Source organism: Eumetopias jubatus, unplaced genomic scaffold (assembly GCF_037043125.1).
Source record: "Eumetopias jubatus isolate StellerSeaLion01/CBP00866 unplaced genomic scaffold, mEumJub1_p1.0 scaffold_13, whole genome shotgun sequence".
NCBI classification, from domain to species: Eukaryota; Metazoa; Chordata; class Mammalia; order Carnivora; family Otariidae; genus Eumetopias; species Eumetopias jubatus.
The window spans coordinates 112997744-113058321 of NW_028274819.1; the positions used below are offsets into that span (position 1 = coordinate 112997744).

The 60578-nt window shown below is 45.5% G+C and overlaps 1 protein-coding gene across 1 annotated transcript; it reads left to right on the top strand.

Annotated features, from left to right (window-relative positions):
- The first annotated feature begins 22577 nt into the window (after positions 1-22577).
- MMP7 (matrix metallopeptidase 7) lies at positions 22578-30491 on the top strand. The gene is made up of 6 exons (XM_028106051.1): positions 22578-22688; positions 25340-25566; positions 25648-25796; positions 27160-27288; positions 28793-28954; positions 30463-30491. The coding sequence occupies exons 1-6, from the start codon at positions 22578-22580 to the stop codon at positions 30489-30491; spliced, it is 807 nt and encodes a 268-aa protein (XP_027961852.1).
- The last annotated feature ends 30087 nt before the right edge of the window (positions 30492-60578 follow it).

Here is a 60578-nt window from a genome sequence, read left to right on the forward strand (position 1 = left end):
TCTGAGACCAGAATGACCAGCCTAAGACACGATGTTGGAATTACTTCCAAGGAATATAGTAAACATCAGAGAAGTCTTTCCTTTGCCACAAGTGAGTGCAACTTCTTCAGAACAAAGTCTTTCCTTTGCCACAAGTGAGTGCAACTTCTTCAGAACAAACAAACGAAGAGGAAAATCCTGACAGCAGAAACAGTGAATGGATCACTAAGTATCACACACACAGAAGAGCAGTGGCATGGTGTCTAATTTAATTGTGATTTACATCAAGAGGAAAGGAGGACAAAAATAATGAAATGCAAATTATCAAAAAACACCAGCTGTTAAACTTGAGGGAAGCCTGGGGACTTTCATAGGTATTGCTGTATTCCCCAAGGCCTTCTCCTCTATCGGTGCTTTACCAACTGTGAGTGGGTTGAATTGAATCAAATTATTGCACACGAAGCTAAATACCAGAGTGACTTTGAAAATTGTACCATGAGCCAAAACAAAACTCCTAACTAGGATTCTTCCCTTTTAAAAAAAAAAAAAAATCAACCACCATTAGCAGGTGAATTTTATGGTATGTAAAGTGTAGCTCAATAAAGCTGTTTTTGAATAAAACTATTAATATCTACAAGGCTGTCTTAAAAATCACACAGGTGATCGTTTAGAAATCTATGTCCATCTTGTAGAAAATTACTTATACTCCTTTCACATTTCTTATGACAGTTTTAAATTTCTCCAAGATACGTGAGTAACGTGTTCATTCCTAAGCATGCTTACAGAATCTTCAAAGATGCAGGAGAATTGAGAAGGCAGTTTGATTAATAATGAAGAACATCGGTTTTGGTGTCAGACTGGGTCAAAAACTTGGCTTTATCTCTTACTCGCGAGTCACTTAAAACCTTTGTGCCTCACTTTTGTCATCTGTGAAATGGAGACAATGATGAACAGTGGTTCCAGGAGTGTCATAACAGTGACAGTGGTTCCAGGAGCATCTAGGGCTGCCATCTACACGTGCTGCACCCCTCACCTGCAGGGGAGACGGCCCAAGACCCCCAGTGCACACCTGAGACGACAGGTAGGACCGAATCCTACAGATCAGGTGTTTCTTCCTACACGTACACACCTATGATGAAGTTTAACTTGTAAATTAGGCTCAGTAGGAGATTAACAGCAGTAACTAATAACAAAATAGAACGACGGTATCAACGTGCTGAATCAGGCACCTGCGGACCCCCAGCCCCAGCAGCAGGAGGAGGATCGTGTGCTTCGGGTCCCTGGAAGTCCCAAGAGCCACGCCACTGTAAAGGGTGGGCTGCTGGGCATCCCACGCGGTCCTCACAACAACCCCGTTCCTTAGGGGCCACTTCTATTTACGTTTTGCTGGTGAGGATGGAAGTAACGGTTTTCAGGTTACAGTCAGATAGTCTGTAAGCTGGGTACACAGTGTGAACTCGGGAATAATGTCGTTTGAGAGATGCTGCCTCCTAACTTCCTCACAGGCTTGTCGAGAGTCAGGAAAGAAAATGCGCAAAGCTGCAGAACAGGGCCTGAAACGTGCAATAAATGTTCTAGCTACTGCTATGAGGTAAAAAGCGAAAATTTCCCTCTACGTGTAACCCACTGCCCTCCCCTCCCCAAAAGAAACCACTATTAAACATGTTTTTTCTTTAAATATATATTTATTTCTGTAACTGGAATGTATGTAAATACTAACCATATTGCTCAGCTACTTGCTTTTAAGTTACCTGTATGTCTTTGCGTATTTGGAGACATTTCCATGACAGTGTATAAAGATCATTTAATTTAGGATAAAGATGACAGTTTAATTCAGTGGGAAAGATGAACTAGTTAATTAATGGCATTAGGATGACCAGTTATCTTTTCTTCCACATGGTTCTGTTCAGCGTATATTGGGTCCAGTGGCCCGCACCCCACAAAATATCCCCTCCCACATGAATGGCAAGCTACTGCACCTTCCAACTCCTGCCACCAAGAAAAAAGAACAACAGTCTTTAGATTTGGGGGATAGCAGGTATCATTCTGACCTATTTGGAAGAATGACAAGGCTGCCAAGGTTTAAATAGGGTCAGATTTAAATAGAGGGATAATTTTATTACAGATTCACGCCTATAATACCTAACAAGCCCCCAAAAGCGGCAGTGCAGACCCCTGGGATTCTGGAGCAAGATACCTGTTCGCTGCAGGAAACACGCCTGGGATGGCCCCACCTGGTGCATAGAGCATGCGTTCCATGAGCGTGGCCGGAACCTTGGCGTCCACCAACGCCTTTCCCCCAGCTCATACTTATAATCTCGTGGGGTTCTCTGTGAGTTCTGTAGGGGAAGAAAGAAAACTTCCTCTAGACTCCTGGGTTCTCCAGGTGGGGCCTATAAACTAGACTCACAAAAGACAGATGAAGGAGAAAACCAGAAGTCTATTAACATGTGTGTCATGCAGACACATGGCGGCACCGGCTGAGAAGTCAGGAGTGGTTAGAACCGGGGTTTATATCACATCTTAATAAAAAAAAATACATTTTCAGAGAAGAAACAAGACAAAGGAAAAGAAATCTGAGTTTCTAGGGGCAGCGCATTGGGGGAAGGTAAATATATCAGGGGACCAATGGAAGAAATAATCTAGTTAGTAAAGTTTAGCATGTACACTCCTCTGGGGCCCCTCTAGGCTGGTAAGGGTCTAGCTAGCGGTGTCCTGGGTGGTTACCTTCTGTCCTTCCTGGAAGAGAGGGAAGGGGCGGGAGGTTACAGGTATACGGCCTGCTTTTAGGCAACGAGGGGGAGGGCTTCTTCTCAGTTGCCTGCGGCTCAAAATAATCCTCATGCCAAAGTGACACACTCTGGGGAGGCGTACTCTCTCTCCTTCACAAACTGAAGAGGAGGAAAACATTGGTGTCTGGATCACTGACGGTCGCCTCACATGGGGACCACTTGGAAAGACAGTCGTGAGAGTACTTCCGGTAAGCAGAGCCCTGAGCACATTTGGTGCTGATGTCGATGATGATAAGCAGACGTTCACTCAGCCTGTGGAAAGGAAAGAGGGCGAAAGCAAGAATAGACATAAAGCTCTGGGCTATCACAAGTCACCTGACTGGTTCCTCAGGGTCTGGAAGGAGCATGACAGACAGATGAGCTCAGAGACAGGGAGGCCTGGGAAAGTTCCCTGAATGAACATGCGCAGGTGAGCACACCATGGGGGATCTTTGTGTCTCACCTGAGTGCCCACAGGAGAACTCGCACTGAGGGGGAAGCACTGAACACCTGTGTGGATGGGCTGACGCATCCAGGGGCGGTCAACCAGCTTCTGCCCGTAAACATGACGGGCCCACGAGCCCCAGGGCCGGGTCATGGCCACGGGGGCTGCTCATGAGCCCGACTCCCCCCGATCTAGTTACTCTGCTGCAGGTCTGACTTGTCAGTATTGAATGCAGAATCTGAGCCCCCAGGACGGGACCGTTTCTCAAGGGGACCAACGAGTCACTTGTGACATGTTGATTAAATCACATGTTGAAGGTATGAATCGGTCTTCATGGCACCACCAAGCTGGGCTAACTGTTCCTCCGCCCCACTCCTCAGCATCTCAGCAAACACCGTATCATCGTGCAGACCATGTAGCATTCTAATTTTGTGTGTCTATTTCAACCAAGCTACCCACTTCTTGAGGGCAGATTCCAGGGGTCACTCTTCATGGGTTCCCTAGCCTTAGCACCGGGCCAGACCACACACCATAGGCTTTATAAATACCTGGTAAATAAATGAATAAGTAAAAAACTCACCCAAACACCGCAGTGAGGAATACTAAGGGCCATAAGTACGGCAGTGCCCGTGGGTTTGGAGAGTCTTGCGGTGTCGGCCCTAGTTAGAGTCAGCACACCAACATTAGGGAGCTTTTGGTAACCACACTGGGATCAGGGTGGAAAGAGAATCGGACCAGACATAATTCAGTTGGTGAAACCATTTGATTACCTGTTCAGTATTAATAACTGTGATGATCACAATGACACAAAAACCTGGTATTAGAAGCCCGTCATGTGGCTTCCAGCCCACGGCCTAGCACAGGAGCTGGTGTGGAACAAACAGGCTACGTGTGTCTGCAGAATGGGTGTGAACTGATGAAAGGCAGCACGGGCAACTGAAAGGACTGGGTGACAGACAGGCAGGCCTGGCTTCAACCCCAGCTCTACCACCCGTTACCGATGGACCTTTGAAACTCAGAGAGAACAACAGCTTCCTGAATGATTTGGGTGGAAAGCCTCAGAAAACCGACCCAAACAAGCACATTCAAAAACCAACCAGCCCACATATATATGGGGAATTTTATCGGCTCACGTAGCTCGGAAATTCAAGTAGTGAGAACCCCTTCAGCTCTGGCCCAATCTAAGGAATCAAGTGGTGCGACTGGAAATCTGAGGCCGTCTGCTCAGTTCTGTTCTCAGGCAAGGGTTCTCCGTCGCATAGCAAGACAGCCATTAGCTGCTGCAAGCTTGCAGGTTCTAGGACTCTCTCAACAGTTGCGTGCCTCAAGCCCAGAAAAGGCTCTTCACACCTACTTCTGGGGTCGCCTGACCACTCCTGGACCACTTGTATCCAAACCCTGCGGAGGGGCAGGGGTCTGTCAAAGCACAGGAAGGACACCTGGGAAGTAGGAGAGGCACGGTTCACAGAAGGAAAAACCGCCAAGCAGACCAAAAAGTTAACAACCTCACACTAAAATTGTCTGTCGGCACTGAGGTGATCATTAACAGCAAAATCGCCTGTAAAGCATTTACTAAGTAGGAAAAGGCATTCAACAAATAGAAGCTATTATTACTAAAGCTGTTAAGGGGAACAGAGTTCAGAGTAACTATAAGAATTATACATTCAATTTGAATTGTATCCTTATTAAGTGCCAAAAAAAAACCCTCTTCTTTTTAAATGTTGAATTTTTGTGTGTCATACTGCCCTAATTTAGGAAACAGAAAATTGCACCATTCTCCCTGAACACCAAGGAGAACCTGGGAGCTACAGGCTCTGAACGTTCAGTTAGACCGTGAGGCCTTGGGAACACAACCACCGACATATTTGATAGCATTAGCCAATTGGCTCACATAGTTAGCATTCCTCTCTTGCTCGTTTGCTGATTTAAAAGAGAGAGAGAGAGAGAGAGAGAGAGGCTAAATGCAATTTGCTATACAGGGCTGGACCCTGGAACAGAAAAGAACATAAGTGCAAAAACTAGTGGAATCCAATTAAAGTCTGCAGGTTAGTTAGTAGTGACACGCCAACGGTAACGCATGTCGCAGTAGTAGTGGTGACACGCCAACGGTAACGCATGTCGCAGTAGTAGTGGTGACACGCCAACGGTAACGCATGTCGCAGTAGTAGTGGTGACACGCCAACGGTAACGCATGTCGCAGTAGTAGTGGTGACACGCCAACGGTAACGCATGTCGCAGTAGTAGTGGTGACACGCCAACGGTAACGCATGTCGCAGTAGTAGTGGTGACACGCCAACGGTAACGCATGTCGCAGTAGTAGTGGTGACACGCCAACGGTAACGCATGTCGCAGTAGTAGTGGTGACATAGTGGTGACACGCCAACGGTAACGCATGTCGCAGTAGTAGTGGTGACATGCCAATGGTAACGTATGTCGCCTTGATAAATGAATTGCGGTCAGGTAAAATGTTAAGGTTCGAGGAAGCTGACTACAGCGTATTCAGGAACTCTCTGTCCTATCTTTGGACTCTTTCTGTAAATACAAAATTATTTTGAGCAAAAAAGCTTTTTTTAAGGCAAATGTCAAAAGAACAAAATACTTGGAGGACCTCCAAAGAGGAACACGCAGAAAAAAAGACCCGTCCCTGCTCTCGAGGACCTCACTGTCCTATTGAGATGGGAAATAACCTAGAAATACTTGATGAACCAGTGTTTCATCCCATGACAGCAGCAGTGTTACACAGTGACTGGGAGGACAGACGGCCTGTGCCTTCCACGGACCAGCTGTGTGATCCTGGCTAAGGTATTTAGACTCTGCACCTCAGTGACTTCCTCTGTGGAAGGGGATGATGATACCACTTACCCACCGCTGGGCTGTTCTGAGGACTTAATGATACATAAAACAGCACAGAGCCGACAACATGGTGAACTTTATAAGAACGCTGACTATTATGATTATATTGTACAAAAATATATAGCACTTGCTAAGGGAAGCAGAAAAGCCTAGAGCAATCAGTTCCAACAATATCGATGATTGGAACTTAAAAATAATTCAAAGACCAATTGTTGGGCTCTTATTATGTGTCAAGCGTGGTTTTAAATGTGCCACATGTATTATTTCATTCACTGCTCAAAATCATCCCATGAACTAGTGCATCAGTTGGGATTCAGTTGAGAATGACAGGATTTGCCTTCGCCAGTTTTAGAAGAAAGGAAATACGGGGAATTACCTGTTCACAAAAATCATGGAAAGGCCAGACCTCCGAGAAAGACTCCCAGAACAACACCATAAACTGACCAAAGAAACCACTCCTTCCACGGCCTGGAGCCTGGGAGTCAGCAAGTTACTCTGCATCCATGGTCCTGGGATGCCCCCGGCTGAGCTTCTCCCCACGCATCTGGGAGCCACAGTCTTCATCATGCCCATAGAACCACAGAAGTGAAGTGTAAATTGTGGTAACATTCACTGAAATAAGAAACATAGAGGAGAAGGAAACTGGTGAGCAAAAAATCATAACTTCCATGTAGGATGGGTAGTTCCTATGGAACATCCAAACGGACATTCCTAGAAGGCAACAGGAAATACAGATTTAAAGGGGACAGATTTAGAACAAATTTAGGCCAGGGAATGAGGTCAGTGCTTTACAAACATGTCCTTTATTCCAACAGCAACTAAGTGATGCGATATTATTATCTCCAAGAAAATGTGTTTTAGAGACGTTTGTGCAAGTCTGCGGTCACACAGCTAATCGGAATCAGCCAGAATTCAAGGAGGGGATGCGACCGTGTCAACACTGGACAAGCCAGGAACTGATCATGGAATGGACAGTAGGTGAAACTCTGAAATCAATAAGATCGCCCAGGGCACATTCATACACGAGAAAGAAAGGGACAGAACCTTGAGGATTGCCAGGAGTCAGGAGATGGACGGGGGCGGGGGGCGGTGAATAAGAAAACAGGGAGCACGGTAGGAGAGAAAGCAGGAATCTAGGGTGTCTTTGCCTCCAAGTGATTAAATTCCATAAGGACCAAGAAGAGTCCTCCAGATGGAGCAACAGAGGCCCCTATTATATCCTGCTGTTACAGATTTATACTTTCATGTGTAAGATGGTCCCATTCTGTCTCCCCACAAGATGTTTGAGGTCAGAGTAGATGTCTGTTCACTCCTTTACCCCTAACACCCAGCTCATATAACGGATAAATTAATGTTTTTGTTGCATGAATGAATAAATCTGGGGATATAGGAGCGCCTGGGTGGCTCAGTCAGTTAAGCATCTGCCTTTGGCTCAGGTCATGATCTCAGGGTCCTGGGATTGGGTCCCGCATCCGTCTCCCTGCTCAGCGGGGAGTCTGCTTCTCCCTCTCCCCCTTGCCTCTCCACCCCATCCCCCCCTTGTGCTCTCTCTAGCTCTTTCTCTCTCAAATAAATAAATTTTTAAAACTTTTTAAAAATTTTTTTAAAAATTAAGAAAAAATCTGGGGATATACTTTTTTTTAAAGATTTTAAGTAATCTCTATACCCAACATGGGGCTTGAACTCACAACCCCAAGATTAAGAATCCCATGCTCCACCAACTGAACCAGCCAGGTGCCCCATAGATATATACTTCTTAATGGGGCTGAATCCATCCAGCTCAAAGATGGGATCAGGAAAGGCCTTCTCTCCCAAATGGAGTCTTCTACACAAATGAGAAAGTGGCTAAGATGAATTGTATGTATCTACAAAGGATACATGAAAAATGTATCTACAAAGGAAGAGATATCAAAACAATTTAGGAAGTATTCCTAGCTGGTTTTAGGAAAAGTCCCCTCCCCATTACCCCTTGCCCTCACCAATAGCTGGTCTGTGTGACACTCCTTTTTAAGCAAATCACGGAAGGCTGTGTTCAGTGAGAGCAGGTGCATCCTGGCAAAGCGATGGCTCAGACTACGGAACGGGGCAATGACGCTTCAACTCTGGACTCAGTTGTCTTTCTAGATGTGATCCCGCCTCCCCGCCAACTCAGCACATGGATGTCGGATCAGTAAAATGATATACTGAAATACCCATCCCAAGTAAGGAAGCAAAATGGCGAAACACTGAGGAAATTTTTGAGAAGACTTAATGACTTTGGGTGGCAAGAAGAAAGGAAAAAAAATGACAAACCTGCTGGCCAAGGAAAGGGGATGAGTGGCCCTGCACCCCACAGTGGGGGGGTTTTCCCTCGTGAAAACCAAGAAGTAGCCTGATCAGCACAAGACCTTCACCCCTCCCCACACGGTCTTCACCAGAACCCTGCGTCTTAGAAATGCCTAATTAGAAAGAAATCCTTGGTCAAGTAAGTTTGGAAATGAAAAAATAAAAGTAACATCACAGATTCAGAACACAGATTTACACGTTGGAGGCTCTACAAAATCCTCCAAGAAGCAAGACTGTTAACTTGTTTTAATATAATGCTTTCCCAAAGTTATTTTGCCACGGTGTGCTTCTACGTAGCATCTGTTCATGCCCTGCATTTTTATGTTCTTGGGAAATGCTGCTGGAGAAGTTCGCAGGTCTGGTGGTAGACCTTGGAGGCTTGGCAAGTGTGTTACCAAATAATCGGATATAGAACCAAACATAAAGCATCAAAGACATCTCCCTGGCCACGGTGAGCCACTCTGGACCGCACCCTTAGAACCCCAAGGGCACCTGAGTAGGGAGGCTTGGGAAACACAGGTGTAAGCAATAAGGAGCTAGTAATAAAACTCTTTTCAGGTGATAAAGGCCCAGAAACCACGTCGGGACTAAGTGAAGGCGGCAGAGGCAGGGCTCCGTCCCTTCCCAGCGACCCTTGCTATCCACTCATGTCTGTGATTTCTTTTTTTTTAAGATTTTATTTATTTATTCATGAGAGACGGAGAGAGAGAGAGAGAGAGAGAGAGAAGCAGAGGGAGAAGCAGGCTCCCAAGGAGCAGGGAGCCCGATGCGGGACTCGATCCCAGGACCCCGGGATCATGACCCGAGCCGAAGGCAGATGCTTAACCATCTGAGCCACCCAGGTGCCCCTCATGTCTGTGATGTCTTGAAAAAGTAATGACTGTCCTCAGTTAGAGACACAGGATTAAAATGCAAGTAACCTGCGGCCATTCATGGAGGTTAAGGATCGCACTGCTGGCCAATGTCTGAGAAGTGAAGGAAGGAAGAAGGGAGCCTCCACCAGACTGACGGGGTGTCCGCTGGAGGGAAGGGGCCGAGAGAAGAGCAAGCGTGGAAGCGGCTCCAATCTAGACTTAAACCAGCAAATTCCCCGAGCCAGGACCACATGAGGAAACAGAGGGAAGACGCCACCCTTGGCAAACCACAGTCTTGGGCTCAAGAGAACCAGAGGGTGTGGTCCAGGCGGCCAGGAGCCGCCCGAGGGGACAGAGCCTGCAGCAGGGGGCGGTCAGCGGCGCGGTGTGGCCATCCCTCCTCCCGCGGGGCTCAGCCCACGCCCCAAGATGCTTGGCTGTCTTCAAAACCGTTGCTGGTTTTAGTCTTTCAAGCCACTTAAAGGTAGAGACATAAAAACAACACATTAAACATCCTGATAACTGTTCGGGCTCCAAGCATCAATCTAATTAATTTTCAATGTCAGTCTAAACGGAGAAGAGGGGTCAGAGCAGGGCGAATGTTCGCAGAGGAACCGACTGAAAGCCAGAACTGTTCCCCCCAGAAATGACATTCAGAGGAGGTTTGCTGTGGCACATACAGGTACAACCTAACAATTACTCGCTTCCGTTTTGTTGAAAAAGCACAGAAAGCACTGTAAGCGCGGCTCAGGTTTGACGTGGCGGAGGGGCTGAGTCCCTGCTTCCGCAGAAGACACGGGACTCCTCGGCAGAAACCACAGCTTTCCCCCAGAAAAATGCCTTGGTGAGCAACTTAGGAATGGAAAGGGAGGCCCAGAGAGCTTGGATCCTAAGAAGACAATCTGGAGATTACTAAGAGGCCCCCAATTTTAAAAATAAAATAAGGGGGTGGGGGGATGGGTTAGCCCGGTGATGGGTATTAAGGAGGGCACGTTCTGCATGGAGCACTGGGTGTTATGCAAACAATGAATCATGGAAACACTACATCAAAAACTAATGATGTAATGTATGGTGACTAACAACAATAAATAAAATATATATATTTAAAAAAATAAAAATAAAGTAAAACCACAGTGTAGGGGCTGTGACCCCCCCTCCCGTCACCCCCTACCCTTCAATCTGTGCAGACCTCCAGCTCGAGTCCCTCGGAGGAGGTCAAGCACCACACTGACGTCCGTCCACGGGGCTGGGCTGGGGTGACACGGTCACTCCCTTTCCAAGGTGTAAGTTGTAAAAACTGACACTGAGGGAAGATGCCTAGTTCCAATGAAAAGATACTGTGCCCTTCCTCATGCAAGCAGGGGAGGCGGGCTCGGTTTCACAAGGTCCAGACCCCAGCAGGTACGGTCGGGGGAAAGAAAGGGGTAGACAGGAGGAGAAACGTTTCACTTGTGTTTTCTCCCTTCGGTGGTGAACGAGGTAGGAAGCACAGAATAGGAGCGGAGCAGACACTGTAGGCCCTCAGAACACCCTGTCTGCCCCTGTCTCCTCGCTCTGCTCCTTCCTCCTCCTGTTTCCCAATTCTAGAACTTTCCATGCATGATGCTTGGGCTTCAGCGTATGGTGACCTCGCCGAGAGGCAGCACCCCTGCCACAGACCGCACTCAGAACAAGCTCAGACGCCACCTCGTGGGGTCGCTTGTCGCCGGACGAGGTGGGAGGGCCGCGCGTCTTCCGTCACCTCCACTAAGGTACTTCCTTCACTCCGCAGAAACCCATCTTTTCCTGGACGTGAAGTGTTTCCACACACTTACAATTAAACTTGTGTCCTTGTGCTAGCATCTGATTTACTGTCTTCATCACTGTGACTTTTTCTCCTGGATGCATTTTGTTGTTCGTACTGTGCACCCAAAGATTTTATTGATAAATACCACAAATGCTTTTCTTATTTAAAAAGTCAATAGCACCGGGCGCCTGGGTGGCTCAGTCACTGGGCATCTGCCTTAGGGTCAGGTCATGATCCCGGGGTCCTGGGATCGAGCCCCGCATCTAGCTCCCTGCTCCGCGGGAAGCCTGCTTCTCTGTAACCCCTTCTCATGCTCTCTCTCTCTCGCTATCTCTCTCTCTCAAATACATAAATAAAATATTTTTAATTTTAAAAAGTAAAGTCAATAGCACCTATGATAAGATGATTTTTTTAATTGGTTATTATAACACGCCACAATGTAATATTTAAAATAGTTCCCTCTGTCTCAGAAAACACTGGCATTATCAGCATCAGTAAAATTTTTGGAACAAGACCACTTAAACTTCCAATTTTTCTTGTATACCTAATTATCTGATGATCGTGCTGGGTTCATAGAAGTTAGAGTACATAAAAACTCCCAGCGCATAATGACAATGACAGCAATCCCAGCCAGTTTTTATAAAAGTCTTACCATGCTTATGCACTTAATGCCCTCAACAATCCCCTCTCCCACCAAAAAAGAAAGGTACGCTCCCTGTTTTTCAGATAAGAAATCTGAAGCACAGAGAGGTTAGGTACTTAGTCACTATGACACTAGGGGACTGACCAGGACTGAGCAACCTCCTTTCGTAGGACAAGCCTGTCTGGTCAGAACATCAAAGCAGAAAATCACACTACAGCACGGGGAAGCAAAGTCATAAAAAAGAAGGCTATCAAAAACAAAGAATGTATACAGCTGTCAGACTGGCTAGAATCCACAGCACAAGAAACGACAGATGTTGGCGGGGATGCGGAGAAAGGGGAACCTCCTCCACTGCTGGTGGGAATGCAAGCTGGTGCAACCACTCTGGAAAACAGTACGGAGGTTTCTCAAAAAGTTGAAAATAGAGCTACCCTACTCCCCAGCAATTGCACTACTGGGTATTTACCCAAAGAATACAAAAATATGCCTTTGAAGGGGTACACGCACTCTGATGTTTATAGCAGCATTATCTACAATAACCAAGATATGGAAGCAGCCCAAGTGTCCATGGGCTGATGGACGGATAAAGAAGATGTGGCATATATGTACAATGGAATATTACTCAGCCATCAGAAAGAGTGAGATCTTGCCATTTGCAAGGACACAGAGGAAGCTAGAGAGTATTATGCTGAGCGAAATAAGTCAGAGAAAGACAAATACCATATGATTTCATTCATATGTGGAATTTAAGAAACAAAACAAGCGATCATAGGGGAGTAAGAGAGCAAGAGGCAAACCAAGAAACAAGACCCTTAACTACAGAGAACACACTGTTGGTCACCAGAGGGGAGGGGGTGGGGGGATGGGGCACAGGTGATGGGGATGAAGGAGTGCACCTATCATGATGAGCACCGGGTGATGGATAGAAGTGCTGACTCACTCTATTGTACACCTGAGAATAATGTTAGTTACATGTACTTCAACTAACTGAAATTAAAATAAGAATTTGAAAAAAGAAAAAAATAATAAAGTATGTGGATCAACGACCTACATATAAGAGCTAAAACCATAAAACTCTTAAAATATAGGCAGAAATCTTTATGACTTTGGATTTAGTGGTGGGTTTCTAGATACAACACCAGAAGCAGAAGCAACCAAAGAAAAAATAGATAAATTGGACTTCATCAAAATTAGAAACTTTTGTGCATCAAAGGACATTATCAAGAATGTGGAAAGGCAACCCTACAGAGAGGGAGAAAGAATTTGCAAATCATATATCTGATAAGGGTTTAACATCCACGATATATAAAGAACTCCTACAACTCAACAACAGAAAGACAACCCAATTAAAAATACAGTCAAAAAACTTGGATAGTCCTCTAAAGAAGATTTACAAATGGACAACAAGCACATAAAAAGATGTTCAACATCCTTCACTGGTCATTAGAAATACATATCAAAACCATGAGATACCACTTCATGGTTATAATTAAGAAAAGTTTTTGGGGGGCGGAGCAAGATGGCGGAGGAGTAGGAGACCTGGATTTCGTCTGGTCTCAGGAATTCAGCTGAATGGGGATCAAACCATTCTGAACACCTACGAACTCAACAGGAGATCGAAGAAGAGCATAGCAACAACTCTCTGAACAGAGAAGCGACCACTTACTGGAAGGTAGGACGTGCGGACAAGTGAATCCGAGGCGATATTCGGGAGGATAGACGGCGGGGGAGGGGGCCTCCGTCGGCCGCTTCTGGCAAGTGCTAGAGCCGCGGAGCACAAAATCGGACCTTTTAGAAGTCGGCTCCGCGGAGGGACGTCGCTGCAGTGGCTAAGCGGGGGTGGAACCCTCCTGGGACAGTGTGGTCTCAGGACCCTCGGGGTCACAGAAAGACCGGGGGAGCCTGAGTGCGGCAGAGCTCCCAGGGATCGGAGCGGGGAAGCCGGCTGCAGAGACGGAGCCGAGGCGCGGGCTCTCAGCTCGGGGTGGCCATAAACTGTGATCCGCGGCCCAGTCGGGGCACAGCTCCTCCAGCAGGGACCCCACAAGCGGCAGAGCCGGGGAGACTCCCCTTCCTCCCCCGGGAGGAGTGGCGCGGGAACGCACCGTGGGGATCTGCTGGGTTTGGAGACTCCACACGGGGTCGGGTGCCAGAGATAGAAACGCTCGGTCACAGGCCGGGTGAGCACGGAGTGCGGCCGGAGACCGGAGACATGGGAGTGACTGCTTTTCTCTGGGGGCGCACTGAGGAGCGGGGCCCTGAGTTCTTGGCTCCTCCAGGTGGAGATTGGGAGGCCACCATTTTCACCCTGGTCCTCCAAAGCTGTACGGAGAGCTTGCAGGGAACAAAAGCTCCTCAGAGCAAACCAGAGCAGCTTGCTTAGCCCGGAGCGACAAGGGCGGGGCAATTCCGCCTCCGGCAAAGACATTTGGGAACCACAGCAACAGGCCCCTCCCCCAGAAGATCAGCACAGACACCCAGCAAGCCAAGACCAAGTTTACCGATCAAGGAGAACGGGAGAACTCCAGCGCTAGGGGAATACTGCACATAGAATTCATGGCTTTTTTTTACAATGATTCATTAGTTTTTCAAGTTAATTTTTTTAACTGTTTTTTTTAATTTTTCTTTTTCCCTTTTTCAACGAACATCTTATCAATCCCTTTTTTAAAAAAACATTTTTTATTTTTCATTTTTAGAGTCATATTTTATCCCTTCATAGTAGTTACCCTTATTTTTGGCATATATATATATAAGTTGTTCTCTCTTTAAAATTTTAAGATACAGTTTCTTCTAACAGATCAAAATATACCCTAAATCACTAGTGTATGGCTTTGGTCTAGTCTCCTGCCTGATCACATTCTCTCCCTTTTTTTTTCTTTTTTGTTTAAATCTTCTTCTTTCTTTTTTCAAACAACTTCTTATCTTATCAATTCCTTTTATAAAATCTTTTATAACTTTCATCTTCACAGTCATCTTCCATCCCTTCATTGTATCAACCCTTATTTTGTACATAGATAAGTCTTTCTTCCTTTAAAATTTTAGGAGGCACTTTTTTCTAACAGACCAAAATACGCCCAAAATCTAGTGTGTGGCACTGATCTATGCACTAGCCTGATCATATTTGATCATATTCTGGGTTTTTTTTGTATTATTCTGTTTTTGTTTTTATCTTTTTCTTTTTTTTTTTCTTTCTCTTTCTTTTTCTTTCTTTTCCTTTCTTTTCCCCTGGTTTCAGGTCTTTTCTGATTTGTATAGAGTATATTTGCTGGGGACGTTGTTAACCTGTTAGCATTTTGTTCTCTCATTCATCTATTCTCCTCTGGACAAAATGACAAGACGAAAAAAATCACCTCAGCAAAAAGAACAAGAGGTAGTACCGTCAGCCAGGGAACTACTCAATACGGACATTAGTACGATGTCGGACCTAGAGTTCAGAATCATGACTTTAAAGATACTAGCTGGGCTTGAAAAAAGCATGGAAGTTATTAGAGAAACCCTTTCTGGAGAAATAAAAGAACTAAAATCTAACCAAGTCAAAATCAAAAAGGCTATTAATGAGGTGCAATCAAAAATGGGGGCACTAACTGCTAGGATAAATGAGGCAGAAGAGAGAATCAGCGATATAGAAGACCAAATGATGGAAAATAAAGAGGCTCAGAAAAAGAGAGAGAGACAACTACAGGATCACGAGGGCAGAATTCGAGAGATAAACGATACGATAAGACGAAACAACATTAGAATAATTGGGATCCCAGAAGAAGAAGAAAGAGACAGAGGGGCAGAAGGTATATTGGAGAAAATAATAGCAGAGAACTTCCCTAATGTGAGGAAGGAAACAGGCATCAAAATCCAGGAGGCACAGAGAACCCCTCTCAAAATCAATAAAAATAGGTCAACACTCCAACATCTAATAGTAAAACTTACGAGTCTCAGAGACAAAGAGAAAATCCTGAAAGCAGCTCGGGAGAAGAGATATGTAACCTACAATGGTAGAAATATTAGATTGGCAACAGACCTATCCACACAGACCTGGCAGGATAGAAAGGACTGGCATGATATCTTCAGAGCACTAAACAAGAAAAATATGCAGCCAAGAATACTATATCCAGCTAGGCTGTCATTGAAAATAGAAGGAGAGATAAAAAGCTTCCAGGACAAACAAAAACTAAAGGAATTTGCAAATACGAAACCAGCCCTCCAAGAAATATTGAAAGGGGTCCTCTAAGCAAAGAGAGAGCCTAAAAGCAGCATAGACCAGAAAGGAACACAGACAATATACAGTAACAGTGACCTACAGGCAATACAATGGCACTAAATTCATACCTTTCAATAGTTACCCTGAATGTAAATGGGCTAAATGCCCCAATCAAAAGACACAGGCTATCAGATTGGATTAAAAAACAAGATCCATCAATATGCTGTCTGCAAGAGACTCATTTTAGACCCAAAGACACGCCAACATTGAAAGTGAGGGGGTGGAAAACCATTTACCATGCTAATGGACACCAAAAGAAAGCTGGGGTGGCAATCCTTATATCAGACAAATTAGATTTTAAACAAAGACTGTAATAAGAGATGAGGAAGGACACTATATCCTACTTAAAGGGTCTATCCAACAAGAAGATCAAACAATTGTAAATACCTATGCCTCTAACATGGGAGCAGCCAATTTTATAAGGCAATTAATAACAAAAGCGAAGAAACACATTGACAACAATACAGTAATAGTGGGGGACTTTAACACCCCCCTGACTGAAATGGACAGATCATCTAAGCAAAACATCAACAAGGAAATAAAGACTTTAAATGACACACTGGACCAAATGGACTTCACAGACATATTCAGAACATTCCATCCCAAAGCAACACAATACACATTCTTCTCTAGTGCCCATGGAACATTCTCCGGAATAGATCACATCCTACGTCACAAATCAGGTCTCAACCGGTACCAAAAGATTGGGATTATTCCCTGCATATTTTCAGACCACAATGCTTTGAAACTAGAACTCAATCACAAGAGGAAAGTCGGAAAGAACTCAAATACATGGAGGCTAAAGAGCATCCTACTAAAGAATGAATGGGTCAACCAGGAAATTAAAGAAGAATTAAAAAAATTCATGGAAACCAATGAAAATGAAAACACAACTGTTCAAAAATCTTTGGGATACAGCAAAGGCAGTCCTGAGAGGAAAGTATATAGCAATACAAACCTTTCTCAAGAAACAAGAAAGGTTTCAAATACACAACGTAACCCTACACCTAAAGGAGCTGGAGAAAGAACAGCAAATAAAGCCTAAACCCAGCAGAAGAAGAGAAATAATAAAGATCAGAGCAGAAATCAATGAACTAGAAACCAAAAGAACAGTAGAATAGATCAACGAAACTAGGAGCTGGTTCTTTGAAAGAATTAACAAGATTGATAAACCCCTGGCCAGACTTATCAAAAAGAAAAGAGAAATGACCCAAATCAACAAAAACATGAATGAAAGAGGAGAGATCACAACCAACACCAAAGAAATACAAACAATTATAAGAACATATTATGAGCAACTCTATGCCAGCAAATTAGAGAACCTGGAAGAAATGCGTGCATTCCTAGAGATGTATCAACTACCAAGATTGAACCAGGAAGACATAGAAAAACCTGAACAGACCTATAACCACTAAGGAAATTGAAGCAGTCATCAAAAATCTCCCGACAAATAAAAGCCCAGGGCCAGATGGCTTCCCAGGGGAATTCTAGCAGACATTTAAAGAAGAATTAATACCTATTCTCCTGAGACTGTTCCAAAAAATAGAAATGGAAGGAAAACTTCCAAACTCATTTTATGAGGCCAGCATTACCTTGATCCCAAAACCAGACAAAGACCCCATCAAAAAGGAGAATTACAGACCAATATCCTTGATGAACGTGGATGCAAAAATTCTCACCAAAATACTAGCCAATAGGATCCAACAGTACATTAAAAGGATTATTCACCACGACCAAGTGGGATTTATCCCTGGGCTGCAAGGATGGTTCAACATCCGCAAATCAATCAATGTGATACAATACATTAACAAAAGAAAGAACAAGAATCATATGATCCTCTCAATAGATGCAGAAAAAGCATTTGACAAAGTACAGCATCCTTTCTTGATCAAAACTCTTCAGAGTATAGGGATAGAGGGTACATACCTCAATATCATAAAAGCCATCTATGAAAAACCTACAGCCAATATCATTCTCAATGGGGAAAAGCTGAGAGCTTTTCCCCTAATGTCAGGAACGCGGCAGGGATGTCCACTCTCACCACTGCTATTCAACATAGTATTAGAAGTCCTAGCCACAGCAATCAGACAACAAAAAGAAATCAAAGGCATCCAAATCAGCAAAGAGGAAGTCAAACTCTCACTCTTTGCAGATGATATGATACTGTATGTGGAAAACCCAAAAGACTCCACCCCAAAACTGCTAGAACTCATACAGGAATTCAGTCAAGTAGCAGGATATAAAATAAATGCACAGAAATCAGTGGCATTCCTATACATCAACAACAAGACAGAAGAGAGACAAATCAAGGAGTCAATCCCATTTACAATTGCACCCAAAACCATAAGATACCTAGGAATAAATTTAACCAAAGAGGCAAAGGATCTGTACTCAGAAAACTATAAAATACACATGAAAGAAATTGAAGAAGACACAAAGAAATGGACAAACGTTCCATGCTCATGGATTGGAAGCACAAACATTGTGAAGATATCAATGCTACCTAGCACAATCTACACATTCAATGCAATCCCCATCAAAATACCATCCACTTTTTTCAAAGAAATGGAACAAATAATCCTAAAATTTGTATGGAACCAGAAGAGACCCCGAATAGCCAGAGGAATATTGAAAAAGAAAAGCAAAGCTGGCGGCATCACAATTCCGGACTTCCAGCTCTATTACAAAGCTGTCATCATCAAGACAGTATGGTACTGGCACAAAAACAGACACATAGATCAATGGAACAGAATAGAGAGCCCAGAAATGGACCCTCCACTCTATGGTCAACTCATCTTTGACAAAGCAGGAAAGAATGTCCAATAGCAAAAAGACAGTCTCTTCAACAAATGGTGTTGGGAAAATTGGACAGCCACATGCAGAAGAATAAAACTGGACCATTTCCTTACACCACACACAAAAATAGACTCCAAGTGGTTGAAAGACCTAAACGTGAGACAGGAGTCCATCAAAATCCTAAAGGAGAACACAGGCAGCAACGTCTTCGACCTCAGCCGCAGCAACTTCTTCCTAGAAACATCGCCAAAGGCAAGGGAAGCAAGGGCAAAAATGAACTATGGGGATTTCATCAAGATAAAAAGCTTTTGTGCAGCAAAAGAAACAGTCCACAAAACCAAAAGACAACCGACAGAATGGGAGAAAATATTTGCAAATGACATATCAGATAAAGGGCTAGTATCCAAAATTTTTAAAGAACTTATGAAACTCAACATCCAAAGAACAAATAATCCAATCAAGAAATGGGCAGAAGACATGAACAGACATTTTTCCAAAGAAGGCATCCAAATGGCCAACAGACACATGAAAAAGTGCTCTACATCGCTCGGCATCAGGGAAATCCAAATCAAAACCTCAATGAGATACCACCTCACACCAGTCAGAATGGCTAAAATGAACAAGTCAGGAAACGACAGATGTTGGCGGGGATGTGGAGAAAGGGGAACCCTCCTACCCTGTTGGTGGGAATGCAAGCTGGTGCAACCACTCTGGAAAACAGTATGGAGGTTCCTCAAACAGTTGAAATTAGAGCTACCGTTCGATCCAGCAATTGCACTACTGGGTATTTACCACAAAGATACAAATGTAGGGATCCGAAGGGGTATGTGCACCCCGATGTTTATAGCAGCAATGTCCACAATAGCCAAACTGTGGAAAGAGCCAAGATGTCCATCAACAGATGAATGGATAAAGAAGAGGTGGTATATATACACAATGGAATATTATGCAGCCATCAAAAGGAATGAGATCTTGCCATTTGCAACGACGTGGATGGAACTGGAGGGTGTTCTGCTGAGTGAAATAAGTCAATCAGAGAAAGACATGTATCCTATGACCTCACAGGATATGAGGAATTCTTAATCTCAGGAAACAGACTGAGGGTTGCTAGAGTGGTGGGGGGTGGGAGGGACGGGTGGCTGGGTGACAGACATTGGGGAGGGTATGTGCTGTGGTGAGCGCTGTGAATTGTGCCAGACTGTTGAATCACAGACCTGTACTTCTGAAACAAATAATGCAACATATGTTAAGAAAAAAGAAAAAGAAGAAGATAGCAGGAGGGGAAGAATGAAGGGGAGTAAGTCGGAGGGGGAGACGAATCAGGAGAGATGATGGACTCTGAAAAACAAACTGAGGGTTCTAGAGGGGAGGGGGCTGGGGGGATGGGTTAGCCTGGTGATGGGTATTAAAGAGGGCACGTTCTGCGTGGAGCACTGGGTGTTATGCATCAACAATGAATCATGGAACACTACATCAAAAACTACTGATGTAATGTATGGTGATTAACATAATAAAAAAATAAAAAAAGAAAAGTTTTTAAACACGGGAAATAACAAATGTTGATGAGGATGTGGAGAAACTGAAATCCTCTATGTTGCTGGCAAGAATGTAAAATGATGCTGTCTCTATAGAAAACCATTTGTTGGTTCCTCAAGAATTTAATCTATTTATAATAGAGTTCTTACATGGCCCAGCAATTCCACTCATAGGTATCTGCACAAACTGATTGAAAACAGGGACTCAAACAGATATTTGTACACTGAGGACCACTGCACAATTGTTCACAATAGCCGAACAGTGGAAACAACCCAAGATGTTGACAGATAAGTGGATAAATAAAATGTGATACATTCATACGATGGAATATTATTCAGCTGTTAAAAGGAAGGAAGTTCTGATACCTGCTACAACATGGATGAACCTTGCGGACATTTTGATAAATGAAATAATCCATACACCAAAGGACAACTCTGATATGAATAAACTCATATGCATAAAATAATCACTTTCATAGAGACGGATGTAGAATTGAGATTACCAGGGGCTAGGAAGACTGGAGAGGGAAAGAGTTATCGTGTAATGAGTATAGAGTTGCTGTTTGGGATGATTAAAAAAGCTCTGGAAATAGATATTGGTGATGGTTGTTCAATATCGTGAATGTACTTAATGCAACTGAGCTGCACAGTTAAAATGGTGAAAATGGTAAATGTTATAGTATGCATATTTTACTACAATAAAAAAAGCATTATTTTCCATCTTCACAACAACCACCAACATTTGATTACATGACAAATCTGATAATGCTACTTTCTTCCTTTGAAACATTCCTTGACACTGTTTAGGATTAAAGTCAAAAGCCCCTAGCAGACAAGACTGGCTCTTCACAACCTGAACCCAAACTCCTTTCCCAGCCACTCACCTCCCAGCAACACCAACAGCCCGTTCTTCATCATGTCTTCTTTCCTTTCCCGAGTGTTCTACCTATAATGCCTACACAGGGGAATGTCTAGTTATCCTCTCAAATCCAGCTAAAATGTCACCTCCTCCATGGATCATTCCTCAGTTCCCATGGGAAGGATTAGCTGTTCCTCATCCTTGGTAACATTGCCTACTACAAGCATTTGTCCCATTGCACAGGGGGTCCTGTACCCCCACTCTAGGGTATAAGCTTCTATAGGCAGGGATGGGGACTTGATCCTGTTTGTTCATTTTTCACTAATTACAATTCAGGGGAACAAGACAAGAAAAGATTTCTTTCTTGCTATCCAGATGTGACTGTTCAAGGGAGTTACTCAAACTTATTTAAAATATTTGTAATATCTAATGCTCTTTGAATTACTAAAATTAACAGAAACAGAAAATATAATATCTAGAGAATGCCTTTGAACTTTAATTCAGTGAAAGATCATGGAAAACCTCATAAAACCCATATTAGCTGATCCAATCTATAAGTAATTCATTTATTCTATAAACACGCATTGTGCACCTGTTACATACCACATGCTGACTAAAGGTAGAAGGTTCTCAAGTACAGCCGAACTGTGATGATCCAGAAGTATGGCATCTATGTAAAGAGAGCAAATTTAATTTATTGCTCTGGAAAGTTTACTTTTGCTAAGTCACAGCACCCAATCCCCAGATGATTTAGGAGATATTTGAATAAGTAAATTTTTCAGCTCCAGCATATCTGGCGTGTTTCCCATGATGTAATACAGTTCAAATCCACGGGACTCTCCCGGGAAATGCATAATATAATGACACAATGGAGAGGCAGCTCTAGACTGGGAGTCAGGACTACTCTCACCTAGCTGTGACATTGGGGAAATAAGCGAATCTGTCATTTTGGCTTCAACTTCATCTTTGATAAAAATAAAGGAGTTGGACTCAAATCTTGACTTTAGAGACCGTTACAGAATGTTTACTTCATAGTTATTTGATTGTATGTCTTATGCACTTTTTCATGCATTTCAAAATTTTTAAAAATTCTTTTAAGATGCATGGTACAGTATGTCCCGAATTATGCTCCCCAAAATTTTAAATTATGAAGACATGTCTGAGTAGCATTTTGATTCTGACAAAATAAAATAAGTTAAATTTATACAGCAAACAGGGTCAAAAAAAAAAAAAATCCCGTGAAAGGCAAATACACTGTGTGTTTCCTGCCAATAAGGACATAAAACTTCCTTGTTGCCATTAATGAAAAATAACACACGCTTCCAAAGTTCTGTAGACACTGAAAAGAAAGAAAACACTCAAATGAATCACCTATTTCAACATTCAGGGCTGAGAAGCTATATATGTGTCTGTAGGCTCCGGCAGGCTCCGCAGACCGGCCATCGGCCCGGGAAGACCCACCCGGGGACAGCAGCGATGGGGCTGGCCACCGTGCTCTGCGCCCTGTGCCTACTGCCCCGCAGGCTGGCCTGGCCTCTCCCCCGGGAGGCTGGTGGCGTGAGTGAGCCACAGTGGAGACACGCTCAGGTACGTCCCTGGCCCGCGCCCTGGGGGACTCCCCGCCTCACCATCAGCATGAGCAAGTGTGATTTTCAATTGGGTGGTTTCTTTGAGGATAGATGTTTTAACCAAGTAGCTGTGAAGAGCAGGCTGACCCAGCAGCTCAGTTAAGCGTCCGACTCTTAATCTGGGCTCTGATCATGATCTCAGGGTCGGGAGATGGAGGCCCGTGTTGGGCTCCGTGCTCAGTGGGCAGTCTGCCGGAGATTCTCTCTCTCTGTCCCCTACGCACACATGTGCGCTCTCTCTCTCTCTCTTAAAAAAACAAAAACAAAGACAAAACAAAACCCAGAGCATCTTTAGAGCCTGCCCAAACTGGGCTCACATTGCAACTCTTCCTGCCCTCACTACGTAGACAAATGTGGGAATGTTATTACACTTTTCTGAGCTTCGGTGTTCTGACTTGGAGGTTGGAGACGGTATGGGGTGCTGTGGAGCACTTACACAGAAGCTGAAACAGTGTTTCCTACTCAATGAATTGAAGTAGTTAATATTATTATTTACTGTGACTTGAGATTCTTTTCCCGAAGGGCTGAGTGCTGCCTCTCAAGGTGGGGACTCCTGGCAATGGAGAGGCTTGAAATCAGAAAACAAGGTAGAGGTTACAGCGGGCGGGGCCCTGACCAGCCGGTGGGGACGATGGGCAGGTGTGAACTCCTGGCTTTGCCCAATGGGGACAGCGATGCTATGTCACAGCTCACAGGATTCTGCTCCTGAGTAAGGAAGTGACGGCAATGTCGACAATTATGCATGCAACTATCATAGACCATAAAGTGCTTCATATACCTTATGTCATTGAATCTTTAGCGCTATCCCGAGCAAAAGAGAAAGCCGAAGTTATGTTGATTCACATACTTGATAATGATAGTGATAGGAGTCAAGGACGAGTTTTTCTAGTTTCAAAAGCCATGGTCCCTCCAATTCTTAATAAGCAAGCCAATAAGCATAAATAAATAATATTTGGTAAAATAATGGGTTGTTGACTCCTAACTGTTCAAAAATTTAAGCTTAAAACATAAGAAGAGTCTACTTTTATTTCACATTAATGTTGACTTTGAAAAAGTCCCAGTAATCTGTTAGATTGAACCATATGAAATTACTGATATCTGACTGTGTTTTTTTTTACCTGAAATTTACAGCAATTTCATAAAGTCCAATCTAACAGGTTCTCCAAAAGGGGTACATTTGCAAGCGCATTGAGTCCCTTTACTTCCTGCACAGGTTGCCAATAAACCAGGGAGACATTAGCTGGGTTTAACAGAGGGCAGGAAAGTTCATATCAAGAATGCAAAAAGATTTCTTCCAAAAGAGTGTCTTTGTAAAGCCAGTAGCTCAGGAAGGGATAAAATGACTCATTTGTTTTTAAATAACAGATTCATTCCTAATTGTCATGGATGAATAGTGTTTGTCGTGTTGAACAAAACACAATCCCTGGGACCTTGAAGAGAGAGGACTAAGGTCACTTACATAAAGTGCACATTCCTGAGAGGTTCAGAGAAAAGTAACCTTACCGCCTACCGCAATTAGACGGCACATGTGTGCACCAGTGTTTGAATCGTTCCAACAAAACCACCGTGCATCCTAGAGCTCTCTCCATTGTTCGAATGAAATGGGCTTTGGAAACAGAACCCGAGTTCAAATGCAGTTCCTCTCGGGGTGACCTTGTGCCAGGGATTTGCTTGTCTGAGCCGCGACTCTTCATATGTAAACAGGAATGACAATGCCACACTGCGTCCCAGCACAGCTTGAGGTTTGAAGGAGACAAGGACCTGAGCTCCTGGTACAGTCCCTGCCATCCTCACGTCCACACACGGGGGGCCCCCTGAGAAAGTCACAGGACCCAGGTGTAGTGGGGCACGCCTGGGAGACCGGCTGCGTCCTGCCACCCGCAGAATGGGCAGTGAGGGAGCTCAGGGCCAGCTCTGCTGCTAAGTTAATAAAATAATCTCACAGTATCCTCTCCCAGCACTAAAATCTTAAGACCCATTAACCTCAGTGAGGCCCAGACCTCTGGAGAATCTCGGATGTGGCTGGGTGAGTTGGACCTCTGGGCAGGGTCTCTGCTGCGCCCTGAGGACTCACTGGGTGCTCTTCCCGCTTGGCTATTACAAGCAAGTCTGTGCTTTATAAACTGTACTGTGGGTTTCTCCTCAAAACATTTACTGGGAGAGGGGCACCTGGGGGGCTCAGTCGGTGAAGCGTCTGCCTTCCCCTCGAGCCATGATCCCAGCGTCCTGGGATCGAGCCCCGCGTCGGGCTCCCTGCTCTGCCAGGAGTCTGCTTCTCCCTCTGCCGCTCCCCCTGCTTGTGTTCTCTCTCTCTCTCTCTCAAATAAATAAAACCTTTAAAATAAAATTTAAAAAATCATCTTCTAAAAAAAATTTAATTGGATAAAAGGGAAATGGAGGGACCCTTTGGCTCATGAAATGGAATGACAATGCATCCTTATCAATATTAATTTTCTCCTCATTAATGCACACTCGTTTCACTTGGTGGCTACGTAGCTACCTTCACACCATGACTTGAGCCCGCAGGAATCCGAGGCAAAGACACACAGCCTTCTGCGATCTAAAAAGAAGACGGTAAAGATGACAGAGCAATCCCTCTCTTTCCAACAGGACTATCTCAAGAGGTTTTATCCACCTGACTCAGAATCGAGGGAGGCCGACAGCTTCGAAGCCAGACTCAAGCTGATGCAGAGGTTCTTCCGTCTGCCGGTGACCGGAGTCCTGAACTCCCGCGTCATAGAAATAATGCAGAAGCCCAGATGTGGGGTCCCAGACATCGCAGAGTACTCACTCTTCCCAACCCAGCCAAAGTGGATTTCCAGAGTGGTCACCTACAGGTTCGTCCCCAGGGCTCGCCTCGGCAAACACAGCCAAGCCCTCCCCCTAAGGCCCAACTCTGTTTTCTCATCTGCTACCAGGGTTGTATCGTACACGCCAGACCTGCCGCGTGTCATTGTGAATCAACTAGTGGCAAAGGCCCTGAGGATGTGGAGCCGAGAGATCCCGCTTTCCTTCAGGAGACTTTTAGTGGGGACGGCGGATATAATGATCGGCTTTGCAAGAGGAGGTGAGGAGGGTCGCTTTGGGCGGGTCCTGCGCGTTCACGCAAGTGCGTCCCTCTGCTCAGGACTGAAAACCTTTCTGCATATGATCTTTACGCACGCTATATACATGACATATGTAACATATATGCACTGCACTCCTCTGGTTTATCAATGTAGAGCCACTGTTCCTAGCAGGGGATGCCAAATGATGGCCCGTGAGCCAAATCTGGCCCACCATCTATTTTTGTAAATAAATTTCTATCCTTTTTTGTGTGCGTGTGGGCAGTTTCAGCATTTTATGGGTAAATATTTAACAGCACACAGTGATGGTCCTTCATTTACCCATTATCGATGACTGCTTTGGGGCTACCATGGGAAAGTTTAGTAATCGTGACAGACACCACCAAGCTCATAAACCCTAAATTACTTATTATCTGGTCCTTTACAGAAAAAGTTTGCCAACCCTGTTTTGTAGTGTGAATCCTGATAGGTGTACGTATGCGTACCTATATATATTTATGGGACAAGTTAAAATATGGCTAACTAACATCATCATTAAACCAAGAAAAGGGTTACAACTTCCAAAGGCCGTAAGTGGTCTCCCCGATGGCCTGTTGCCAACCCCCTCAATGGGGTAAGGAAGGAGAAACTGAGAGCATTCAGATTCAGGATTGAAGGAGCTAGAACCCATATACAGGGGCTGCTATTAATTGCTAGCATTTTATGGTGCAGATCTAAAGAAAAATGTTGTTCTTTTCGGTCTGTTCTAATGTTGAACTGCCCAGGTGCTGTGAACTAAGCTGAATTTTGAACTTTGGCCCCAATACTGACAATGCCAAAGAACGTGTCACAGAAAGCACTGATCATGGCAGTCCATGTCTCTCAAGAAATGGATTGAATCCATTGGATTCAAATGGATACAGCCTGATACCAATTCAAGAATAAATATCTCTGCATCACAAATAAAAGCACTAACAAAGTTCACTGTGACACCCTGTGCCTGGTTCTCAAAGACATTGTCTGTTCTACCCACAAAGAACAGGCCAGGTTTTCATGAAAAATTGTCCTAAATGGTGCACAAGTATCTTGCTGAGTGCAGTAAGCCACTCCCTCTCCATCCTGCCACCATTCAGCCAAGCACAGCGATCAGATTTAACGCCTCGATGCCCCTGGAAGTTAGATGTGGTGCATTTAAAGTCCCATATTCAGGAAGCCTTCGATCTCTGGTGGTGAGCAGTGCTGAGAAAACATGCCTGGGACCAGCACCACACACTGAGTGCCCACGCCAGCCTGGTCTTTGCAGCCTCTGTAATTACGTAAACCATAGGATCAGATGGCCAGAGACCGACTCACACACTAAGGGCAACCCCCCCTGTTTTCTTTCAGCTCACGGGGACTACTACCCATTTGACGGACCAGGAAACACCCTGGCCCACGCCTTTGCCCCTGGGCCGGGCCTTGGAGGAGATGCTCACTTTGATGAGGACGAGCACTGGACGGACGGTAGCAGGATAGGTATAGGGCCCCCTCGCTCTTCTGCTGCATGTTGTTTTTAGAAATCTGAACTCCCTATACCAACGTGAATTTGATAATTGCCTTAGTTAATGGTAATTACTGACCCATCGTTAACTGCCAATGACTGCATGCCTCAAGTGCTTTATTTCCTTCCACATGCTCACAAGGCTGTGCAGACAGAGGATGGGAGGAGGCCATGGGCTCAAACCACACTGCGTTCAACCAGCCATAGGTCTACCAGCCACTCGCCACGTGTCTTTAGTCAAGTTATGGACTTCTCTGAGCCAGTCTCCATCTCTGAAGTGGGACTATAAGCCCCACCTCCTAGGATTGTGGTTAGAAGTAAATGAGATAATGTTTCTACAGTGCTTTACACGGTGTTGGGATAGCTTCGTCATTCAACAAATTAGAGTTCTTTCTATTTCCCAAAAGTTAGTTTTTTTTTTAATTGGAGGAAAAGGAGGAGCAGAGACTATGATATTTAAGAATTGTGTACAATTCTGAGATCATTCTCTATTGTTCAAAAGGAAGCCAGCCCATTGTATTTGTCACCTTACAAAGTGGGAGATTACAGACACACCCCAGAAAACTAATGGAGGAAAGCTCTGGTTTAAATAATACCAAGTGCAGACGATTCTAACACTAAATTAATTAAATAAAATAATGTAGCTGCCCACTGTCCCTGAGAGGGAGATCTGTACTAGTGTTTGGTGATGGAAACCCACCACCAAGGCGACGCCTGGCTGTCAACTCCAGCCTTGGTGAGGTGGTGACACAGGCTCGCTTCCACATGCTGCGGGTCTTGCTCACCCCCTTCCTTCCTGCTCGGGGTGGGCTCACGGAGCGTCTCCAGTCCCCACCCACCATCGCAGCGCTCGCCCCTCGGCCAACCCCCAGGCTCGCGCCTCCCGCCTTACTGGCAAAGCCTGTCTTTGAGTTGGAGGGAAGATGGCTCAGTAAATCAGGAGCCAAGCCCAGCATTACAGTCCTGGCTTCGTCAAAGCCAGCGTCCTCTCTCCTGATGCTCAAAGTCCTGTCGGTGAATGGCCACTATTTTCCGGACAGTGGGAAACTCTCAGGAGTATGACAAACCTACCAGTGGGAGTGATTCTCTGTTGGACAGACGAGGACCTGAGGCTTGGGGAAGTCAGTTCGTGTGTCCAAAGTGTCCAGCTGGTGAGCAGCAGAGCCGGGTCTCGAGCCTGGGTCCCTAATGCCCCTGAAGCCTTTGCTTTCCATTCCGGAAGACTGCTGTCTGGGTGATTACATAAGAAAAACAGCACATTTTTGTAAACACAGAAGGGGTGATGACGTTAGAGCACCATTCCTTTGATTCTCCTTCTCAGCCCTCCACTCGTGAAGGCCTAGACACAAGTAAGTGAGCTGCAAAGACTCTGAGGAGGTGTGTATACTTGGCAGTTCACTTATTTTTTATTGCATGCTGTGTACGACGTTGTTCACAGAGCTGCTTTTAGAGTTCCTGTATATCACTCTTGGGTTGTAGGAGTTAACTTCCTCATCACTGCGACCCATGAACTTGGTCATTCTTTGGGCCTGGGTCACTCGTCTGATCCCAATGCCGTGATGTATCCAACCTACAGAGTCACAGACTCCAAGAACTTCAAACTTTCACCAGATGATATCGAAGGAATCCAGAAGTTGTACGGTAATATTTATGATTTCACATTGTCTCCTCTGGGTGGGCGCACCTGAGAGGAAAGACCGGGCAATAGGCATCCACTTGGGAAACACACTGGAAGTTACACCTAAAAGCCCACTGCGGGCAGGAATTTGAGACCTTAGATCCTCAAAATGTCACCAGGCTACTTTATATGGCGAGGATGTTGATTTTAAGTTTTCAGTAATGCAGTATCATTCGGTGACATCAGGAAAGTGACACGACTGAGGTACGCCGCTCACTGTTCTTTCTTGCTTGGTTCAGACACTTTAGAGAGTGTCCCTCTGGGGGGATGGGCTGAGGAACAAAGCTCCTTCCTCCCTAGCTGCTGAAGAGTCTGAATGATCACAAGAGCAATGAAAGTGCTTCCAAATGACAGGGCGATGTCCTCAGTAGAAGATCATTCCTGGAATACGATGGATTTAAGACATCAGTCAAACCTAGAATTTACTATTGATGGCATTTCCTAAACTGTGTTCCCAGAACATTGAATAGTCCTAAAAAACTCCCAAAAAAGGAAGCTATGGAAAAACAAGGTCAAGAAACAGCATCTGTTATACTTGAGATGCACCTGCCACTCCAGTTAACCCCGCACTCCCTAGATTTTAACCCTCTTTATGGAACGCCAACTGAGCCCTCGAAGAATAGCATCTCAGAGAACACGTTCTGGAGAATACCACGTAACTGTGCCTTGAAGTTGTGACTCAAATTGTTGCTGTTGCCAAAAAGTTCATGAAACACTGGCAATTGTCGGTAAAGTTATCACCAACAGAACAGAAAACAGTGCCTCCCCTTACATAAATCCGCGGCACTCGTAGAATACTCCATGGCATGTATCACTGTCCCAGAACCCTAAGAAAATGAGAAAGGGACCCAAAAAGGGACGGACTAGATATCACATGAAGCAGACAGACCAAGGCATTGAATTCTTAAGTATTAGACAATGAGGTGCCCCAGTCAAAGTTGGATAGAGGTAACTTCTGGACAAATGAAAGCAAGACTTAAATAGGTTCTAAATTTAGCGAGTTCATTCATCCAAGAAGTCACCATATGAACAGAAAATATACATTCAAAAGAGTCTGATTAAACTCATGGGTGTTCTTTCCAGAATAATGCAAATAATAGCTACAATGCATCTCGCATTTAGTGCACCCAGCATTTCACATGCTTTCGCTCACTTAATGCGACAATCCAGTGAGTTGCTGTTACCCTCATCTTGCACGTGGGGGAATCTCTCGTTGAGAGAGGCTGAGTACTACCTTACCCAGGATGGCGCAGCTGGTAGATGCAGAGACCGAGATGCAAAGACATCTGCCCCCGGCCTGCACTCCATCCAACACCACCCTCTTCGCCTTTGGAGGGTGGTCTTCAGAACCTTTGTTCCAGGCACAGAAAAGTGGGCTGGGTGGATGACAGATTGTACTGACTGCAACATCTTAGGATGGGTTTTAAGTGTTGTATCCCATGTCATGTGTTCTTATTTTCTCTCTTAACAGGAGAGAAAAGTAATTCAAGAAAGAATTAGGAGTGTGGGGAAGAACACACATTCATTCAGTGGATTCTGTGGGGTTGCTCCCCAGCCAGAGTTAATGCTCACGGTCCCTGAGCTCCATTTAGCACCTTGTCCGTCCTTCCTTGCATCTCGGCTGGTTTTCACCTGTCTCTCTCTCCCGGGGAAAGCAGGAGTGTCTCCTGCTTTCCTCAAGCAGCTTGCACTGGGTAAATGGCAATAAATGTTAAATACACAGATAAATAAAGTTTTTACTCCATGGCAAAAGGGTTTCTATTGGGAAGTACATGTCAGAGAAGACATGCTCTACAGTGAAATCAAAGATCAAACAAACAAAAGCCCCACATCCCTTCGGGTCTTCAGCTGGACCTGCCCTGTCACCGGGAGGGCAAGGAGGGAGCTCTCCATCGGCGCAACTCAAAGGTGCCCAAGTTCCCCTTTTCCTCCTGGCCAGGCTCTCACTCTGAGTATTCTGGGAAGTCCAGTTCTTCCTACAACAGGCATGTGAATTCCCAAGATTTTACAGTCCCACAGTCACTTGCGGCTGAGTCCTAGCCCGGACCTGATGTCACTGGTCCTCCCCTGACCCGGCCATCCCGGGTTCCCTGTCCTCAGCCCAGGGCCAACCCAGACGTCAGTCCCGCCCTCTTCGCTTTCATTTTCCCCAAGCCCATCCCGCAAGGCTCCCGGGACCCCGCGGACACTGCTGAAGTCCTGCCTCAGCAGTGGGATTGCACGTTGCACCAGGACCATGAAACTGGACATTATCCCCATCCCCCAAATCCTTCCCCGGCCCCAGGATCACAGGTTTCTCACTGGCCGCCTGCCTCCCCTGGCCCCACCCTCCTACCCCCATGTCTACACTCCATTCCTTCTCACTTCTCCCAGAAACTCATTTTCCTAAGGTCCACACAGCGCTCTCTGCAGCGAGAGACTCGCTAATGAGTTTCCCTGGGAGAAGCACTCTCTGTAGAAGAAAGAATCAGCGAACTTGAACATAGGGCAGTGGAAATCATCAAAGCTGAGGGGGAAAAGGGAAAAGGGTCAAAGGAAAGTGAACAGAACCTAACATGCCTCTGGGACAGCACCCGGCGGACCGTGGTGGGAATGCCCATCAGGAGGGAGGCTCTGCGTGTGAAGGGTTGGGGGTCTGTGGAAAACGTCCGTACCTTGCCCTCGATTTTGCTGTGAACTTAAAACTTCCCTGAAAAACAAAGTCCTAATTTTAGAAAAATAACCTTATAGATTAAACATGAAATTACAATCTGGAATTTTTTTAAATCGAAAAAATTGACAAAACTTTAGCTAGATGGACTAAGGAAAAAAGAGAGAAGGCTCAAATCACTAAAATCAGCTCTGAAAGTGGGGACATTACTCCTGATTCTACAGAAATAAAATTAACAAATAAGAGAGCACTGTGAGCAATCATATGCCAACAAATTGGATAACATAGACTCAATGGACAAACTCCTAGAAACACCAAACCTGCCAAGATTAAGTCATGAAGAAATAGAAAATCTAAATAGACCCATAACTAGTAAGGAGATTAAATCAGGAATCAAGAATCTCCTGACAAAGCAAAGCCAGGACTGAAGTCTTCACCAGTGAATGCCACCAAACACTTAAAGGAGAACTGACACCAATTCTTCCCAAACTTTTCCAAAAAATTGAACAGGAAGGAACACTCCCTTATTCTACAAGGCTAACATTACCCTTATATCAAAGCTAGACAAAAAGACACTACAAGAAAAGAAAACCACAGACCAATAGTCCCTATGAATTTGGTGCAGAAATTCTCAACAAAGTACTAGCAAACCAAACTCAGCAGCATAGGAAAAGGATTATGCACGATGCAAATAAGATTTATTCCTGGAATGCAAAGATGTTGCAACAAGGTGAAAATCGATCGATGTAATACACCACATTAACAAAAAGAAGGGAAAAACTGCATAATCATCTTAATTCATGCAGGAAAGCATTTGACAAAATTCAAACCCTTTTATGATAAAAAAAAAAACTGGGCACACTAGGAACTGAAGGAAACTCCAACAACATAATAAAAACATAAAAAACCCACAAGAAACATCATGCTCAGTGGTGAAAGACTTAAATTTTTTCCTCTAAGATCAGGAACAAGACAAGGATGCCTGCTTTTACCACTTCCACCCAACATCGTACTGGAAGTCCTAAGCAAAGCAATTAGATAAAAATCAAAGACATCCAAAATGAAAAGGAAGTAAAATTATCTCTGTTCATGAGGATAAGATCTTATATACAGAAAACCCTAACGATTACACCACATACACACATACACACACACACACACACACACACACCTGTTAGAACTAATAAATTCAGCAAAGTAGCAGGATACAAAGTCAACAAGCAAAAATCGGTTGCTTTTCTATATACTAACAATGAATAATCTGAAAAGGAAATTAAGCAAACAATGCCATTAACAGCTGTATCAAAAAGAATAAAATACTTAGGAATTAAGGAAGGAGGTGAAAGAAATCAAAGAAAAACTAGTGGGAAAATCTCATGTTTGTGGACTGGAGGACTTAATATTGTTAAATTGTCAATACTACCCAAAGTGATCTACAGTTTTAATGCAAAAGACAAAAACTTATGCTAAAATTCATATGGAATCTCAAAGGACCCTGAAGAGCAAAAACAATTCTGAAAAAGAACAAAGCGGCAAAATTCACACTTCCTGATTTCAAAACTTACTACAAAGCTACACTAATCAAAACTGGATGGTACTGGGGCGCTTGAGGGGCTCAGTCAGTTAAGTGTCTGTCTTTGGCTCAGGTCATGATCCCAGGGTCCTCACTGGCCTCCCTGCTCAGCGAGGAGTCTGCTTCTCCCTCTCCCTCTGCTCCCCTCCCCTGCTCATGCTCTCTCTCTCTCAAATAAATAAATAAAATCATTTAAAAAAAAAAAGATGGTACTGGTGTAAAGAGAGATACAGAGGCCAGTGGAATAGAATAGAGTCCAGAATAAACCCTCATATATGTGGTCAAAGGATTATTCCTATAATTACACACAAAACATAGTTTGATCATTATTCACAGTTAACCTTTCAACGAACATTCACTGAGTCAGGAACTTCGGAAGAGAAGCAGCATGCAAAGGTGAAAAACACATAGCACAAACCTTCCAGAACCTCAAAGTCTGAAGAATGAAGAAGGTATTCCAGAAATCATTATAATACACCATGTTAAGTGCTGCCGTAAAGGACTGAGCAACGTGTCGAGTTTCTGAGGTCCAGTCTACAATTTCTAGCGTACCACAGATCACGTGCAAATCCAAACCTCCAGTTTGACCATCCAGTATTCTGGACAAATAGGACCTCCCTAACAGGCTTGGGACTCCCCACCAGCCTGGATGAGACTGTCTTAGAACTTTGATATAACCTGAGACTTCACAGACTCCAGACCCGCATCATGGTCTGAAGGCTCCAGTCTCTCTATCCCTGCTATAGGCACAGGAAGGATACCCAACAATAAATCTCTTGTGTGTCTAATCACATCTTGGCATCTGCTTCTGGGAGGACCCGAACTAACATAAGGGGTGTTTCAGTAATATATCACTGCACTAAATAGTGCCTTGCAACAACAATCATTTTATTAAGTCCCATGATTTTGTGGGTCAAGGATTTGGGCAGTTCTCCACAGGGTGATTCTTTTGCTTCATGGGGCAGATGGACTGGTTCAGAGGGTCTGAGACGGCTTCACTCCCTTGTCTGTCACCTTGTTACGGGTGGCTGGAGATCTGGGCTCAGCAGGGACTGCTGGTTATATCATAAACACACAGTCTCTCCAGCTTGCAGATGGTAAGGTGGTAGGACTTCATACCTGGAGGCTCCGGGATTGAAGAGGGATCCCACGAGCAAGGAGAAACTGCATAGCCTTTTGCGTCTAGCCTCAGAAGCCATGTAACATCGTTCCTGCTGCAGTCACTGATCAAAGCAACCACAACCCCACCAGACTAAAGATGAGGGTACATACATGCCACCTTGATGCAAGAAATGCGGAAAATTTACGGTCATGTTTTAAAACTGCCACATGGGGTCACCCTTTCTCCTACGAAACCGTGTATCGTTTAAACCAGAGGCGCTTTCTTCGTTCTAACTGAAGGTACATTTGCTTCGTTAAAACGCTGTATGGCATGAGTGGATAAAGATGTGGCTCATACATACAATGGAATACTACTCAGCCATCAGAAAGGATGAAATCTTCCCATTTACATTGATGTGGATGGTACTGGAGGGGATTATGATGAGTGAAGTCAGTCAGTCAGAGAAAGACAATTATCATAGGGTTTCACTCATACGTGGAACATAAGGAATAGTGCAGAGGACCACAGTGGAAGGGAGGGAACCTGAATGCGAAGAAATCAGAGAGGGAGACAAACCATGAGAGACTCTGGACTCGGGGAAACAAACTGAGGGCTGCTGGAGGGGCTGGGGGGTGGAGGGATGGGTACCTGGGTGAGGGGCATGAAGGAGGGCAGTGATGTGATGAGCACTGGGTGTTGTATGCAACTGATGGGTTGTTGAATGCTACATTTGATATTAGTGAGGTACTATACGTTGGATAATTGAATTTAAATTAAAAAATAAAATAAAATCCTGTAGGGATCAGCAAAAATAAGTCCTAGCTTGTCTCCTCTTTGCCGCCACAGCCCAGATGTCGATGCCCCAACCAAGAAGGAGAGAATTCAGTGTTAGCACTTCAGTGTTCAGGGGACCGATGAAGCTACAGACCATGCCTCTGGTGACCACGACTGCTTGTCTGGGGTAGAGTTTATGTTTTCTGCACGTACGGAAGCTGTCAGGCAACAGGACCCCTGCCCACGTGCTCACTGATCTTTCTGCATGTGAGACAGAGTAACTCTGACACTAGCAGGTTAGAAGATGGTGACCTGCACTTTGGCCTGACCTCCAGCTAAGGGAGAGCTGTGACCTACTGGGCAACTTCACCTGGTAAGGAGAAACGTGGTGTCACGATTACCCAAGGATGATGGGTCAAAGTTTAAAAAACAGCACAAGCCCACTTTCCTAAGGATCAGAGGTTGTAGAACCAAGGATCAGGACTCTCCTTGGTTACAAAGTAATTGTGGACCTGCTCTCACAGACTTTGATGATGGTGCTCATCCAGTTCGTTCTGGGCGCAGGTGTATGGGCTACACCTGCGCTCGAAGACACTTTGAGAACTCCCTCAGCATTATTCGAATGCATTTGATAGGCTTCTTTTCCTTGCTTCTCAAATTAACAAATTTTCCTGGCTGTGAGAAAAGCAAGCAACTATATAGAAAAGCTGGGAACCATACATAATGGGTTGAAGTTCTGTTTGAACTTAACACCTACTCCATTTCCTCAGTTTACCTGTACCTACATGACATACAGGGAAGAATCTACCTCAAAGTACGTAGACCACACCTCTTAATCTATGGAATCATTCTGGTACGGAAACCATGCTCAGTCTAACACTTCTTCAAGCTTCTCCTCTCCCCTACCTCTCCCCCATGATATTAGCGGGAACAGTGGAGTTCTTGGCAAAAAAGGCAAAGTCCGTGTCTGAACCGTCTGGCGTTAGAAACTTAGTGATTAGCATGAGCACAGAAAAGTCAGCTAATATCCATTTGTTGAATGGCTGAATGAATGAACGGATGAATATTAATTTGAGTTAACTTGCTCAATTAAAATTTTCATTTTAGACATCTTTCAGAAGATGATATAAATCGAGAATGAGAGGCAAAATACATGTTACTCTAAATTTGGAATAGCTAAGTGGTTTCTATTGAGCTTCTTCAGTATTAACACTTAGGAAGATACTCATTATAATTTACTTAGGTTAATTTCCTTTGAACTTCATTTCTTATGTGTCCATATCAGACAATTATGTCTTTTTAGAGAAACCCTAATATTTGGATTATTTTTAATAACCATCACATCACCAACAAAGACTAAAGGGCATCGTTTTAATTACTTTCAGACAGGGAATTTATCTGTTTTGTTCAGTGCCTAGAAGAGCATGTGACATAGAGGCGGCACCCATTTAACATTAGTTGAATGAAGGAATGAATTAATCGATGTATAAATGGTCTGGAAAAGCATCAAATGGAAATTGACTTTTTCCCGAATGATAGCCCCTGTGCTGGGCTCGCTGGGCTACTCCATATTCCAAGCACTCTGATCATCTATGGCTACACAGGAAATAAACCCCAAACCTAATGTCCTGAAATGACTACAATGATGAATTGTCACTCATAATTATGTGGCTCGACCAGACGGTTCTTCTCCCGGCCTTGTTCAGGAGCTCAGCAGTCTCCAGTCAGGCAGTGGCTGGGCTGGAGTGCCCACAATTTTTCATTCACAAGTCTGGTCCTTGGCACACATGGTTCATATGGTCTCTTTACCCAGTGGCCGAAGGCCCAGACCTACAGTTTCCAAGAAGCAAAAAGTAGAGGCAGCACTTTTGCCAACTCTCATCTGTTGAAGCAGACATGGTGCCAGGGATTCAAAGCCAGGGAAAACCAGCTCCGTTTCTCAATGGGAGAGCATGACAGGGAACATGAAACCATCTTCAGTGCACCCTCCCTGCCACGTTCTAGGAATTACAGCTACCCTGAGAGGTGGGTAGTAGCTCGTCCACTCCGGCAAACAGGAAAGTCTCACGGCTGCCACGTGATGACACTTGGGTTTGAAGATGTGGTTGTGCCTCTCCGGTCTTTATTATTGTTTCTCCAAAAAGATACCATTAAGGATATGTACAAAATAAAACCGAACAAAATGACTTGACAGTGACTTTGCGTCTTGCTCGCTTGTGTCATTCTTGTACCTGAAAGCCATGTTATTTGTAGAATTATCAATCAGGGTCTTGTATTGCTTTTTGGCTCCAAATACTGTCCTTTCGGGGTTTCCCATCATTATTGTCCACACAAAAAACACTCATTCCCTATGCATTCTGCCCTTCCTGTCTCTTCGCGACCCAGACAATGGTTCAGCCACCAGCGTGTGGCCCATGCTCTGTTCTTTGAACGAGACCATGCTCACCTGAGTTGACCACACGGATTTCAGCTCCAGGCTAACTTGCCCTAATAACACAGCCACTCTCTCTGCTGTGCCCTCTGAGAAGGCAAAATAGTTCAATAATGGCCTAGCCATTGTAATTCTCCCCTACCCCCAAGTCCTGACGATACTCCATATTTTCTTCTAGCAACTTTATTTTTCCTTATTTAGTTTCTTACTTATTTTTATATTTTGAGCTTATTTTGGTATTTCACCTGAGGTATGGATCTAATTTATTTTTTTCCACATAGTGAACCAATTTTTCCTACAAAATGTCTAAATAACCCAAACTCTCATTGGCCTCTTTCTGGGTTTATTCTGTTCCCTGGGCCATTTGTTTATTTCTATACCTGCACCACATTGTTTTTTCTGTTGTGGCTGGGTAATATGTCTGACTAGTTAGTAGAGTGAGTCTGTCTCTTTTTTGCTTTTCTTTTTCATGATTGTCTTTTTTTTTTTAGTAAAATAGATCCAATTTATTGAGTCTCTACTATAGTTTGCTTTTCTCATTGCACAGTTGTTTATGCATATTAATACCATTTAAAGTAGTCCTTTACCCTAACTTCATTTTTTTTAATTATTATGTTCAATTAGCCAACATATTGTCTTAATCAGGGACCAGGAAACTACAGCCCATGGGCGAAACTCTGACCACTGACTATTTTTGTAAATAGAGTTTTATTGGAACATAACCATACCCATTTGCTTACATACTGTCAATGGCTACTTTTAAGAATGACAGTAGAGTTGAGTAGTTGCATCCAGCCACCAAAGCTTAAAATGTTTAGTGTTTTTACACAAAAAGTTTTACAGAAAAAGTTTGCTGACTCCTGGTCTTCGTTACTCACAGACCTGAATACTTCCACGTAAAATTCAGAAATATTTTGGCGAGGTTCCTAGTTCTGAGTTCTTGATTACAAGCAACAGAAATTGGGTCTATCTAACTTAATGCAGAAATGAATTTACTACAGAAGGCATCAGAGTTCACCGGGGGTCTCAGGAAAAAGCCTAGAGAAACAGGCTCAAAAAATGGGCATGACCCAAGGAAGAGTAGACTGCAACATGACAGACAGGGCTACACTGCAGGGACCCTGGTTGGAATGCGACCATGGATGCTGCCACAAGGAAAAGTCCTTTGAACTCTCCCTGCATCCCTGTGCCGCTCAAGATTCTGAGAAGGAGAAGGTTTTGTCTGAGCTAGGATCACACACTCATGTGCTAGCTTCCAAAGAGCAAGGCATGTCTGGCCCTTCATCCACTTCCACAGAGAGGGGTAGGCTCCTGGCTTCTACCAAGACTCACTCAGTGGAGGGTTCATTCTAAATATGAGCAGGGCAGGATCTCCCCAACAGCAGCTGTGACTTTGCTTGAAATTGCATTAAATTGGGGCAAAATTGTTATCTCTAAATACTGCATCCTCATTCATGAAGATGATTTATCTCACTTTTAATTCAACGCTTTCTTTGTGCCCTTTGCTGGAGTTTTAAATGTTCTTCTATGATGGTCTTGTGAATTTTTGTCTCATAAGTCCTTGATATTTTACAGTTTTGTTATTGTTGTGTTGGATGTTTTGGTATTATCTTGTCTATTATGTTCTTGATTTTATTATTGCTGGTATTGAGGGATACTACTGATTTTTGTATATTGATCTTATAGTCTGTAAACTTTCTTATTCCTTCTGAAAGTCTGTTGGTTTTCTTTAATCTTCCATGTAAATGATCACAATACTTACAAGTGACAATTTCATCTCTTCCCATCCAATCCTTATATTTCTTAGTATTTTTTCCTGTCTTATTACTTTGGCCTGAACCTTCAGTGTTATGCAGAACATTATGTTAGCATGTATTCTTGTACTGTTACTGATCTTAAAGCAAATGCTTTTCAAATTTTTCCAGGTAAAAAGATAAATACTTTTCTATCCCTTTAAGGAAGTTTCTTTTTATTTCTAGGTTTCTACTAACTAAAATTGTAAATAAGGTGCTTTTCCTGCATCTGTTGAAATGTTCCTAAGTATTTCATTCTTCAGCTTATTATTATGTGAAATTACATTAATTAACCATAACTTATCACAATATATTATATTTTTTAAGCATTACTGAATTCAGTTAGCTAATATACATAGGGTCCTTGCATCTGTACTCACAAATGAGACTGGAAGGTAATCTACTTTTATTGTACTATTTTTATCAAGTTTTGATGTTAGGGTTAAATTGGCTTCATAAAAGGAGTTGGCAATCTTATCTTTCTTAAAGAAAAGAAATGATAAACTTAAGGTTACAAATCAAAAAGATGAAGAATATTTAAAAATAGAAATGATTTCCAGAATTACAATTTGTTCTTTAAAAAAGTTAATAAAAACAGAAAAATGACCAGCTGCCCCTCCTCCCCAGCCTGCCCCCCAGAGGGCTCCGTGTTACGCCCACTCTCCTGGTGCAGTTATTAACAGCAGCTCCTTTCATCCATGAAATGTCGCTGCTGGGCAGTAAATTATCCAAAGGCGTGCGTCCGCTGTACAGGCATGGGTTCGATCTGCCTATTAGCTGGATCGCGTGGTGAAGTCACTGGCCTCTCTGGGTTTCAGGTGTCCCATCAGCAGAATAGAAACTGGGGAGTTGGAATAAAGCAAGTAAACTCTTAACTTCTCAGCAAAAGTTAGTTGATTCCAACACCAGCGATAGCCACCCCCAGCAATCCACAAAACGGAGCAAGGACCCCAGCGTCCAGACTCAACCCAACAGACTTCCAGAGCCATCTCGACTCGAGGCAGGAAGGAAGATGAGGCCACACCGCCGTGACGTGATGGGCTTCTGCCCCAGTTCCTGGCACAGAGCACCTAAAACCCTTTTAATGTCCTGAGTGATGAGAGCATGAGGAGCAACTTTTGTCCTAATAGTTGGCCTTTGACCCCAGTGCCTGACATGGGGCTCCCGAAACTTGTACATTCCTGGGCGATGGGAGCGCCTTTTGTTTTTATGAGGGGATCCCTGGTGGGCTCCTTTGACCAGAGACTAAGCCATGACTAGAACCTTGAAATTTCAGCTCCCCCACCATTCTCTGGAGAAGGGAGAGGCTGAAAACAGAGTTAACGATTGATCATGACTACATGATGATGTTTCCATTTAAAAAAAAAAAAAAAAAAACCCAAAAGTCGAGGCTCAGAGAGCTTCCAGGTTGGTGAACACATCCACACATGGGGAGGGTGACACACACCCAACTCCAGAACTCTGTGCCCGGGGCCCTCCCAGACCTCACCCCACACCATCTCCTCATCTGGCTGTTTACCTGTGCCCTTTATCATGGCCTTTAATAAACTGGTAAACTGTTTCCCTGAGCTCTGTGAGCTGCTCTAGCAGGTGATCGACTCCAAGGAGGGCGATCATGGGAACAGAGGATTTGTGACCACGTTGGTCAGAGGTTGCGGCTAACCTGGGGATCTACTGCTTACGGCTGGCAACGGAAATGTGCTGGGGGGACAGTCTCCCGGGACAGAGCCCTCAGCTTGTGGGACCTGAGGCTGTCTCCGTGAAGACCGCGTCAGAATTGAGTTAAACTTCAGGACGTGCAGCAGGTGTTGTGGAGAGCTGGTTTCAGAAGTGCTGTGTATGGTCGTGGTGGGGAGACCCAGGGGGGAGCCGGGCTGTTTTTCCCACACAACCGCTGACGCCCAGCACCCCACAGCCTCCCACCCCTCAGCACCGGCGGCCCTAGCGCACCAGGTCTGCTGCGTGATCCCCGAGCGCGGGCTCCCTGCCATGCTCCATTCTGACAACCAGGCAGCCCCCACCCACCCGTCCCCACCACCTGTCCCACCGACTGTCTCGTCCTCCGAGGCCTGGGTGCTTCCTTGCACTCGCCAGTCTCCTCACCACCAGCCACCAATACGTGGCGGGACGTGGATGTTCATGCTGCTTCAAAGTGTAATCTCACCCGTGTGTGTTTTTCTTCCTTCTCTTTGATGTACTAGAAAGTGAAATGGAAATATTTTTTCTCAGCTTTGGTAAAGTCAACCCTCCCTTCCCTGGAGCAAAGAGAACATGTTTTTCAAGTTATGGATTTAAGGAGCATCAAGCGTAGGGTGAAAGGAACGGGGGGGGGGGGGAGGAATTCCCAACCAAACCAGAGCTAAGCTGAAGGTGGTCGGGGCAGGAGGTCTGAAGGTACAGACGCAGGCGGGAGCCGGGCTCTGCCCAGAGTTCTGACCCCAGCAGCACCCAGACAGGAGGTAAGCGGTTCATCTGGGGAGGCGGAGCCCCAGGCACGGGGTTTCAGAGCTTTGCCGAATATTCTAGTGTCCCACACGTGTCATGGAAACTTCTAAAAGCTGCCAGACCCGACCGGAGCGTGCAGACACAGACGGGCAGATGAGCAGTCACCGGGGTAGAGGGGCAACAGACGCGGGAGTAGGAGAGCCCTCCGGACCCGTGTTGCGCGGCGACGCCAGGGGAGGGGAGGCTGCTGGAACGGTCAGCCCCATGGATGGCAGCTGGGACTCAAAATCAGGCTGATTCATGGGCCATGTTTCTCGCTGACCCATGTTCCTGGTCTTAGATCCAACCTGTGACAACACAGCAGACCCCTGACCCGGTGTAAATCTTGTGTGTGAGGGGCTGTCTCCTGGAGCAAGGGTCTCTCTGTTGGCCATCCCTTGATTACCCTTCCAGACACCGTCCTGCCACACTCCACCCGTGCGTCCGACTCTGGCACCACACGGCTCACTAGGCATCCACGGGGCCAGGCGTCCGCAGTCAGCATCTTCGCTCCCACCTTGTCCTGATTTGGTTTGTCTCAGGAGAGAGACACACGGGCAGGACGGAAGGGGTGTCTTCTCATTAGTTTTACTTTCCAGATGTCCTGGCAGGTCACTGAAGGGAGATAGGACAGAGCCTGGGCGTGCAGACGGCCCTGTTCACGCATGTGTGTGAGGACCTCGGAGTTGCAGGAGGGGACAGGCAGAGACGGGCACCGGCCGGCAACCTCCAACGACCACATGAGGCTCTCCCCCCAGAATGTGTTCCTTGTGGGGCAAGAGATGAGCGTGCTGTTCACTGGCGAGGCCCCAGAACCTAGACGAGTGCCTGGCACGTAGTAGGTGCTCCGTTAATTTGCATAATGTCTTCATGATGAGTAGCTGAACATTTGTCCCCACCCTGAAACGCAATCTCCTCGTCATGTCCACGAACACCCCTGTTGTCAACATGCTTCTGATACCGAGAACGTGCCTAAGAAGAGCTGTGAAAAAGATGCGTACCATGTAATCAAGACGCACGGCCCCGGGTCCGGATGCATGAGGGATGCGTGAGAGCTCACAAATGAGGAGACAAACCGCGGTGAGGTTACTCCTCAGAGCGGGACCTGCTCAGCCCCAAGGTTAACCTCCTTACTCTGCTTGATTTCCTTCTGAGGCTACAGTGAAAATCTCCTGCTGGATTTGCAAGATCTAGCTCCCTACTGAAACCCATTCTCTCTAGAGATGATGAGATTACTGTGGAAAGAAAAGCACGTCTCCCACTTGCATGACAACGCTTAACAGTGTCTTGAGCTGCTTCTCCTGAACGACCAGATCCTTGGAAGCCTTGTAAGAGGAGAGTTAACTCTATATGACTTGTGGAAAGAGCCATAGAAAATCATATTCATAAGTTGTTACACTGACTCCTTGTAGGATACTTGAATTTTTTTAGGTCAAGAATTAATGGAATCAGGGGCACGCGGCTGGCTCTGTGCAGGGGGGTGGGGGCGTGGGGAGTGTGTGACTCTTGATCTCAGGGTTGTGAGTTCTAGCCCCACGTTGTGGGTAGAGATTACCTTAAAAAATAAAATCTTTAAAAAAACAACAACAATAAAAAGAATTAACCGAATCCACATAAGTTGTCAATTGGAGGCCATCCACGGGAGCTGCAAGCGTCTTGTCTTTTATCCCCTCTGCGGCCAAATGTAGAGGGAAGTAAACTACAGCCATGTATTTCGGAATAATTAGAGACCACCTGGTTCCACCCTATTCACCACTTCCTCTTTTCACCCAATGTCTCAGAAAATCAAGTAGAAAATGTCAGATTTTTTAGTACAGACATTTATACATTTCAAAAGCACAAGAAATTACATATTTTACAGAATTCTGTCTTAACCCTGACAGAGGAGAATAATTAAAAAGGGGATTGAAAGGGTTACTTTGCGTTTAGTACAGTATCTATTTGTGAATAAGTCAATTTGCAGATAATGGGGTTGAATTGCTCGTTTTCTAACCCATTCTCCTGAAATGGATCTGCTTGTTTGTAATAGGGAACTTCCTGGAAGATGGACAATAAACACACAATTTTTTTTAAGATTATTCATTTATTTATTCAAGAGAGAGAGCGAGAACACGAGCGGGGGCGGGGGGCAGAGGGAGAGGCAGGCTCCCCGCTGAGCAGGGATTCCCAACTCAGGGCTCCATCCCAGGACCCTGGGGTCATGACCTGAGCCGAAGGCAGACGCTTAACCAACTGAGCCCCCCCAGGCGCCCCTCAACACTTAAATTTTACTTTCATGTTAATTACAAACTTATTGTCAACAATCCGCACAAATTATGTTGGAAAGAATCTTCATTTGTGAGCTCCCCCCGGGAGAGTGGTCACTTGAACCAGGAAAATGCATGGTGTCGCCCAGTGTCGGAAGGGCACCAGGGTGTTTCCAGAGGGAGCTAGACTTTTACGCTGGGAATGCCGCTAACTGCAATAGGTCTTTCCTTCCCTGTAAACATCCCCCTTTTGATACTCCCACCGAATTCGGTGGTTTTCCACGCGTGGCCTGGCAGCCTCAACAGCTCCCGGGACTAGTTAGAAATGCAAATTCCCGAGGCCCACCCCAGACATCCTGAGCACAAACTCAGGTGCAGCCCAAACGCTGTGTCTGAACACGATCACCACATCCAGTCCTTTACTTTTCAAATGTTTTTAACCTTTTGCAGTCCGGGTCACCCCACTGAGGTGACAGAGAGAGAGCAGACCTGGGGGCTGGCCCAGCACTCACCACGCACGAGGCCTTGCGGGAGGACAGAAACAATTTCTCAGACATCATCAGACCAGGCTGCTCCGTGACCTTGTCTGAATACAGACAAAAACAGGAACATGTCCAAACCACAAAAATAACCGAAATGTTTTTCCATCCTAGCTAAAAATGAGTGGCCGTTGTCTCTTGGCCAATTAAAGCTTTAGATTCCGTCTCTCCCCGCGTCTATCCAATACTTAGTCATAGAGCTGCCCTGCCTGCTGACAGCATCCAACCCCGGGCAAGACCCCACGTCTCAGTAGGCCCCAACCCAGGCCGAAATCGGCCCCCCAGAGAGTCCTTTCTGATTAGTTCTGACTAGAACGTTGCAGGGCTACACTGAGGAAGGACCGCGCTGGCTCAGCAACAGGTGCTTTCTTAGTGGTCTTTGGACAGTATTGACATGGGGGTTACCGCAGCCACCCCCGGCTGCCCACTTGGCCAACAGGGACCAGCGCCCTCCCACCAAGAGTTTATCCCCAGGCCAACCCAAGGTAAGTACAGAAATTGACAGCTCTTCTTTAGAAACATTTACAGTAATTTGAGAAAGTGATTTTATGTCTGTTGAATATAAAATTAGGTCATCGGCCTTGTATTTTGTATACCAGCTATTTACATTTTATTTTTCCAGCCATTCATAATTGTGTCTTACAAATGATCAACACTAAATTTTATAAAAGAAAAACACAGGGCGCCTGTGTCACTCAGTTGGTTGAGCACCTGACTGTTGATTTGGGCTCAGGTCCTGATCTCGGGGTCCTGGGATGGAGCCCTGTGTATGGGCTCTACTCTCAGCAAGGAGTCTGCCTGACCCCCTCCCTCTCCCTCTGCCCCCCACCCTGCTTGCACACTCCCGCACTCTCTCTCAAATAAATAAATAAATAAATAAAATCTTTTGAGAAAGAAAAAAAAAGAAAAAGAAAAAACACGTTGGTTCTTTATCACCAGTTTTTGAGAAGCATGGTGCCAAAGGGTTCTCCAATACTTTTCTTTTTCAACACTGTTCTCACATTAATCTTCTTAAAATTCTTAAATCTTCTTAAAGTTATACCCTTTCTCAATTATCTTCAACAGTACGGTCTCCTCTGTTTCCCCATTGCAGAGGAAACTAACCTATTTTGCACACCTACACTGCACTAGTAATTGTGCAAATTTAAATACACCCGATACCCAGGAAATAATTTTATTTTTTTAATACTATTTTAAAATCTTGTTTGAGAGAGAGAGCGTGAGCAGGAAGAGGGCAGAGGGAGAGAGAATCTCAAGCAGGCTCTCCGCTAAGCATGAAGCCCAACGTGGGGTTCAATCTCACAACCCCGAGATCCTGACCTGAGCTGCAATCAAGAGTCAGATGCTTAACCGAGGTGCTCCAAGATTTTTATTTTATTTTTATATTTTCATTTATTTTTAAGTAATCTCTGTGCCCAAAGTGGGGCTCAAATTTACAAACCCAAGATTAAAAGTTGCATGTTCTACCAACTGAGCCAGACAGATGCCCCACCAGGAAAGAATTTTAAATAAATATTAGCATCCTCTTCCCACACCTACCCCGCAGTGTTTTTATGAGTGAATGTTTTTAAACATCAAGAAACATAGATATCAAATGTTATTTAGAGAAGAATAAAACAGGACAGGCTTCCTAATTAACTTTTTTGGAAGCCATGATAGTAGAACAAACCTGATCAAAATAGCATTTGAATATATGGGAGTGCAGTATCATTAGTCCTGAGGCAAAGGTGCTGTAGTAGACCCTCACTAGAATCTGTGCTTCAGCTAACATTGTCTGGTACTTACTAAGCCTTGACACTAACATTGCTGGGTACTAACTAAGCATGGGCACTAATATTGTCAGGTACTTACTAAGTGTTGACCAGGTACTTACTAAGCATCACCAGTAACATTGCCAGGTACTTACTAAGTGTTGGCACTAATGTTGCCGGGTACTTACTAAGCATTGGCACTCACATTCCCGGGTACTTACTAAGCATCGGCACTCACATTGCTGGGTACTTACAAAGCGTCGGCACTGTTCATGCTCTTCGGTGGCCACATTTGTGCCACCACCAGTTTCAACAGTCAGCTGTCATCATTGGCTGCAGAAGTAGGTAAGTGATGTGGGTGGAGTTGTCCAGAACCCTCCCCCTCTAGCCTCGATGATGGATCCAGAGGCACGCTCGAGATCCACGCTGAATAAATCTGTTTTCCCCGGAACGGTTCTAACTGTAGGTAGCAGGGAATTGCCTTCTGTCCCTTGTTGTGAGCCATTAGGCCCGGGACCTGCACTCCCCAGTACACAGAGAAAATCCCTCCGACATAGGAAGACATCAGCCCAAAATGCAGAGATCCTAGAACAAGAGTGTGAGGGAGAGACTGTCAAACCCGTGGGATTCCCTGGGGCCAGCACCTTCTTTCCTTGCCAAGGGCTCAGTGTCAGCCCAAATTCCAAAATTCCATTTTTATTTTAAGGCCGTCTGATCTCCTTTCCTGTCACTTGCAATCCCAAAGCCTTCAGGAACACTAGTCTTCAGTGAGTGGTTGGTGGGGTAGAGGGGCAGGGGCTAATGATGGGGACAAATGTACCTGCTCCCACCTCGAAATTCTGGGATGGCTGGTAACTCAGCCTCTCTCTGAGCTTCGTTGGCTTCATTCGCCATCTGGGGATTACAAGAGCCTACCCCCTTAGAGGGGCACCGCAAGCTTCAGAAGGGCAGGAAATGTGTCTTATCTTCCTTGTTATGTCCTCAGCACTTAACCAGTTGTCACGAATTCGGTCCTTAATAACTATTTATTGAATAAAACAACAAATGAGAGCATAAATGGAGAGCTTAAGTACAAGAACACCGACACTCCTGGTAGGACGGTCAGCGTGGGAGTCCACGGGAAGACAGAGAAGAATCTGTCTTGACCCAGCCTCTGTTTGTCAGTTGTCCCCTTTAGAAACTCTGTCTTACTCACCTTTCCCCCCAGGCACTGTGCCTGGGGTCAGGATGGCTGAGGAGGGGCTGCAGCAGAAGGTCAGCTAAAGGAGGCCACCAGCAGACTCACGGCTGTTGACCACGGGCAAGAACAGTCGATGGCTGAAGGGTGGAAGGCCAGGAAGGACGAGGGGCGCGTGACTGGCTTCCAGAAAGGGGGGATAAGGAAGAAATCCACAAGGACACCGGGATTTCAGGCTCTTGCTCTCCCACAGGACAGACGTCTCTCTCAGACCCCTTCTCTAAGTCGGCCACGGCACCTGCTCACCCGCGTCCCTCCAGGGCGTGTAGGGGAGGAAGAAAGTTTTCCTCCACCCTCGTGCGGTCCCTGGCTGGGAAAGTAGACTGACAAGGACAATTAACAGGAGCAAAGTCTGCAAATGCACTCATTTAATAGAAGTTTTACATGGTAGGAGAGCTTTCACAGGGAAATGACGAAAAGAAATGGTCAAGCATGAGCGTTTTCACACCAGGTTTGACGAAGGGGGGGCAGAGTGAGAAGCAGAGGCCAGGACAAGGGTGGCCAGCTGGAGGGACCCCCGCGGGGCCGGCCTGTCGGGATTCTCCTCCCTGCATCCTCGAGGTGAGGATGTTCCTCTCCCCACAGGGGGCCAACGTCCTCACGACGGGACTCAGTTCTCTGACCTTGTATTTTTGCTTTCACTTACTTTTTCCCCCTTTGAAACTTCCAAACTTGATCCATTTGTTGAATCTTGTTTCTAAATGTCCTTTTATCCTCTATCCGGTGTGTGTGCGCGTTTCCCCTGTGACGGTCCACCGAGGCATCCAACGTGGCCTGCCACATAAGTGCTAGATTGTGTTTAGTTCATTAAAATTGTAATTATGATTAAATCATTGAAATTGTTATTGCTACCTGGCAGCTGTCAGTGACAGCATTTGTAAATGAGTGACTTTTTAAAAAAATATATTTTGTTTATTTGACAGTGCAAGCACAAGCGGGGTGAGGGGCAGAGGGAGAAGCAGGCTTCCCGCGGGGCAGGGAGCCCGATGCGGGGCTCGATCCCAGAACCTCGAGATCATGACCCGAGCCAAACATCCCTGACCGAGACCCCCAGGCGCCCCTAACCAGTAACTGCTGTGCATAATCCTGGAGGCCTGTCCTTCCGCTGGAGAAACCCTGAGAGCGCCTGGCTGACAGGGACCCCGGGGAAGCAAGACCCGCGTGCCTCAGAGAAAGAGAGCATGAACACGGGCCAGCCTGCTGTCAGGCACGGCAGTGGGGCTTTTCTACCGACCGTCCCATTGCTCCTTTCTACCGTCACTGTGATGTGGGCACTCTGGTTATCGTCCTCCCCTGGTTGAAGAAATGGAAGTTGCAGCAGCTGAGGGACTCCCTTGGCCCCGCACACGAAGGAAGGACACATGGGAAATCAGGCTGCCGCCCGGCAGGTGTCCTTCCCCAGGCAGACGGGCGGCCACACGTCTCTGGGGTCAGCCCCTGCTCACGTCCCCGGAGTTCGCGGGTGCAGTTGTTCATGCACGGCTGGTGTTTCTGGAAGCTGGACAGGACGCGAGAGACTCCCCTGTGGAATCAGCCCTCCTCAGGTCACCTAAGAGGAAAACAGGGCCAACAGCTCGAGGCGCGGGCTCCAAGTTACAAGTGGCAGGAATGAGGCCAGAGGACCTCCCTCCTGCCCGACGCCTCCCCACAGCGCCATTTGCCCTGACTTCCCTAATCCTGAACTCAGACTGTTTATAAATGAAGTACCCTGGGCGCCTGGGTGGTTCAGTGGTTAAGCGTCTGCCTTCGGCTCAGGTCCTGAGGTCCTGAGGTCCCGGTCCCAGGGTCCTGGGATCGAGTCCCGCACCGGGCTCCTTGCTCAGCGGGAGGCCTGCTTCTCCCTCTCCCTCTACTGCTCCCCCTGCTTGTGCTCTCTCTGTCAAATAAATAAATAAAATCTTTAAAAATAAAAAAATAAAGTACCCTGATTTGTTTGGTACGGGGGAAATACCAATTGTTTTGTTGATAGGGAAATCCGGCAAGTTGAAAATTGTATTAGTTTATTATGGTTACTTTATGAATTACAACAAGCATTAGAACAAGACAATACAAAAGCAAACAATTTGAACAAAAGTACCTTCAAAGCAGTAACAGGTGTTTAACTACATTAGATTAAGAGCCACACGGCCTTCCCCATATGCTCGAGGGTCACGTAGCCATCGGATTAACAAGAAATCAGTATTTTAAGCTTCAGTACAATGTCCTTGCACTGAAGCGTGCTCACCTGCTGTGAACAGATAGAGCAAGATGCAGTGTAAATTAGGACCAAAGCTGCCCTGGATGAGAAAGTGAATCACCACCCCCTCAGGAGCTGCCTCAGCTCCAGGCCCCCAGCAGGCCCCTTGGCGGCCCCCGAGCAAGAGTGAGACCAGATTTGGATGTGCTGTCTCTGAGCCGGGGGGACTCGTGTGTCGCGTAGCTGAGCATCTAGGTGCTGCACTTCCCCCAGCCGTGGCGGACTCCACGTTCCACAAGGAAGGGGACTTGACGTGCTCTTCTCTGTCTCCCCAGCACCTGGCATGGCCCTGATGCGTAGCGGGTGGGCTACACCTGTCTCCGGAACGTTGTGGCAGAGCAGCGAAGGCTCCAGTGCGTTCACGGACGTCGCCGTGACTGAAGGTCAGGGACAGGACGGTTGGGTGCGGCGTCCTCCTCTTGCGGGGTCCAGACAAGGCCCGTGTGGAAACACCAAAGACTTCAGCTCACCTCACACCCAATACAAACCAGGAATGAGACGCGGCCGATAACAAAGGTGATGATATAACCTTGCGATTGAGTTCACAGGAGTGTGGTGGGTGCTCCAAAGAAAGAAAGTTGATAGGCAATTCTTCACTGCTGTGGCCTCTTCCCAAACGTTCCGAATGCCATGCTCAATTCCGAGGGAAGTGATCTTTCCCAGAGAGACCCGCACCCTTTGGTTCTCTCTGTTTATGCGGTTTTCTTCCACCCACAAAATTCCTTCCTAATCCATCCTCCAGCTCTCCATTGTCCTCCTGGGATTCTCCCGTTTCACAATTCCAGTCCCCACACCTGCCAACTGAATTCTAGCTCCCCCAAGCCCCTATGATGCTGTTATGGGACTTACATTTCTTACCTAATATTTTCATTATTTATTTACATGTCTTATTTATCAAAAGAATGTAAACCGCAAAGCACTGATCAAAGGCAAGTGGTTTTCATTATTTTTGTTGTACTTGCTTCCATGTACCTTTCACAGCATTCGATTATGATCCTCTAAAGGCCAGCGAGACCTTTGTCATTTCTTTTCTTTTCTTTCCTCTTAAATTACACACTGCACCGAGCTAGTGGCTCTGAGAAAAGAACAGAAGTTATTGTCTCAGGGCTGACTCAGACACATACAAGCTGCAACAAGAGGAAGGTGACACGCGGGCCAGGAGTGAGAGCATACGTACTCTCCAAGCCAGGAGCTGGGTTTTGAAACAACTCTTAGCACAGAGATATATATTTCACGTACACAACTCGCATAAGAGTTAAGTAACCAAATATATAAGCAAATAGTTTATACATATACATATACATACAAATGATCAATAAAATAACCAAAGGTGTGCCATCTCAGTTAGTAGAAAGGGAAATGCAAATTGAGCAAAATAAGCCTCCATCTTTGGCCTATCACTCTGGCAAAAGACAAAGAGGTAATGTGCAGTGTGAGCAACAGTGGGAATGTAGATTTTAAAGTGCACGTCACAATACGGATCAGAATTTTTAAAACACATATGCCCTGGCTAAACAATCACGTTCGGAAGAATATACTCCCCAAAATTACTTTTTCCATGTTGCCAGGGTATTGGCTGAAGGATGCTCACAGTGCCATGAATTTATGTTAGTAGAAATCAGAGATGACCTACAAATCTATCAAACTAATTATGTTTCAGTAAATGACATCATGGATGTTTCATAGTCATCACAAAGAATGAAGTGCATCTCTTTGTGTAGATATGGAAAAATGATCACAATATATTGTCAAATTTAAAAAGTAAGCTGCAAAACAGTAACTGGAGTACAATTCCTTTTTTGTGGGGGAAAAAAAAGACCTATGTTCTATGTTTTCACGTTCATATAAATGCACATGCAAATTTCTACATAACTACATGTGCAAAGACAAAAACAAACATACAAACAAAAACAGAGATCTGAAAAGAGAATCACCGCACACCTGTGGTTACCCCCCAGGGAGGTAAGACAGGAAGGACCTTTTACGCACTTCTGTGTATTGTTTAAATTTTCTTTCAACCTTCATGTAATACTTACGACTCTTTCTGAAATAGAAAATAAACCCAATTAAAAGTAGAGGCTTTTGATAGTTGTGATAAAATGCTTGAATATTCGTGGAAGCCATGATCAAACTTCAGAGACTGCATGCATGAAAAATCTCTTTAAGTATGCTTTAGAACTCTATGCTCACAAAATTACTCACATACATGTGTGTCAGTTACAGAAAACTGAAATCCCGTGTGGTCGCCCAGACCAGCTCCTTCCATGTTGTAGATGAGGCAAGAAAGGAACTAAAAGAAAAAGAAATTTCTCTGACACTTTGCTTTTTAAAAATTGACAACCCAAGCAAAGGGCTCTCAGAAACAATTCATCCGATCATTGGTTTATGCAAGGGGCCACAAATTCAAATGCCACAGGACAGGCAAGAAACCAAGTCAGAGACTAATGAGGTCAGCTGGGAATGAGACAGGAAGTGCGCAGGGCTGTTTGGAGGTGCGTCCTGCCCACGGCCCTGGGCGGCTCAGTCAGTTAAGCGTCTGACTTTGGCTCAGGTTGTGATCCTGGGATCCTAGGGGGTCCTAGGACCAAGTCCCGGAAAAAAAAATAATTTTACGTGTACAATGCAGTGGCATTAATTACATTCACAGCGTTGTACAAACCACCACTACCAGCTATTTCCAAAATTTTTTATTACCCCAACAGACACCCTATACTCATTAAACGGTAACTCCCACTCTGCCACACGCAGCCCCTGGTGACCACCGACCTGTTCTGTCTCTATGCCGTTGTCTGTGCTGGGTACCTCGACGGAGTGGAATCACGTGCTATTTGCCTTTGGTGCCTGGCTTATTTCACTTTAGCACGATGCTTCCAGAGTTCATCCACGGCAGAGCACGCCTCGGAACTTCATCCCCTTTGCTGGCTGAAGAATATTCCTCTCTGTGCTGTGTATTGTGATATTTTTTTTTAAGGAGGCTCTATGTCCAACGTGGGGCTTGAACTCATGACCCCAAGATCCAAAGTCACACGCTCCACCGACTGAGCCATCCAGGTGCCCCGGGTATTATGGTTTATAATAAGAAACATATATTTGGTCTTCATTTCCCTTTCCAGCTTGAGAGCTTCTAAACCCTCAGAATTTCCCAAGCTGTGAGAAAGTTCAAGGTGTCTTTTGTTATGTTAATGAGGTGGGTTTCGGAAAGGCCCTCGGTCACCTGAGTGGGGGGGTGGGGAGAACTGGTTGCCAGGGGAACCAACCAGGTGATTTGGGGTTAGACCTTGCAGTCCCACTCCCGGACCTCCAGGAAGGAGAGAGGGGCTGTAGGTAAAAATGCTCGCGGGTGACCCATGATTAAATCAACCATGCCGATGAAGTGAAGCATCCATAAATAACCGAAGAGGACAGGGCTCAGAGAGCAGGCCGGTGACCCTGTGGAGACCCGGGGGACAAAGGTGCCCTGGAGAGGGTGAAGCTCCATGCCCTACCCCCATTCCTACTGATCCTGACTTCCATCCTTTTATAATAAGCCAGGAATCTCGTGAGTAAAATGTTTCTCTGAGCTCTGTGAGCCACTCTCGCAAATTCATCAAACCCAAGGACGGGCCATGGGAACCTCTGATTTATAGCCAGTGGGTCAGAAGCACGGCTAATCTGGGTGACTGGCAGGTAGCCTCTGAAGCCTGTGTTTGGTGGGGGAGGGGGGACTGAACCCCTCACCTGTGCAATCTGATGCTCTTTCCAGGTAGATGGTGTCAAAAGTGAATTAAGTTGTAGGACACCCAGCTGGTGTCTGAGCGTTGCGCATTGGTGTCGAACAGTTTCTATCCTTCCACCGTCTACCATTTTGGTTTATCAGTTCCTCTGTTGATGAGTTGTTTCCACTTTTCAGTACTGTGAAAAATGCTATGAATATTGGCTTAGAAATATCTGAGTCCCTTTTTTATTCCTTGAGTCTATACCTAGGAGTAAAATTGTTGGGTAATCGGATAATTCTATATTTAACTCTTTGAGGAATCACCAACCTGTTTCCCACATCATTGGCACCCTTTTACATTCCCATCAGCAACACACGTAAATCCCTTATTTTTGAGGTGAAGAAATCAAGGGTAAAGCTGGTTAGATAACTTAACCACATACACAGTCAACTGCAGAGCTGATATCACAAACAAGTATCTCGAGTCCCAACACAATCCTCTTTCCAAGGTTAACTCCACCAAGAAAGAAGTCAGACGATCAGGCAAATGGCAGTCACGTCTGCACAAAGACTGGACCGTTGGAAAGGACTCCCTGATATATTTGGGGGAAAGAATTTGAATAAGTTCTGGATTTTGCTCATCCATCATAGAGAGAATTTTGTTTTATTCTTTTCTTCCTCAGGTCTGAGCTCCAAGAGAAGATTAAATCATGTTTGTCTTTTGCCTAGTATCAAATTGCAGAGTAGTCATAGACACATTTTTTATCATTATTACACTTACTGTTATAAAATAAGGGCTTAAAAATATTACTTTAAATGCAATAAGTATTCATTTTAGAAAAACTGGCAAATTCACAGAAGTAGAAAGGAAAAAAAAGAAGAATGACCTAGAGAACTATCTATGAGAAAAATAACTATTAAAGCCTGAGTCCTTTTTTCCCAAACTTTTTTTTTCTAAGAATGGTGTTTTTGTGTGACATATATGGTTGGAATTGCAGACGCTTAAAATTTAAAAGAATTATTACAATTTGGGGAGGCAACCTTAAAAAATACAATAAGGAAAAATAGATATTCAGTTCTAGGAAAGGGCCCAACAAACCCTTGGTGGTTCTTCCTCCAACTCAGCAGCCCTCACCGTCTTGGATATCCCTTTTGGTGGTATGTTATTACTTACCTGTCATATGGAAAAGTTTCATTTACCCAAATATAAGAGCCTAAGAGCTTGGCCACATCTTACACTATTTTGTTCCTTCCTCCATGCTGCAATTACAGGGAAAAATCAGCAAAGAACTTTTGGATGATTTTTACTGATTTCTTATCACCTTCAAAATTAACACTCCTCTGAGTCTCTAATAAGGGGTAACCCAACCCAGGTCCTGCAGGGCCTCCCATTCCACATTAAGAAATTAGTTCAGCAATCAAAGGCCATTTAAATTCATTTGAGGGGCACCTGGTTGGCTCAGTCATTTGGGTGTCCGACTTGATTTCGGCTCAGGTCATGATCTCAGGGTCGTGAGATAGAGGACCCCCCCCCCCCCATTGAGCCAGTGTCAGACTCCAAGCTCAGCAGGGAGCAGGGAGTCTCCTTGAGGTTCCCTCTCTTCCTTTCCCTCTGCCCCTCCCCTTGCTCATGCACACACTCTCTCTCTCTTTCTAAAAGGTACACCCTCTTGTCTGCCACAGAAATAAGTTTTCATTTTTCTCTCTTCTACGTTCTGTATAAATTTGTGTAAAGTCTCCCCAGACTTTGTAGTCCCTTTTAGCTTATGGCCACATTATCACTGATAGCGCTGACCCAACATTGAGACCGTGTTCTTTTTCTCTTCTGTATTGACAGAGAACACGGAGGGGTCTTTGTTGGAATCTGTTTTATTTCCCCAACACTCCAATGATCCCCCAAAAAACAGTTTCATCTCTTCAACGATATTTATTTCCTCTCTGTCTCAGTCCTGTTGATACCCAAAGTGCACTACTCTGGGGTGAGAGGGACTTTGGTAACCCCCAATGCCGCTCAGGGACCCCCTTGACCCATGCAGACACCAACAGAATATCATCGAAAGGTTGGGTTCCACCATGGCGCTCTCTGTGTGCCATTCTGGAGCGAGGCTGCTATGAGGGACCCAGAAATGACAGAGGGACAGTGAGACAGAGCTCAGACAGTGCGTGTGAGTATTCCAGGATAGGCGGTGTGGAGCTACTGCCCACCCAGTTGCTCACACCACAAACCTAGGGGTCAGCCTTACTTTCTCTTTCTCTTAACCACCACATTCTATTGACTGCACACCCAATCTACACCCCAAACCCACTCGCTGCTTCTCTTGTCACCACTCCCACCCCAGTTCAAGACACCACACAGTAGCCCCCTAACCAGATTCTTGTTCCCCTAGAGCAACTGGTGCGACCCTCCCTAAATATATAAATCATAACATGTCCCTTTGCCAATTCTCGAATGGCTTTCCATCATGTTCAAATTAAAACCCAAACTCCTCGCCTGAAAATCCCCAAACCTCACCGTGTACCCCTCTGCCCTTTACTCACTAAACTTCAGCCACAGTGACTTCCTTTCTGGTCCCCCAACACACCGAGCTTGGTTGAGCTGTACTTCCCCTGGTTTTTTCACATGGCTCCGTGTAAGGACTCGTGGCTTTGAGTGCCACTGTTACCTGCTTAGAGAAGACTTCCCTGACCACTTATTCTGAAGTAACCACATGTTCTGCATGACACTGCCGTGTTTCCTCAGCAGAGCCCTGATTGCTGGTGCTTCCTTGTGGGGCTATATGTGTGTTTTCCAAGGCTCCAACTTCTGCTGAGTGAATGGATGGTAAGCCCTATGACCCCATTTCCCAGATGGGAGGCAGGAAATATCGAGCAGGGATCATGACTGTAAGAACTTTATTTCAGATATTTTTTTACTTCCTCACAAGAGCTATTTTATCTTTTGTCAATTTCTTCGCCATGATTAGCAATGAAACTCTTGCTATAGAAAGTGCTTGTGGTCAGGGGCAGCTAGGAACAATGGCAGGGGACTTGGAGCTACATCCACATGAAGGCTCGAAGAAGTAGGAACACTAAAGAATGGGGTAGGTGGCAGTCAGTGACTGTGACTGCAGGTAAGTCGAATCCCTGGAGCCTCGTCCAGAGAAGAGCCAAGAGTCAGAGCAGGAGCTGATGAACAAGCTGCGACTAACAGTGGATGGAAGAACCCAAGGGACTTCCCTGTGCCCACCACCTGAAGCCTCTGAGCCCGGATCCCATCCTCCTCCCGTCCTCCTGCACAACATAATCCTGCTCCGATCACACACCAGAAACTCACCACCGCCACCTCTCCGCCAACCAATTCCTCTGGATTCAGACACAGCTCCCCGCTCCCTTTTTGGAAAGTCATTCCTTAAAAACTGTAGTCTACCCAGAACTCTTCCTAATCTGACCTCCGTGTTTGGAGAGGAAAGTCCAATTGTGTTCACTGTTCTCTGTGTGTTGAATCTTCACCTTTCCTTCTGTTTGGCGTGTTGTATTTCTGCTGTGTCTCTTGCCTTAATGCAAGAATCCTGCAGAGCCTGAATACAAAATCGATACCCAGGAGAGTTTTTGGATGAGTGGTACTCTGAGGGAAGAAACAAAAAGGAAAAACTGAAAGCGGAGGGAAGAAGAAGGCATGAGAAAAGCAGGGGCTCCAGAACACAGAGAGGAAGCAGAGGTACAGAAGAGGGAGGGGACCCACTGAATCAGCCTTCACCGTGAAGACTTAATCACAGTGTACAATGTGCTGTCAATCTGCTGAAATGGAAGTTGACAGGAAACTGTAGGGAACAGGGAAATGGCCACAGACCAACTCACACTCTTTTGTTAGGTGCTCCCACGGCCTTGTCAGATTTGCTGCTCCCTCACAGTCTTGAAGTCCGGCAAATTCTGATTCGTTCCTTGTGCACATATTGATGTATCAACAGATTGGTTTACACATTGCTAGAAGGTAATTACCTCTGCACATCTAACCAGATGAGCAGTCCTTGATCACCTCTTTCTCTTTTGATGAGTAAGAACTTACAGTGGGATATAAGCAAGTTTCAGTGATAAACCCGAAATCTCTGGACCTTCTGTGCAGTCACAAGAGAAACAGACTCTGCCATTCTTATCTCAAAACCAGCTCACCGTTAAACCACTCACTGGGTCTATCCTTTTATGAGGCAGGTGGAATCTGTGTTATTCGCTATTTCCCAGCACCTAGCCCCGTGCCTGGTGTATGACATGTGTTCACTAAATTTTTGGACATTAACTGATTGAAGGAATGATGATCCCAGTCTCTGCTTCATGCTCAGGGGACCTTCATTCTAAGATGCAGACGTATGGGAAATACAGAATGGATAGAAGAACAGAATCCCTGAGGGAGTACCTGAGCTTTGCTCTGTTTACGTCCACCCAACCTTCATTCCATGCCATTGATATGATGGGAAGTGTGTTGGACTCTCAGGTGCAGATATAGACACAGACCCTCGCTCCAATATGTGCTTTTCCATGATCTCATCATAGCATCCACCACTCTGCATCAGCAACTAGACAAAGTCCCTAGATGTGAACTCTGCTAGGACATGGTCCATCGCATTCTAAGAGCATCTGATGGAGCGGGGAGAAGACATATCCAACTGTAAAGATTCAGGATCCTTAGTTGGGGAAAGAAAAGCTGAGTGTTGCTGATGGAGCAGAGAAGGAGGATGCTCAAGATACTGGGAAGCTCTCAGGATTGTTGGAGGGTGCAGAGAATCATGACTGAGGCTACACCCGAAGCCCTGCAAAACTAGTCCAGTGAGAAAGTGTCTATACTGCAGCTCCTGGCCAATGCTGCTATTCACACCCACAGCACTGGTGGCTCCAGACAGGGCCGGTTTCCTTGGGCTGCTCAAACCTGCATCTAAGTTTCCCATGGATGAGCCAGCTTGGCAGAGCCTTGCTCACATTCTTGAGCCCAGCTGCCAAGGAGGCTGGGGATTTGACATCTAAAGGAAGGCAAGCTAATCAAAAGGTGATGAGTGGCCATAAATATGACCAGTGTCCACTGTATTGCAGCAATACGTGATGAGAGTGAAATCAGAAATGTGCTTTCAGAGATAGTCTCTGGTTCTATGAAACTTGCATCCTTGAGGGAGAGCCTAACAATAAGTATATACATGAGCATGATGATGGATAGTGCTAGATGCTACAAAGTCACAAAGAACTGTGAGGTAGGGTATCCAAGGAAAGCTTTTCCGAGATGAGCAGACACCTAAATGGCAGGAGGGGGCAGCCAGCACAAAGGCTCTGGGGTGGGAACTGACTTGGCATTTCTAAAAAACTAAAAGGCTGCAGCTGAGTAAGTGAAGGGGCGAAGGTAGAAAACAGGGCAGGAAGAACCCCAGGGATGATGCTGTGTAAGGGTCATGATTCTGGACCCTGGAAAGTCACAGGGGAATAGCATGATGTGACTTACATTCTAAGAAGACCGCACTGGCTGGTCGCTGTGATAGAAGTATGAACAGGGGGATCAGGGCATGTAAATCTGCCCGATGCCTGGGGAGAGGGTGACACAGGAGGGAATCCTGGGAGATGAGCGAGGACTGCCCAGGAGAGATCAGGAGGCATCCTGGCCAAGGGAAGAGCAGGAGCAAACACACAGCAGCATGGAAGGCTCTGGAATGTTTGCAGAACTTTGAGGAGTCCAGTGAGGTTACAGAGAGGGAACCAGACATCAGGCTGGAAAAGTAGGGGAGAGCCAGGCTGCCAAGGGCTCCGGCACTGTTCTTTTAATTTCTCACGGCACCAAAGTCAAGTGTTCATCCAGTGACAGGGGCAGAGCCTGACGTGAAACTGGGACTAGATCTTCGCCAGGGAGTCCAGACCTCTCCTAGGACTTTGTAAGAGGGCAGGAAGGACACAGTCCCTTGCCCCTTCCACCGCCCCCTTCTCAGACTGGAGGAAATTGTGGACCGACCCCCAGTTCTGTGCCGCTATCAAAGCAAAGCTGGTGGTGCAGAAATCAGACAAGATCAGAGGGCGTCAATGTCAAGGTCAGTCCCAGGAGAAAACGTCAAGTGGACATCTTGTCTTCCATATTTATTTATCTTCTGGAGGCATCTTATATTCCACCCCACACTCCCAGGTACATGTACACTGAGCCTTAAAGGAAGCATTAGAGGTAGGTTGGCCAAAAGAACAAGAGAAGGGCCTTTCAGAAAGAGAGAACAATGTACGCAAATGCCCAGGAACCAGAAAGCACCCTTGTCCACGGGCGGCCAAACCAAGGCTGGAAAGGCAGGTTGAATCTGGGTTGTGAAATGCTTGGTTGATGGGCTAGACAGTCACCAGAATAATTTATTCCTGAACCAGATTCCCCAGGTGAGCAGAGTAACCCAAACCTAAAGGTGCAGCGTTTGCTTTTTTGTCCAGGGTGGATGCCAGGGAGTATTTGCTGGCTTGCTTGAATCAACAGATGGAAATCTGTAAATTAGGACAGATGGCCCCATTTAATCTCTATGATCAGTCAAGTCCATATTGATGGACTTAACCGAGATCATCTCGGGGAAGTTTCCCACCCAAAGCAGGACTCTTGGTGGCTCTCCTGCATCAGCTATGGGTTCTTAGCAAGAACAACATGCAAACTTAGGAAGCATTGCAAATCAAGACAGGTGAGTAGAATTGGCTCCCAGGGCTTAAGAGGGGCTGGACCAAAAACTCTCCAGAACAGGTTATTCCAACTGAACTGGGACAGCAGACCCCAGGAGACAAGGGACGAGGTTTGATTTGTACCGGTGGGCCTCCGTGCCATACTTGCTACCCAGGCTTGCGCCCCCCTGCACCCCTGCGCCCCGCACTCCTCTCTTTCCGCACAGAGTGCATCTTTATCCCGACATGCAGGGAACCGGGACAAGACGATGAGGTACAACGTGGGGTACAGGTGCCCCCACCCGAGAGGAGGTCGTTCCTGTAAAACTGAGCCGGGGTCGAGGGAAAGGTCTCCCCGCTTCCCCACAGTTCCCCTTCCCACACTTTTAAGGAAAGACCTACATGAGCACCATATGGCTTTTTTCCTAAAAGCAAACTCCTCTT

Bases quoted from the DNA above. Each gene is read 5' to 3' on its own strand.
- MMP7 (XM_028106051.1), top strand. From the start codon at position 22,578: ATGGGGCTGGCCACCGTGCTCTGCGCCCTGTGCCTACTGCCCCGCAGG. The intron at 25,797-27,159 runs GTGAGGAGGGTC...GTTTTCTTTCAG, and splicing joins GATCGGCTTTGCAAGAGGAG to CTCACGGGGACTACTACCCA. The intron at 28,955-30,462 runs GTAATATTTATG...CTCTCTTAACAG, and splicing joins AGGAATCCAGAAGTTGTACG to GAGAGAAAAGTAATTCAAGA.